We start from the raw sequence: 71,851 nt of genomic DNA on the forward strand, positions 1-71,851 counted from the left end.
GGATGTCTTCTTTAAGAAAGCACGAAGAAAAATGCGGTTTGAAACATGGCAGGCGGTGTTGATGGCTTTGGCCCAGTAACGCCTAGGAGTCCTATGCTCATCGAGCATCGTCCTGGCCATTTCAACCAAAGTCCGATTTTTGCGCTCAACAACACCATTCTGCTGAGGGACATAGGGTGAAGAAAACTGATGTTCAAGACCCAAGGAAGCACAGAAGGTGTTAAACTGAGAGTTTTTGAACTCAGTGCCATTGTCGCTGCGGATAGCTCGTATGGCATTCTTTGGTAACTCAGTTTGCAACCTCAAGATCAAGTCACAAGCATGAGAAAACGCTTCGTCCTTGCCCTCCATGAAAAACACCCAAGAATAGCGAGAAAAATCATCCACAATCACAAGAATATACCACTTCCCTCCCTCTGACCGAACCCGAGCCGAACCAACAGTGTCCATATGGAGTAGCTCACCAGGTCTCGTGGTCATGACCTGAGTCACTAGAGGATGGGAAGCAGCCACCATCTTTCCGTGGCGACAGGGATGGCATACCAGATCCTTCTCAAACTTAAGTTTGGGCAATCCTTGGATCATGTCAAGAGAACTCAACCTCACTAGGAGATCGAAGCTCAAGTGACCAAGTCTCCTATGCCACTTCCACAAATCAGAAGAAGATCCGGCAACCAAACAGCGAGAAGAACCGAAAGACTGAGAGAAATCAGCTCTGAAAACTCGGCCAAAAGGAACGATCTGACACACTAGATGTCCCTGAGAATCGAGCACACGAGAAAGTCCAGTCTTAAAGCGCACCTCAAACCCATCTTGAAGGAGTTGCGAAACAGAGAGCAAATTAAAATGCAGGCTTGAAACCAAAGCAACGTCCTTCAAGATAAAAGACTCATTGACCCGAATGGTCCCACGAGACAGCACCTTACCTTTGCTATTGTCCCCAAATGTGATGTACTCCTTGTATTGCATGGGGTCGAGGCTAGAGAACCATTTGGAACTTCCGGTCATGTGGCGCGAACAGCCGGAATCAACAAGCCACGTGTTCTCTAGGCCTTCGCTCTGCATCAATAGAAAGACAGGGGGTGAGCAAATGGCACAACACTGGGGTTAGTGAAATGAGGAGAATACCAGTGTTGAGTCATTTGCCCTGGAAAAGTGTTAGGAAAAACACCATACATGCCATGTCCCATTAGAGAGAAGCGATCACCACGTGGGGGAAAACGTGGTCCGCTAGGAGTGTGGGACTGAAAGCCACGGTCGCGAGGTCCAGAGTCATATAGATCATGACTTGGGCCACACCGGGCACGACCACCACGTGGTCTCACCACCTGAGGCCTAGCACCTTGAGGCATTGCACCTCTAGGCCTAACATTGTGCCTCTGAACAGGCGGTACATGTACGCCATGGGGAGGACGGTACATATTCCGGTTGTTCAACTCGTACTCGCGCCGCTCATCTCTCTTCCTCCTAAAGCAAAACTCAGCCAAATGACCATCTCTATGGCAATAGTCGTAGTGGTACCTCACCTCTCTCTTGGATGGTGGTTGACTCACTCTCTTGTGGATGTGGTTCACTCTCTGAGGCTTTTTGACTTTAGGAAGGGGTGCACTAGAGATGTTGGGTAGAGTATCGAGTGAGTTCCGAAAGTGGTTCGGTTTGGGAACCCAAACTTGCTTGGATGGTGGAGCTTTTGGTGGTTCTTCAAACACACCATCTTTGATCATAGGCTTGGTAGACTCTGGTGGAGGGATCCTGATCAATTTGGAAGTGTTGGTGGGTTTCTCACTTGGGTTCAAACCACTATGTTCACCAACCTTGCCATAGACATGCTCACCCTTCCCACCTATAGCAAAGCCTACTCCCGATGAGTCAGTTCCCCGCCTGAACTGGCTCACCATCATGCCCAACTAGGGCTCACTGCACGACACCCAGCTCAAGATGGATCAAAGTTGTGTGTTTTCTTCCTCGGTTCCCATCTTGTCGTGCCTGCAGGACTCAAGCTCCAACACCAAAGCTTCACATCGAACACATGTAGTGGTGATGCTATCTAAGTTGGCCTTCTCAAACTCAGCAAGTTTGGCAACCTTCTCTGCCAACTCAGATTGCAAGCCTGAGCAGGACTTGCACGCACCGAGCAACCCAGAACGAGACTTCAACTCATCACATTCATCAAGCAAAACAGCATACTTGGATTGCAAGTCAGAGAGGTTAGACATGTGTATAGCGCACTCATCGCACTCCTCCTCCTCTGACACCACTACACCACTCTTGGCAAGCTCCAACTCCTTCAAAGCAACCTCTAGCTGGTCCTTAAACTCTTTTCTCTCGCGGGCAGCACGCTTAAGCAACTTATCTTGACTCATCAATGTATCATTCATAGTATCAAGCTCAAGCATAAGTGAGTCAAGTGTGGGCGGTACCTCGTTTTCGTCGTCGTCGACGTCGACGTCCTTTTTGAGCTTTGCTCCACCGTCAACCGCCATAGTGCAAAACCCACCACGGTTTGCACCGGCGACAAAGCAGAGACCGTTGAGCTTGTCCTCGCGCTTCTTCTCGGACTCATCGTCGGTCGAGGGACAAGAAGAGTGATCATCGTCGGAGTCGTCGTCGAGGTCGCTGAGGGAGGCGAGGAAGGCGCGTTCTTGAGCTTTGGCCTTCCTGCGGTACGCCTTCTTGATCGCCTCCTTGTCGAAACCGCCCTTGGCCTTGTGCTTGCCAGAGGTGTAGTCGCGCTTATCCTTGCGCTTGCCGGAGTCGTACTTGTTGATGAAGGGCTTCTTATTGGGGCAGTGCGCGACGAAGTGGTCCGGATCTCCACATCCATAGCATCCCTCCTTCGGGCCACCACTGCGTCGGCGATTCAAACGGTTGTTGTGAAACCGAGAGAACCGACTGATGACGAGTGCCAACTCATCATCCCCAAGAGACTCCAGCTGCTCCTCTGTGACTGACATCAAGCACGACAAAGAGAAAGAAGCTTGTGAAGGGTTAGTCAATGAACTTGAACCACTACCTGAGACCAAAGCCATGGTTGGTGCAGAGGGATTCTTGAGCTTGGCTTGGGTTTGGTAGTCGATCTCTGTGGACTTGAGCTTGCTGAAAAGCTCGTCAACAGTGAGGGTGTCGTAGTTGGCGGACTCGATGATCGCCGACACCTTCACATCCCATACCTTTCGATCAAGGGCATAGAGAAGCTTGAGCGCCCTCTCATGATCACTATAAGGTAGGTTGGCCTTGTTCGCTTTCATTTTGTTGACGATAGTCTGAAAGCGGAAAAACATGGCATCGATGGACTCGCCATCAAGCTGAGAGAAGTTCTCGTACTCGCGCTTGTACGTCTCGTAGAGTCTGGTCTTGACCTGTGCGGTCCCCTCGTGATAGCTCTGAAGCCTCACCCAGATCTCTCGAGCTGTAGTACAATCGGAGACACGCTCGAACTCAGAAAGCGAAAGACTCGAGAAAAGCACACTGCGAGCTTTGCTATTTGCGTTGTGCCGATCCTTGTGATCCTGGGTGGTACGGGCCACGGTAGGGAGCACAACGTAAGTAGCATCCTCGCAAATTTCCCAGACGAGCCAATCAATCCCCTGGAGATGCGCAGACATGCGGATCTTCTAATAAGGATAGTTTGACCCATCGAAGTACGGTGGTTTGCCAGACCCACGCTCCATGTCGCCTTCGTGGATCACGGACCGATTAAGGTGGAATGATCCTTAACCGGCTCTAATACCAATTGAAGGACCGAAAACGGCGACCAGAGGGGGGGTGAATGGGAGCCTCAAATTTCTTTCGAAATCTTCGACCACTGTCCCAACATCAATCCCCAAAAAGCATACACGAAAGACTTGATGACTACGACCCTAGAGAAGGGTGGATGCTCCCTCAGAACACAGCGGGTCACCACAGAGCAAACGGAACACAGATCAAAGCCCAAACGAGCAAACTCCCAAAAGAAAACAGCACTGCTCCTGCAAATATCGAACACGTCCGGTATTTTCCGGACACGTCCGGTATGATATCGGACACGTCCGGGATTTTCAGCAGCAAGCTGACCAAAAGAGAAAAATCCAAAACCCCATCAAACGGTGTCCAAAAATCATAAAATTTTAACCATAGCTCTTTAGACACCAAGGGAAGGTCTCCACAAAATTTCAGCTCAAAACTCCAAAGTGAGAAATATCGGACACGTCCGGTATGATATCGGACACGTCCGGGATTTTCAGCAGCAAGCTGACCAAAAGAGAAAAATCCAAAACCCCATCAAACGATGTCCAAAAATCATGAAATTTTAACCATAGCTCTTTAGACACCAAGGGAAGGTCTCCACAAAATTTCAGCTCAAAACTCCAAAGTGAGAAATATCAGACACGTCCGGTATGATATCGGACACGTCCGGTATGAACGAGCAGTTTCTCGGGAAAAATTAAATCAAGCCATAACTTGATCAAATCAACTCCAAATGACTTGAAATTTTGCACAAGAGTTCACAAGTGAGTAGAAAGGCAACCTCTAAAAGATCATAGCCCGAGACAAACTCTAACTCCGTGAATCGAAGGAATTGAAGAAAACCCCCAAGAAATAGGTCAAGAACTAAAATTGCCCGGATCTGCGATCTCGTGAGGAATTAGTGGATTTCCTTTGGTGGAAAGCTTCTACTCATGTCACTGATCGATCCAAGGCAACAAGAACGGACCAAAACCGTCCCAAATCGAAGAAACGAGAGGGGAAACAAGAAGGAACAAAAGGAGCTCGTGAAGAACACCAAAATCACATCAAGAACACAACTAAATCATGAATCCCGGAGGACATACGGTGGTTACGGCCACCGATTCCTTCAAAACCAAGTCACAATTTGAGTTGTGGACCTCTCTCATACATGGAAGCAAACTAGAGGAAGAAACCCTAAAGGAGAAAATGAAAACTGGAGGAGGTGAGGGAGATGGGGGCTCCCTCATCCTATTTAACAGGGCTATTACACATTCCCAGTTTTGCCCCTGGATACAAATGAGTTGAACCGCTAAGCCCAAGGGCGTTGTTGTCCAACCCGGTGTAATCTTGATCCGACGGCCACCGCGCCTTCTCACCGGTAGCTTCGCCTCGACGCGAACTCCCCGATGCCGCCACGTGCCGTCCGTCCCTCCTCGGAACCTCCGCCCGGGTTTTGAGGCCCAAACCCGTAAACCGTCCATCCGATGGTTTTGAGGTCCAAACCATCAAACCGTCCGCGAGTAGCGTACTCCATACGCGTCCCCCGCCATCCGACGCGTGTCACCGCCGTCCTCGACCGGCCGGCCCGCCAAGTCCTCCTGAGCCTCGCTCGACTCACGCGTCCGCCGTCTTGACCCGGTCAACACCGTCACTCCATGTCTTCTTGCACTTGTCGATGTCCCAAGTGTCAGCCACCATGGCTAGTCACCCCGCCTCTGGGTCCCTCGGTCCAAGCCTCACGTCCGTCCTTCACCGCTCCCGGTCTGTCGGCACGGCACGTCCTCCTTGACCTTCACCTCGCCGTCGACCACCACATCCGAGCTCCACACCTGCACAACACAAGCCAAAAGACATGTCGCACATATAGCTTTCGCCATGGTAGGGTTAGTCACCACTCAACCTACTTTGTGGATCACATTGACAATCACTCATTACAAAACGAACACACAAGGGTACTTGTCAACCTTGTGTTCGCAATAATCAACTCAGTGGACCAATACCTGCCTAGATAAAGAGCTTAAAGTCGCTTTTCCATCTAGACATATCATACAACAAGCTTGCAGGGGAAATACCAACAGCGTTAATGGAGATGCCAATGCTAACAGCAGAAAATAAGGCGATCCATTTGGATCAAAGTATATTTCTGCTGATTGTTTACAGAGGTACATCATTTGAGTACCGGACAATCAGTGGTTTCCCAAATATGCTGAATCTTGGCTATAACAACTTCGCCGGAGCGATCCCTAAAGAGATTGGTCAGTTGAAATCACTCACTATACTCAATCTCAGCTCTAACAGCTTGTCCGGAGAGATTCCGGTGCAGCTCTGCAGCCTGGAAAATCTGCAGTGCTAGACTTGTCAAACAACCTTCTCACAGGTGCAATCCCATCAGACCTTAACAACCTTCACTTCCTCTCTACAATCAATGTTTCTAACAATGATTTAGAAGGGCCAATTCCGAGAGGAGGCCAGTTCAGTACATTCACAGATTCAAGCTTTCAAGGCAACCCAAAGTTGTGTGGAAATACTATTGACCGGCCTTGTGGTTCTGCTCAGGCGCCTCTGGTCTCTGCTCTGACCACTGAACAAAGAGACAGAAGGATAGCCTTTGTGATTGCTTTTTGTGCTTTCTTTGGTGTAGGGTGTTGTATGATCAAATAGTCTTGTCAAAGTATTTTGGCTAAGTCTGAGTTTACATAACTATTGTGCTATGTGTATATAACTATGTATAATGAGAGCGAGGACATCTTTTGCCTGATGAGTGTAATTTTTTATTTTTTTCACCAGCTGTTCTTGACCGTGGAGGTTACTTATTTGGTTTGCAATTTTTTTCCAGTGTACTGTCTTGTATTTTCAGCATATATATTTCAAAGAAACACCACAATCAAATATGCATTCGCCGACAGTTCTTCATCCTAATTAACAGACTAGTGTGGCTTTGAATCTTCAAACTTTGCGTTATTGCAGGAAACATGATGAACCCCCTGCATCTGCCATTATTTTAACAAACATTTCTGAAATCAGAATGATTTACATGGTATTTGCAACGTGACAACCAAATTAAGGGCATGCTTGGTTGACCATCCAAAATTTACCATGCCAAAGATTTGGCAAGCCAAAAGTTGGGCAAAAACATTGCCATGAATTTGGCAAGCCAAATATGAGAGTTTGACAAGTTTTGATAGCAAATTAAATGCTAGACAATATCATGGCTTCTAAATCATTAGCATGACAAATTTTAGAAGCGAACCAATTCGACCCTAAGCCCAAATTTACACCCTGCCTAAGTTGCTTCTCCTGCAGGCTACATCCATAGCCAGCCCCCACCTAGATGGCCCAATTTGCCAAAGCAACAGAAGGATGAATACTCTCTCCATTCAATTTGCCAAAGCAACGGAATGATTTCTCATCAGTACCAATAAAAAAAGACATACCCAGTGTAGTGAGCTCCCGCTCTGTGCGGAGTCTGAGAAAGAATGTTAGTGACAAGCCTTACTCTCGCCTGTGCAATGCGAGGAGACCGCGACTCGAACCCGAGACTTTCCGGTCACAGACGGTAAGACTCTACCGCTTGCACCAGGCCCGCCCTTCCATCAGTACCAATATAAATGTATCTAATTTCTTGAGTGACTAGATATATAGAAAATAATATCAATATTTATATCTCTAAATAAATTTATTTATAAATACTCCCTCCGTTCATAAGTCGCTTTGACTTTTTTGTTCAATCATTTTACTACGTATCTAGACATATTATTATATCTAGATAAATAGCAAAATAGATGGATAAAAAAGTCAAAGCGACTTATAATTTAGAACAGAGGTATGGGAGTACATTTTTACACTTAATCTGATGATACTTGTTACTTATTACATACCATAAATTTTAATACTTATTTATATATGTTTATTAGTCAAACTAAAGAGAAGTATGATTTCTTGAAAAATGAAATAAAAGGACGTACCCAGTGCAGAGAGCTCATGCTGGTCTGGGGAAGAATGTCAGTGGCAAGCCTTACCCTCGCCTATGCAATACGAGGAGACTACGACTCAAACCCGGAACCTTTCGATCACATGCGGTAAGACTCTACCGCACCAGGCCCTCCCTTTTCTTAAAAAATGAAATGTGCACCTATAATTTATATATGTTTATTTACCATTACTTATCTGTGCAGTGTTATTATACAGAAAAAAAATTGAATGATGAACATATTTTCTCACGAAAATCTACATAGTTTCCTGTTTCTTTTGACGCCAAATCGAGGACCGCTGCGCCGCCGGCGCTCGATCCGCAGCTCGGGGACGCGCGCCATTGGGATCACGTCCGCCTCCCCCGCATGCCATCGGCGAGCAAGTCTGGAGCCGCCGCGTGAGGGCGCGGCCTTCTTTGGCCGGTGTTGCTTTTTCTGCAGCTTGGGGGAGACTTCTCTGACTGGCGATCCTCGATTTGTGTGCAGGGACGTCGAATCGAGGTCGAGGCCCAGCGGCTGTAATCCCGAAGCTCGTCGGAGCCCGCATCCGCGCCCACAGCTCGCCGGTGCACCGCCTCTATTGCTCTTCCTACCATGTATACCTTCACATTGCAATTCTGCAGCGGAAAACATGAGCTACATGGGAATCTATCTAAATTTCCATCTAAGTTGAGACGTTGAGTCCTTTAAAAAAAAGATTTCGACTGTTTCACGCAGCTTTTTCGTTTGCTCCAAATGGAACATGCTTCAGCCCATAAGTGAGAAGTCCACACATGCTAGGGTTCACAGATATGAGCAAAGGCTGCAAAGCTCGGTTGTTACAGGTGTTGCTAAACCTGACAGAAGGCAAGTATTACTAAGACTATTGTCAAATCCACATATGAAGTGAGACTAGCCAAAATACTTTGCCAAGACTAATTGGTCATAAAGTACCCCTACAACAAAGAAAGGCCCAAAAGCAATCACGAAGGCAACCCTTCGGTCTGATTGTTCTTTGGAGAGAGTGGAGAAGCCAGGAGGTGCTTCTGCCCGGCCACATAGCTGATTGACCATGACACCACACAGCTCTGGGTTCCCTTCGAAGCTTGAATTTGGGAATGTGCTGAACTGGCCTCCAGTTGGGATTGGCCCTTTTAAGTCGTTGTTAGAAACATTGAATGCAGACAAAAAGTGCAGGGTGTTGAGATCCGACGGGAGTGCGCCTGTGAAATGGTTGCTAGACAAGTCAAGCACCTGCAGGTTTGACAGGTTGCAGAGCTGCTGTGGTATCTCCCCTGATAACATGTTGAAGCTAATGTTGAGCGTGGTCAGTGATTTCAGCTGACCAATCTCTTGGGGAATCACACCAGTGAAGTTATTGTGACCAAGATTCAGCACTTTTGGGATCCCACTTGTTTCCCGGACCTGAAGCGATTGACCTAAAGAAACAGGTAGCTCAAATACCATAGGGTCCAATTGGGTTGGAGCCCTTCCTGTCGTTAGCATTGGCAACTCCATTAGGGCACTTGGTATTTCCCCTGCAAATCTGTTATTTGATATGTCTAGATAGAGTAGTGACTCTAGGCTTTTGATCCAGGCAGGTATTGGTCCATTGAGCTGATTGTTATGCAATAATAATACCTTCAAATTTTTGAGCCTTGATATCCAATGAGGAAATTTTCCAGACAATGAGCACATATGCAATGTGAAAACCTGAAGATTCTGAAAACCATCAACCGTTTCATCTTGTGGCATGGCTTCACCTTTGAAGTTGGTCTCCAGATATAGGAAGGTAAGGTTCTTACAATCTCTGAGGACATGAAGTGTATTTGTTATATTTGTAAAATTGTTGGAGCCAATTGATAGGAAAATAAGGGACTCCAAGTTGCCTATTCTCGGCGAAAGCTGCCCATGGAAGTTGTTGTAGGACAGTCGCAGTGCAACCATATTGCTGCAAGAGTAGATGCTTCCTGGAATTGTGCCACTGAAGTTGTTATACAGAAGATCTAGCATTTCTAGATTGATCAGGGTGGAGAAGTTGACCTTGGTAAGTTCTCCACTGAAATAGTTGTTCTTGAGGATAATCGTTACGAGATTTGTACAGTTGCACAGAGTTGATGGTAGCTCCCCAGACATCATGTTGTAGTCCAAATGGAGCTGTTCCAACGTCTTGAGCAGACCTATGGAGTCTGGAATCGTGCCTGTGAAATTGTTCTCTCCAAGATCTAGAGTAACCAGATCACTGAGTTTGCCAATAGGTGAACCATCAAGTGTTCCTTGCAAACCGGCGTTACGAAGTGACAGGTGCTCCAACGAGGTAGCATTGAACAGTTCATCAGGGATAGTCCCACCTAGGTTATTGTGACCAGCCTTAAGCACTTTGAGATTAGAGCAGTTGCCGAGCACGAGGGGAATCTTTCCACTGAACTGATTGCACTGAAGCTCAAGAACGGTGATGGATGCCGAGGCAAGGCAGAAAGAAGATGGTACCTGCCCGCTAAAGCTGTTGTTGCTCACGTTGAGCGTGACCAGATTCTTCAACAGCTTCCATGTTCTTGATGGAAACTCTCCAGTAAACTGGTTGCTCGAGATGTTCAGCACCTGCAGTGGCCGGCCATGGGTGACTGAAGATGACAGCTCACCTAGCTCTCCCTTGAGGTAACTGAAACTGACGTCAATGGTGACTATGCTACCGGAGGACATGAGCTGCTCTAGTGGAAGTCCACCAGACAGCGCATTCCATGAAAGGTTGATGTGCAGCAACCCGGTGAGTTCACCAAGGGCCGGCGAGATGCGCCCTTGGAGTCCCCTGCCGGGCAGGGAGACCTCTGTGACCACCCCGTCTCCGTTGCAGGTGATGCCTTTCCACAAGCAGCAGTCTGCTGTGTCGTTCCACCATGACGACATGGCAAGGCCGCTGTCAACTGAGAGCTCCGCAATGAAGCGGAGGAGGGATCTCTTGTCCTGGTCAGGGCACGGAGTGGCATGAGAGGAGACAGAGGACAAGGAGAGCAGCAGCAGCATGCCGAGAGCAAGGCTGGAGAAACCCATGTCTGGCTACATGCTGTTGCTGCTTTTGCTTCCTGCTTTGTTGCTAACATGGGTGGCTTGCTCTGGCCTTTTTTTTCCCCCATTCCACATGAAGAGTACGAGCATGGCACAAAAAAAGTCATCAGAGCATGAACACATCTCACTGGACTAGCAAACACAACTTGCGTTCTGCATCGCCTGTCAAGAAAGCTATGGCCTGCACATTGAAATAAGAACAAGTACGGCTGATTTCCTTGTCATTGTAGACTTTTTATTTGTACGAGAGGAACATTGTAGACTTTTTTATTCTTGTATGCACCCTTTTTTTTGGTAGAGAACCTGAAGCTGCTGATAATATTGCATCTTTTTTTCGGAAGAGAACCTGAAGCTGCTGATAGTACTGTGTCTTTTTTTGGTAGAGAACCTGAACCTGAAGCAATGAACCGCCAGCCCCTTGGCCAGTTGGCCCGGCTACTTAGCTATGCAATCGCCAGCTTTGTCGTGCAGCTACTGACCACCAGTGGCATGCAAAGCCTTGGTCTTGGTTTTGGTCTTTGTTTGGGTGTCGTACGGTGCTGCTCGTCTCAAACAGAGAGGAAATTGGTTTATATCAATTGTAAGGAATACGTACATTGGAAATCAGTGAGATCCAACCGGCAACCGCTATCAGGAAGGGTCATGCCTGCGTAGTGCTGAAGTCAGTGAGATTCAACTGTTATGTAGATTATCGGTAATGATATGGGTAAGACGTCCGATCGTTCGGACGTCCACGTTGTCGGACGTCCACGTTGGTGGGCCTCGCCTGCCCGAACGGCTCAACACTATCAATTGCACGGTAGTGACGAATCTGGGATAAATCGCCGCTGGGGTCGCCCTAGCCTTAGAGCCACAACTATAGTTGATAATAATCTAACACCATGTATAAAAACAATAGTATATTGCAAATAGTAAGCATTCATACAGGGATAAATGTAATGATAACAATAATGCGACAAAAGAAACTATTTACAATAGTGGTTACCTCTTATAATTTCATCCTGTGAGTACGATCAGCCATATTCTGAAAACGAACTATGATATCATCATTTGGAATAGCATCAAGAAATTCTTGCTCGACGAAGCAGATGGCATAATCATTCATAAATTCATCGCCGATTCGGTTTCGTAGGTCTGTCATCACAATTTTCACTACTGTCAAACATTTATCGACCTTCTCACTATACTCAAGCCAATCATATTTTGCGAACCATTCAGCTTGAAATCGGCGTGGATGACCTGCTATGATTTTATGTGGATATTTAAAACCAGGTGGTGGTCTAAAAGGACCTCTAATCAAATACTTCCATCTTATCTCATTTTGTAGCTTTTCGCCTATGTAATCGGAAATTCTCCTTCTATCCGTTGGATCATACGGAAGCTCGTCAAAATTTACATCATGCCGTGAGATCCGCAAAGAAATATGAGTTGTATTGTTGGTGTTTGTTGGATTTGCATCTCTTCTTGACCTCCATAAATATTCTCCCTTCCATCTCCTCTCAAGATGCCTCCATCAACATTTTCATTATCACTTGCTGGGGTTAATTTCCTTTTCAAAAAGCGATCCATTGTGCTTTGATTGCCTATCAAATTATTCAATCAAAAAGTTAAACATGCAAGTAGATATTGAATGCACAATTAGCTGTACTTATGATTAAAAAGTCACTAATTTACTTACGTGGCATGTTTGCTGCAAGAGATCTCTAGTATCTGATCTGTTGGAACACGCAAGCAAAATAGCGAATTGCCTTTACCTCCCCTTCCGATTATATTATACATAAAACTGAAAAAGAAAAAAAAACGATAAGCTGCAAGCATCTCAACTTGTAGATTGGGGAATAAACAGGCAGGCCCCTGTAAACAGGGATTCCGTACTTGAATAGGACCTAATCAACGGAGAGTCGGAGACTCCGACGTAGAGTATCGCCGCGCCGCCGCCGGCCGTCCGTCCTCGGCTCCTCGCCGACTCGCCAAGCGGAAGTTGCAAGGTCGGATGGAGGGAGAAAAATCATCGAATGTTTCTGCGGGGCTGCGGTAAGCCACCAGCACCTGTTAGTCGCTGAATTCTCGCTCTGGGTAGTAGCAGAATTCTTACTCTCATCGAGAGAGGATGACACTAGGAGTTGGGGTAATTTTCTTGTCTATTTCTCACACGAGCTCACACAAATGCCATATCAACCTGAGGAGTTGGGGTTACATATTTATAGGCTACTAGCCAGCCAAGCATATGCCAAGATGCTAGTTTAAGATGTTAGTCTAAGATGCTAATATGCTGTCCTAGCTAAGATGTTGTCCTCTAGTCTAAGATGTTGTCCTCTAGTCTAAGATGCTATCCTAAAAATAGAATAACAGCCACAAGGACCATGACCATGTGAACATCATAGCCCCACAAAGACCAGCCACACATGAAACTTATCCATCAGCACCAATTGCCCATTGGCGATTGCAACCTTCGGCCTTCGCCCTTGCAACAATGGGCTCTGTGGGCTCCAGTGCAGGCCTTTCATCTCACAAATTGGGCTGCTGTTAAACTTAGCTGTGTTGGGCTGCCGGGGTCAAAATATTTTTTTATGCTGAAAACGTATATAGGTATAAGGTGAAACTAGCAAGTCGTAGGGGTCAGCTGACCCCGACCGTCCACATAGATCCGCCCCAATACACGGTCGCTCGCGTTGCTCAAAAAAATAAAAAAATATTTGCTCACTTTTTCTCTTGAATCGTTGTCGTGACCGCATCCATTCTCGAATCGCCGCTGCGCCCGTGCTCCGCCTCACTGTTGTCGCCTTTCCTCGCCGCTCGCTCCCTCCCACGACGCGTGTGCCTCCCGCGACACTTGGCTCCCCATTCCTGGGCCGTACTCTGTCCTACGCCGCGCCGCGCACCTCATCTCCTTCCCCACCCACCCACACTACCCCGACCCCCGTCGTAGCCCCGCGAGGCGGCTCCGATGGGGTATGTGCCGTCGGCGGTGGCGAGGGTGCTAGAGCAGCCCATGGTGTCGGGGGTGATCTAGGAGACGGCGCTCCTCGCAAGGCCCCTCTGGGCGGCTGCCTTCCACGCCCCTGCTTGGCTGGGCCTTGTCGTTGCCACTCTAGCGCCTCCACTAGAGCGGCCTCCATCCACTCCCTGTCCTCCTCGTCGGTCTACCGCAATTCACCATCAGGTAGGTCATGGCAACACGGCAATGCTGTGTTTCAGGTGTTTCTGGATGTTTTTCAGACATGTTGTAAGCCTATGTTTCAAGTGTTTCAGTTTTTTCGTATGTATGTTTCAATTGTTTCATGCGGATGTTGCAAAAGTAGATCGGGATGTTGCATATGTTGCAATGGTTGTACACGAATGTTGTAAGCGTCTATCCCTAATGTTTCATCTGTTTTTGATACACATATGTTGCAAGTGTTTCAGACATATGTCTCAATTGTTTCATCTGTGTTCTTTTGTATGTTGCGAGTGTTGCATCTGGATGTTTCAAAAATAGATCGGGATGTTGCACATATTGCAATGGTGTTACAACTATATGTCATAAATATTTTATCTATTTTAGACATATGTTGCACAAGTTTTATCTGGACGTTGCAAAAGTAGATATGGTGTTTGAATGTTGTAGTTGGACCCACTTGCCACATCCACCTATTTGCAGCTGTTGGACCCGCATGCATGCGTGTAGGAGCGGAGAGGCGTGAGCGGCAAGCACGGGAAACGAGAGCGGGCGCAGATCGAGACTCGGCGCCCCCGCGTGGGCGCACACATGCACGGAAAACGGAGCAGCATGGGCCTCACGTGCGTGCGGGCGGGAGCGCGAGCGTCCGAACGCTAGCCAGGCGCTAGCAGTTCCGATAGATTATGGTCAGGTCTGAAGTCAATTTGGAATTGTCGTTGTTTCTGTACCCCACCTCTTGCGCTGTTGAAATTCATTGGTACACCACATTTGTCCATCATCAGCTAGCTTAACTCTCATACCCTAAGGGACTGCAACTTTTATGGACTTAATAATATCTTTTTAATACTCCTGTACTTGGATCTTCTTCCTCTTATTTGAAGATGTTACCACATGGAAATCTATCATGATTTAACAGCTTAGTGTTAACATTATCTAAAAAAATGCTTAATGTTAACGTGTTACTGTTCACCACCAAAAGTAAACAATAAAATCAATCCACACTATCTATTTCTTTTTTTTAAAAAAATATGTTACATTTTTCAGCTTGTTCCCTCTCTCATCTCTTCTCTTGCGGAAAAACCGGGGTTTCATGGGTGAAGCGGACGGTTTGGTAAATGAAGTTGTTTTTTTTTTTTATCTTTGTGAAGCTGCCAATAAGCGCTATCAAAGAGGCCCTGAGGGCAGAAGAAAGATGCTCTGGACCTACGGTAAAAGAGTCAGTTGTTTTTGGCATACAAAGGCAAAGCTACGATTGAGGCTCTCTGTGGCTCCAACTCCGGCCGGTGACGATGGTAGAGCACAGGTTTAGCCATGCCAATCGCGCCCTAATTACTTGTATTGGTTTACCCAAAGGTAAATCCTGATCCCTTGAGTGCCTCCTCGACGATGCCATCCAGCCTTGCTGCCATCTCCGATGTCATGTGGTTCCTCCAGTTCCCCATGATCCCCTTCCTGAAGAAATGCTTGTTCTCGACGGCGTTTGTCATCACCAAGCCCTCCTGAACGCTTACGTAAGCTCCGGTCTTGTTCACCGCCAGGCTCCGCTGCTTCTCCAGGCTGCACAGCTCAAGGATGGAGCTCACCACGCCGGCGTCATCCTCCGCCGCAGAGAACAGGCACCCAACCAAGAGTCTCATCCAAATCTTGCAAGAAGTAATTAGGAGAGCTCAATAAGATGATTACGTTAGACATCTCTGTTGCACTTGGTGTGTTACGAAGGTGGCTTGTTATATGTTGCGTGGATGGAGGATACGGGCATTTGTCCATGACAACGAGGGCAGAGGCAGTATTAGCCTAGTTTTATTATTATATATAATAATAGCCTAATAGTTAGCCAAAGCATTAGTTTTTATATTTGTTCTTCATAATATGATCATACAGATAAGGAAATATTAATTTAGTAATAGAAACTAATTTTAATATTTTTTAATCATCTAACATGATGTTTTATTAGGCTTAATATGTTTCTATTCATAAGCTAAAAAGCAATCATACTCCCTCTATCCTAAAAAGAATGTCATATGAGGTTTGAGACTAGACTAAATTAAACTTCCTTAAGTGCGGCTAGATTTACAAAAAAATATTATCAACATTTGTATTTCTAAATAGATTTATTATGAAAATATACTATATGGTTCATCTAATGATTAGTATCATATATGTTAGTATTTCTTATATATTTGTCAAACATGAAATTTATTGACTCCTCGAAACATAAGAATGACATTCTTTTGGGATGAAGGGAGAAACTTTTAATTAAGAAAAAGAATTGACATTTAACTTGTGATATCTGAATTCAAATTAAGATATGAACAATCCAATTCGAGCATATTCAAATTTGTATTTGTATCTATTTTAAAAAATATATAAATGTGGAAAGCATGCTATCCAATTTAAATCTGACCGACTTCTATCCCTAGAGATGAGGAGAGTTGTTCTCTGTATAGTGGCAGGAAGCTCTGCTCAAGTAGTAGGTCGCATTAAGTCATCGACTCAATCATCCATTATTTCACAACAACCGTATGCTAAGCTATGGAAACCACCAACACATATAGCAAAGAAATGCTAAACACAATAATCACACCAAGTGAAAAACACGATAATGGTAGTGAGACAAAAGTGATCGGCATTTTATGTGCCTATGCATTCAGAGGCGGACCTCGAATTTTACAATAAGGTATTTCACACCAAAAATTTCATATGTTATTTGGTAAATCCATTTACCAATTTAATAAACAATTATAAAATTTGCCTTGTGTTTCGGTATAAAAACATTACATAACATGATTGGTCCTGAATTCAAAGCTTAAGCCAGAGAATTTAACAAACCAAATACACGATGCATGAAGATTACTCTCTTTAAAAAAATAAAGATCACATACATGAGAGAGTGATAGGGGAGCGGCAATACCTATAAGAGATGGTTATAAAAAAATACCTATAAAAGATATAGAAAGATGATTTGCCTGAATGATTGCTAACTGTTAAAGGTGCTTCCTCCGAAGAATCTTCAATCAAAACTATGTTGTCGTGCGGCCATGCCGATGAGGCCCGATGACCCAGTGTGGCGATGTTGAGTTGTTGATATACCTCCTTTTCAGTCCTTCAAGTCTCGACCCAACTCTCCTAGCGACCAGATGCTGCGAGGGCACCGAGCGGCGATAAGTGTAGGGCGATGCACTGAGCGGCGAGCCACGAGCACCGAGTTGCATATCAGCTTAGACGTTGACCACGCACAATATGATAGAACCGAATATCAGAGATAGCTCAAGATGCCTATAGAGACGGAAATAGGCATCTCTGAATTTGTGTCTGTGATGTGGACTACATTAATAACGCGTTATTCTTCGTCTCTATTAGACTCATTAGATATGGTGTTTTGTTAATTCGCTGTCTCTGATGGTTCGTACCATAATCATAGATGAGTTTATCAAGCGCGCATACGTCTCAAATGAGACCCATCCAAGATAGTTTACTTTTACACACGTCTCTAATGTGACGCTGTATGAGACATGGATCATTAAACCCGGGTCACTACTGCCGGGTCAATTCACAATCCAGCGGTGATATCGTGTTGCCGCTGTCGAATAAAGCCACAACTCGGCATTGGCATATCATTGTCGGCTATTCCTCATATCACTACTGATCTATGATTCAGACCGGCAGTGACAGGAGTCTTCACTCCCGGATCAACAGAATCCTCAATCATTGTCCGTATCCTAGGCTTAACTCCACGGTGAAGCCAATTCCAGCACACATAGCAGTGATGGGCTGGTAGGGATTTTGTGTCTTACAGTAGCAAAGCTCACAATTTCCTGCAGATTGTTCTATTAGAGCACTTGTCAATTATCATCTAGTGGGATTCCCAAAGTTCCTATTTTCTACTTTGAAAGAATCAAAGGGGGAAAATTAATCACCAAGTAGGCTGTAAACAAAGTATAATATATAGCTGTTCAGGTCAACCAATCCTTACTTCGTCTCCTTGTGTCTAAAATAAATTCCCTGGAGTCATTATTGGTTTGTTGCAAGGTAAGCAATGACGACACAGCATCAAAGGTCAGACCTCAGAGAAGATTATTTTGCGGTAACGATGTCATCGAGCTGTTAGCCAGCCTCCTGATGATATACTGCCTAACTGCCGTGCCACTATAAACGAAGGGATGTCACTTCGCCCAGCTGCTGCATCCTTCATCTGCATAGTCACAACTCACAAACCATCAGAGGTCATCTCTGTTACCCTGTGTCAATGGCGTCTGCAGTGACCAGCAGGTAACTAAACTAGACTAGAAAGGCAAAGGCAACTACCATATCTCCATCTATGACTTTTGAGTGCATCTGATGTTGCTTCGCCATTAGCTTGCTGCATGCACGGATTTGCATCCATTACAAACAGTTCTGCTGCGAAACAGATGGATGCATTTGGATTAACCAGAGTCAACTTTGATGTGCAGTGAAAAGGAGCAGGCCATCCCTACCATCGACGCTGACCAAGCGCATGCGTTGTTGAGCTCTGGCCATGGCTATGTGGATGTCAGGTATGCGTGTACTATATATACTGAAGCTTCCATGATCTTGCGATCAGCTGCGAATGAACTGACGGGGACGAAATGGGTCTTCTCCAGGATGCGGGAGGACTTCGACAAGGCGCATGCACCCGGTGCTCGGAATGTTCCCTACTACCTGTCAGTCACGCCGCAAGGTCAGTTTCTTGGTTCTGCTTGCTCACTGACAGTGGGGGCCTGCGGGGATCGATTGGTGTGTTTTCTCCTTCTTTTTGTTTTTTTAGAAACTAAGTCAGTGATTGATTTCGACTTTAAACTTTCCTCTTTCACTCTGATCAAACATGTCCCTCCTCATGTGTGAGAATATGTGGTACCACGTTCTTTTATCCCTGATTATTCTACCTGTTCTCTTTGCTGATCACAAGGGACGGAGAAAAATCCACACTTTGTAGAGGAAGTGGCTGCGTTCTGTGGGAAGGATGATGTCTTCGTTGTGGTAGATTACTGTCTTCATCAATCATATATACTCATAGCTACACTAGATTAGTAGCTCTAAGCCTCTAACTAGAATCAGGTAGCATGGCTAGTTAACTGAATCTAGTAATGCAATGCCTGCATACGCATTACCTCATCATTTATTCATTTTATTATCAGTGTAAAAGAAGTTACTTCATATTTACGTAGGCTTGCAACACGGGGAACAGATCCAGATTCGCGACTGCAGACCTTCTAAACGCGGTAAATACAGGCCATCTGAGCTATCAATCTAGTAGGACAAGCTGTGTCTTATAACTGAGGGTCACACACTCACACTTGGATGTTCAGGGGTTCAAGAACGTGAGGAACCTGCAAGGTGGCTACCGCTCCTTTCTCCAGAGTGCAAATCAGCAGCGACCTCAACAGCAGTAACCATATTTAATAAAAAAAACAGCAGTAACCATCAATGGTTAATTGAGCTTGCACTCCCTGAAAGTGGCTTTGTGTGCTATAATTAGAGGGATGTGGATAGCATGGAAAACCCCTAGTTCAGCGCTGGAGAACGTTCTTTCAAACGTGCTGTGACGCTCTGTAATTCCTCTGTCTCTTTCTTGTTTGTTTCTCCTCTGTTCCATTTCCTTCGTATGCCAGGGGTTTATTGTTGCAATCTGTGTTTTGTTCCATTTCCTGTGTTCGCGTGCTAAAGTTGAACGACACATTTGTCATTTATGAACATTCATGAAGTACTCCAGGAAATGTTTCAGGTTGCTATGTGCTACATATATTTTGCAAGGTATATTCAACTGTACAGGCAAGTCTGTAGCATTACATGGAATTGGATTACATGATGCCCTTTTGACATATCAATTACGTACTGTGCCTGGCAAAACTATGTAACAACATGATTGTTTACCATCATAACCTGACATACAAAGCAAAGTGAATGCCAGAGTAGCTGTTTTTGTTCTGGGAGTGATCTGTACTTGACTGGTTCCTCTGGTCCAGAGCGGCCAGGTTGAATCACAGTGGCCTGTTGTCTCAAAACTCTCTTGAGTAAACTTGCGAGTTGGCACGGGAAGAGATCTTTAATTTACAGACACAAAGGTTCATGAAATCTTTCATAGCACCTCCTTTTCCAGTTTCAACACGGCCATGAATGCTTCTTGAGGAACATCAACCCTTCCTATTGCCTTCATCCTTTTCTTTCCTTCAGCCTGTTTTCAAATATCCAGTGACAGTATTATCAGATCACGAAGGGATTCTGGTGAACTGAGCTACTAGTCATTCATCGTGTTCTATGAAAACTTAAGTCAATCATTTGTCAGGATAACCATTCTACTACTTATGTATACACAAAATGATATTTTTCAAAGTTCTTTCTTTGGTCAAACAACGTTTTTTTCTAAGAATACCTGTTTCTTCAGCAACTTCTTTTTCCTTGTTATATCACCACCTGCAAGTTAAAAAAAACATAGTATTCTGAATAAGCTTTGTAAGTCTGTAAGGCAAGAATATAGAACACAAGTGTATTGACTGCTATTTGTATGAGATAAGTGTGCACATGATCATAAAGTGTGAGACAGAGATATTCCATTAGCTTTACAAATGCTTCCAAACTCCAAAGTGCAGGTTATAGTGTTATGTTTACCATAGCATTTTGATAGGACATCCTTCCTGATGGCAGACAGGGCTTCGCTCGCAATGACCTTTGTGCCAATACATGCCTGTCAATGTTCTCATTAGCATCTGATTGCTATTGGAAAATGGTATTGTGAACTGGAGTTTTTATCACCGCAGGAAAAGGATTGGTACAAGTTGTTTATGCTAATTTTCTAGCATAGGACGCTTGGCTTAAATAAAGCCAAGGAAGGTCTCAAAAGAAAATATGAAGCAGGGGTGGTGCCAATCACTTCTTTAGTTTGTTATTACTGAAAAAAAATTGCAAGATCAAATTCAATGCTCCCTCTAGATATAGCTCGCAAAAAGTAGGCTGAAACATTCGGAAACCCATGACCGCAAATTAAGGCATTTCAACCCCCATAGATGGTAGCACACAAAGATGTGCATGTGTTCCACATAGTATCCTCTCATTAAATAACTCTTTATCAAGATTCTCTCCGACCCTTATTATCTAACATCCCTTCACGCTGGTATGAAAGGTACTCTTAACTCTCTCATAACTGCCTGCCTGATCTTGTTATGTACATAAAAGATAAAAGAAATCTGAGAGAACAAGACAGACAAATCTCACTTGAATAGGAACTCTAAACATTTGCCGAGGTATCAGTTCCTTGAGTTTTTGAGTAAGTGCCCTGCCAACAGCATATGCCTAGAAAAAAATATTTCACCAATCAGATTGCCTCGAGAAGCTATTCCATAATAACTATAGGTCTATGGATACAAGTTACTTTTTCGAAAATGAAGTTAGCACTTGACCAGAGAGAAAAAAGCTCAAACTAATGGTTACATCTGAGTACAAAGGAAAGATAATATGTGATCATTAATTAGCACAATTGTATCATTGACAATAAGTATGATCAAATACTCAGACACAAGTAGATTCCTGAAATGTATCTATTGTTTACAGTTTGCCATAAGTACAGAATCAATGTATTTACATTGATTCTGTACTTATGGCAAACTGTAAATAATAGATACATTTGTGTCTGTGGTCTGGATAGATGTTTATCTTTTTTTTTGAGACATAAATACAGCAGGGGAGCCCCCCACTGTATGGATAGATGTTTATCACGTCATAAATGAATTGTATCATACTATTTCTATTGATCTTTGGCCTTGGATAAGAAATAATGGTATATGTTCACATCGCTGTTATTTCTGAACTGCATAAGTTATATGTGCAGATAACAACTAAAATGAAGCACCTTATCTCTGTGTACAATTGTTGACAACGCCTCGACAGGATCCCCGTTGATTTGTATATCTAGCTTTACTAGTTGACTTTCTCTGTACCTGTAGAGAAACATATCTCAGCTAACTGTTTCACAAAGGACTACATGGGCGCTACCAAAAGGCTGAAACTGCAGAGAAAGAAGAGAATAGCAACAATGCATACCCGATAAGTGAATATTCCATGCTAGCATATCCTTTACTTCGTGATTTCAGTTGATCAAAGAAATCTCCAACCATCTGCATAGTGCATACACAAATGTCCACTAAGCAATAGGAATTTTTTTTCTTCAACTCCTTCATACATTCTACAGGTATATTAGCATCAATGAAATACAACAGCTGAAGGAATATGTTTTGCAAGATACATCATTGTTTAATAATGTATGATAGAATGAATCAGCAGAAGTATCTTTGTCATAGCCAGGCTCAAGAGAAACAAACATTACAGAAGCAGCAAAGAGATGCAACATGCATGCTTAATGCTGAGACATATAATGCAGTATCAGGTTGCTGCGGGATGAACGTAACAGTGATGATGATGCATTTCGTATAGTCATTTATGGCGTAGAAATATTTCAGACAGACTAAAAACTGTTGAAAATAACTATATCATCTGTTTCCGAAACACCTTGTTCTGTATATTTTGCAGATGCATTAAGGAATGCATCTAATTACTTCTACAAGCTTTTTTAATCTTCAATTTACTGCAAAGAAAATAGCTCCGTTTCACACCTCTGCTAGTGGTAGCTCATAAATAAGTTTGGCCCTGCTTTCTGTGATGAAGTTCATTTCCTTGAATTCACCTCTTCTATCTTGAGCCAGCTCCATTATTGAACCAATATAATCCTTCGGTGTAAGCATTTCAATCTGTAAAGGGGAAAAAGGAAGACACCAAAAACAATAATCAGGCCTGTGCAGGATACTACTCCTAAAGTTCAGTAATACAGATACAACCTTCACATATGGTTCTTCTATAGACCTCCGCTTCCCGGGCTCCGGAAGCAAGGATGGATTCGAACATTCAACCTATATGACATCTGTAAGCAATCATTTTTTTTCACATGCAAATAAAACTGACTGGTTTCTGGTTAAGAAAAGTCAGATATTTTTGTCCCAATGCAAATTTACGCACACTTGGATGGTTTAGCTTAGTTGCTCGCAACATGCACCATATAAGAACTTTTGGTAAAAACACTAGGAATGGCTGAAAATGCTATAACATGTCATCTGAAATGATAACAGTTGGTCTCTTAAGACCTACTGTTAGACTGCTATACTATGGGCTATAGCTTGGGCTATTAGCATTACTGTATGGGCTGTTACGCCCTGGGCTTGGGGCTGAGTGCGCCTGTAGGCGCCCCTTGGGGTTTTATGGTAGATGATCTTGGTTTAGGCAAGGATCACCGTTGATTGGGTGTTTCTATAAACCCTTGACAATCCTTGCCTATATATATTGTACTCATTTGGTACCTCCATAATCAATCTACCAAGTTTTCCCGAGCCATCTCTTCTTTCATGGTATCAGAGAGTCTGGGTATTCACCCCGATTCCACCTCCGCTGCCCTAGCGCGTCTTTTCCCCTTGGCTGCGCTGCTCCCCAGCGCGCCCTCCCCTCGGCTGCGCTTCTCCCACCCATCTGCGCCGGCTTCCCTGTGCTGCGATGCCTGGGACTCCTCCCCCCTCTCCCAAATCGGCAGCCGCCGACGCCGCCTCCAAGGCTGCCGTCCCCACGGTATCCAGCCTGGACTCCGATGCCCAGGCCAAGGCTGCTGCCGCCGCCAAAGTTGCTGCCGATGCGGATGCCGCTGCGCGCCTACGCGCAGCCAACCGGAAGGCTGAGCGCGATGCCGCCCTGGCGCGCGCCGCCGCAGTTGAGAAGGAAGCCCATGCCACCGCTTTGGAGCGCGACGCTGCCGCCGCCCGCGCTCGCGACGCCCTGGCACGCGCCGAGCAGGAACGCGCCGCCACTGGTGCACCTGCGGACGGGGACGATGAGGACGACCTCGCCGATCACGCCTCCGACCACAACGACAACACCGATCTGCATCAAGCCCTCCTTCTGCAAGACGCTGTTGCAATCGCCAACCTCCACTCCCAGGCTGTTGCGGTCCAGAACATCCGCAATCTTGTCACGGTTGTTCTCGACCTCAACGCCGGCAATTTCAATCGATGGCGCAATCAGTTCCTCCTCATCGTTGGGAAGTATTCCCTTCAACACCATGTCCTGCAGGACTTACCAGCACATGGTTTCCCTGACTGGCAGCGCATGGATTGCGTTGTCAAGTCATGGATCCTCTGCACCATCTCCGACGACCTCGCCGCGACGATCTCAGCGCGCAACTCCACTGCCCGCGACACTCGGCGCGCCGTGGAGTCCCAGTTCTTCAATAACCGCGAGACACGCGCCCTCCTCCTCGACGCCAAGCTCCGCAACTTCGTTCAAGGTGATCTGTCCATCACCGATTACTGCAAGGAGCTCAAGCGCATGGCGGACACGCTTGGTGACTTAGGTGAAGTCGTCACCGACCGCACCCTCATCCTCAACCTCATTCGTGGTCTGAATGAGCGCTTCAAGACCGTCGGCATGCATCTCCAGCGAGGGCGCCCCTTCCCCACGTTCCTGGACGCGAAGGCTGACCTCCTCTTGGAGGAGCTGACGATGGAGAACACGTCGTCGTCTCAATCGACAGCACTCACCGCTTCCACCACTACGTCAGCCCCGTTGCGTCCTCCTGTTGTTAAGCAGCCTGCAGCCTCCAGCGCATGCTCCGGGGGTGGCTCTGCTCCCTCCAAGAACCGCCGCGAAAAACGCGGCGGCCGGCGCGACGGCGCTGGTGGCAAACCGGCGCCCACTGGCACGTAGCCAGGTGCCCAGTCCAGCGCACCCTTTGGTGGACAGGGCGCGCCATGGCCCTCCTTCTACCGCCCGTGGGCCGGGGCCATCCAAATGTGGCCTGGACCACAGCCTGGGCAGCGGCCTCCACTTGCGCCACTGCCTAGCACCCCTCAGCACGCTCTGCTGGCCCAGCAGCCTCTTCAACGGCATGCTGTGCCTGCCCCGGTCCTGGAGAACGCCGGGTCTTGGACTGCACCACCCCCCGGCTACTACCAGCCGCACGCTAGACTTCCACATGGGATCAGCAATCTCTGGCATCGACATTCAACACCATGACGCTGCAGCAGCCACAAAACAACAATGACTGGTACTTCGATTCAGGTGCAACCTCTCACATGTCATCACATTCCAATTCGCTTTCACATACTACTTCCTCGCGGTATCCTACTCCATCGTCCATTGTTGTTGGTAACGGATCCTTACTCCCCGTTACATCCATCGGCTCTACAGTTATTTCACCATCTTTACGTCTTAATAATGTGCTGGTTTCCCCACAACTTATTAAGAACCTAATTTTTGTTCGCCAGTTCACTATTGATAACAATTGTTCTGTTGAGTTTGATCCAACTGGGTGTTCTGTGAAGGATCTTCTGTCTCGGAACGTGATCGTCAGGTGCAATAGCTCCGGACCGTTGTACCCTCTCCGGCTGCCAGCTGCTCAATCCTTGGTCGCCGCCACCGAGTCTTCACTTTGGCATCGCCGCCTTGGTCATCCTGGACACGAGGCCCTCTCCAAGCTTGCGTCGAGTCTTCCTACTTGTCGTCATGATACTACTACTGTCTGTCATGCATGTCAATTAGGTCGTCATGTGCGTCTTCCATTTCATTTGTCAACTTCTCGAGCGTCCAATAAATTTGATCTGATACATTGTGATCTGTGGACATCACATGTTCTTAGTGTCTCGGGCTATAAATATTACTTGGCTATTCTTGACGATTGTTCACATTATTTATGGACGTTTCCTCTGAAGTTGAAATCTGACGTTTTTCTGACAATGGCTCACTTTTTTGCACTTGTGTCCACTCAGTTCGGCACGACCATCAAGGCAGTTCAGTGCGATAACGGCCGTGAGTTTGACAACTCTAGCTCCCGCACATTCTTCCTTACCCATGGTGTTCGCCTCCGCATGTCGTGCCCATACACTTCCGCCCAGAACGGTAAGGCCGAGCGCATCATTCGTTCCATTAACAATGCGACTCGCTCCCTACTGTTCCAGGCTTCCCTCCCACCCTCATTCTGGGTCGAAGCTATGCAGACAACCACATATCTCATTAACATCTTGCCCACCAAAACGCTGAGCTCATCCACCCCGCACTTTGCCCTCTTTGGCACAGCGCCCTCCTATAATCACCTATGCGTTTTTGGCTGCACTTGTTATCCCAACTTATCCGCCACAGCTCCCCACAAACTTTCCCCTCGATCCACCTTGTGTGTCTTCTTGGGATATTTAGCCCATCATAAAGGATACCGTTGCCTTGATCTCTCTTCCAATAGAGTTATCATCTCTCATCACGTCGTCTTTGACGAGTCAGCATTCCCCTATGCTGAGCGTGCCTCCGCTCCATCACCCGCAGACTTTGATTTTTTGGACATTACTGACTATGTGCCGGCTCCCATTGGACCAGCACATAAGTTTCTATCTGCAGGCACTGGTCCTTCGACACCCACACAGCCACGTGCGGCTGCGGCTGACACCGATGATGACCTGGCTGGTTCAGCAGCGCTTGATGCGCTCCCAGCCAGTCCACCAGTTGCGCCTGCCTCGCCTTTGCCCGCATAGCCACGCGCGGCCCCTGCCTCGCCTTCACCCGCACAGCCACGTGCGGCTACGATGTCACCATCGTCTGCACGGCCACGTGCGGCACCGACTTCTTCGACCTCGCCGTCACCTGTAGCTTTGGCCGAGCCGCGCGGACCTCCGCCCGGTCTCCCACCGCTGCCTGTCTTCCCGGTGCCCGCAGTCCGTCACGTGTACACACGCCGTGAGCGCCAAGCTGCTGCCCCTACGCCGTGCCGGGAGAGCCCAGCTGCTGTCCGGCCAGCTGCTGAGCGCTCAGCTGCTGTCCAGCCAGCTGCTGCACCTGCGCCGCTGCCCAAGGGTGCTGTTGTTGTCCCCCCCAGTGATCAACCAGCACCCCATGGCCACGCACGCGAAGACCGGCTTCCGGATTCCTGCTCTCTATCATGCTACGCCACTGTCTCTAGTGCCCAAGACCTTCCGCAGCGTACTCGCCGATCCGAATTAGCGTGCTGCTATGGAGGAAGAACATACTGCTCTTGTCCAAAACCACACATGGGATCTTGTTCCTCGCCCCCCTCGGGCTAATGTGGTCACCGGGAAGTGGATTTTCAAGCACAAGTTCAACGCCGACGGGATACTTGAGCGGTACAAGGCACGCTGGGTCCTTCGTGGCTTCACTCAGCGGCCTGGCGTGGATTTTTCAGAGACTTTCAGTCCAGTTGTGAAGCCTGCCACAGTTCGCACCGTGCTTTCTCTAGCTCTGTCTCACCAGTGGCCCGTGCACCAGCTCGATGTGAAGAATGCCTTCCTACATGGCAATTTGACAAAGACAGTGTATTGTGTACAGCCGTCTGGTTTTGAGGATCCCACCCACCCGGACTTCGTGTGTCAGCTCAACAAGTCCTTGTATGGGTTGAAGCAGGCTCCTCGCGCTTGGTACAGTCGGTTCGCCACTTTTCTGTTGTCTCTCGGGTTTGTCGAAGCCAAGTCAGACACCTCGCTCTTCATCTATCGGCGCGGCTCAGATATTGCATATCTCCTCCTGTATGTGGATGACATCGTCCTCACAGCCTCCTCCTCGGGTCTCCTCCGGCGGATCATTTCGGCCCTCCAACAGGAGTTCTCAATGAAGGATCTTGGCAAACTGCATCACTTTCTCGGTATGCATGTTCAGCAGTGTGGTGACGGTCTCTTCCTTTCGCAGCGGCAGTACATGCTGGATATCTTGGACCGTGCTGGGATGGCTGAGTGTAAGCCGTGTTCTACTCCAGTCGACACAAACCCCAAGGTTGCAGCGGCTGATGGCCCTCCTGTGGCTGATGCAACAGATTATCGAAGTCTTGCTGGCGCATTACAGTATCTGACCTTCACCCGGCCTGACATCGCCTATGCTGTCCAACAAGTCTGCCTTCACATGCATGACCCACGTGAACCACACTTGGCAGCACTCAAGCGCATCCTTCGCTATGTTCGGGGCACTCCACTTAGGTCTACTGTTGCAGCCATCTCCTGCCACTGATCTTGTGGTCTACACTGACACTGATTAGGTTGGTTGCCCTGACACGCGCAAGTCCACCTCGGGCTACGCAGTGTTCCTCGGTGATAATCTCGTCTCCTGGTCATCCAAGCGTCAGAATACAGTCTCCAGATCCAGTGCGGAAGCTGAGTACCGCGCGGTGGCCAATGGTGTTGCTGAGGCCTCTTGGCTGCGTCAACTCTTGCTCGAGCTCCATGCCCCCCTTCGGCGAGCTACTTTAGTCTATTGTGACAACATTAGCGCCGTCTACATGTCCTCCAACCCGGTTCAGCATCAACGCACCAAGCACATCGAGATTGACCTCCATTTCGTTTAGGAGAAGGTTGCTGCCGGTAATGTTCATGTCCTGCATGTGCCAACCTCATCCCAATATGCGGACATCTTCACCAAAGGTCTTCCATCTTCGGTCTTCACAGAGTTCAGGTCCTGCCTGAACGTGCGCGGTGGCGACGATCAGACTACGGGGGCGTGTTAGACTGCTATATTATGGGCTGTAGCTTGGGCTATTAGCATTACTGTATGGGCTGTTACGCCCTGGGCTTGGGGCTGAGTGCGCCTGTAGGCGCCCCTTGGGGTTTTATGGTAAATAATCTTGGTTTAGGCAAGGATCACCGTTGATTGGGTGTTTCTATAAACCCTTGACAATCCTTGCCTATATATATTGTACTCATTTGGTACCTCCATAATCAATCTACCAAGTTTTCCCGAGCCATCTCTTCTTTCACCTACATTTCCCCCCTTACTGTACCAGTGTTTGTTTTAATAGACAACAAACTTTTCCTGTAGTGTGCAAGTAGAAACTTAGGCACCTCTGTGCAGTACCACTATTTCATTAGTTGTGCAAGTAACAAGTACAGGTGGTTTCCATAAATTAATTCTCCATAGTGAAGTTCCTAAAATATATCCATATTTCCATAGTGAAGTTCCTAAAATATATCCATATTTCCTTAGTGTGACAACAGGATGTCCTTTAATGAGGATTTAAGATGGAAATATGGAATATGTCGTGTTTAAGGTCATTTGAACAGAGTTGACAAAACTTGTTGATTATATGATTTTGGATACAACTTAAGTTCTTGCACCTCCAACAGATGTACTGATTTGAACAATAGGAGTTATGGCCATATAACTATTATTCTGTTAAGCAATGATGATTCCAGGAAAAGACAAGAGAGTTCAAAATCATAAAAGACTTACGGTTTCACCATCAGCACAGTTCACACGGTATACCACACTTGGTGCAGTAATTATTAAGTTCAAGTTGTACTCCCTCTCAAGCCTTTCCTGAAAATAGAAAAAAAACATATTGTAGAAATTTCAAGCCATAGTGGTTTTAATATGAACTACACTGCCATGAACTAAGTAGATTGTAAAAACCTGAACAATTTCCATATGGAGAAGACCAAGGAATCCACATCTGAAGCCAAACCCCATGGCACTAGAAGATTCCGGTTCAAACTGCATTAATGGCATGGACTGAGAAAATGAAGTATCATACAAAATACCCATGCATAAAGAACATTCAATATTACAGAATCCAAATGAGAACAAACTTGTTTTGTTTTTGTTATTATATACGTCTTTTATCAGTCACAATTATGTATGGCTTTAATGACATTGCTTTTACTGCATACATTTTTGTAAAATGAGATGAAGTACTGTGGTGTTTCTTGGCGGTTAGAATGGAACATTGGTCTGATATTCATAACTGAAGGTACTGGATTTGAATTTATTGATCAGCATTCTTGTTCATATTTTAACACAAAAATTGGTAAACCATCAGGAGACGACGAGTTTGTCAATTCTATGTTGTTTTTACATTTAATTGGGTATATTGAGTAAAACTATTTTCATATTCAAGTATATCAATAATTCAATATACTGATCTCATGCATCATGTATTCATGTGGCTACTTGTAAACTGAAGACACTGTGGTTAAATTAGTTGTTAGTGGAACTGTTTTGGGGTTTGCCATACCCTTTCCGTTCCAAATTATAATTCACTTTAGCATTGTCCTAAGTCAAGCTTCTCTAACTTTGATCAAGTTTTTAGAAAAATATATCAACATCTACAGATTTAAACAAATGCACAATCAAGGTATATTTCATGGAAAATTTAATGAAACCAATTTGATATTGTAGATGTTGATACATTTTTCTATAAACTTGGTCAAAACTAGGACAAAGCCAGAGTAGGCTATAATTTGGAATGGAGGGAGTATATTTCATGATATCTGAGCTTGTGCCAACACCATTACATATGCAAGAATCTTGACGCTGTTGCATTAGGATTTCACTTTATAAACTATATTTGATCAATTTCATTTTAAGTTCACAATATCCATAATTTGGGTCAAGGAAAATATGTGCTAAACTTCAAATGCTAGAAATGAACAAAATGTCTTGACAATACATTCATGACAATATGATGATATAGTTAGGCCAGGAAACCCACCTTTAGGGCAGCATCATTTAGCTGAAGTTTTTCCAGCGCTTCCCGCAACTCCTCAAACCTATTGACAAATACAATGTTTCATACAACTATACCATAACAGAAAAGAACGGGACTCAATATAAAGGGAAGATACAGTACTGATCAGCATCTATAGGGAACAAGCCACAAAAAACCATCGGAGTGGCTTGAGAATATCCTGGCAAAGCATGATCTGCTTTTTTTGAATAATGAGTAATCGTATCACCAACCCTGGCATCTGCTACTGATCTTACAGAAGCAGAGAGATAACCGACCTGTCAAAGAGTGGGCAACTAATCAAGATACAAAGAGAATGATTTAAATGAATGCACTATGAAGATTGAAGAAAAACTTCTGATTGCTGATAATTCTATACAGTTATAAGTTTATAAAGGCCTGGTTTAATTGTTCCAATTGCAACAGTTAATTTTGTAATCTGGTATGGTTAGTACATGGTAACTGTGTTATTTATGAGGAATCATAGCTAACAATAGTTGAAAATAATATGTTCGAGAAAAAAATAGTTGGCTGAAATAGTCGAATAGGCAGTTGAACAATATCTTTGAGGAAATGAAATTAGAGAGCCAAAAAATTAATATCTTCTTCAAAGGATTATAATTGATGTAAGACATCAAAGCATAAAGGTTACCTCGCCAGCATATAGTTCGTCAACTTGCTTCTGATTTGGGGATAGTACACCAATTTCATCAGCAACATATTCCTGTTAAATGGACAACAAGCTTAGCATGACGTTCTACCCACGGTATACACAATGATTATGAAGGTTGAAGAAGATGGGGTAGAATGGAAACTAATTTAGATGATGAGAAATACCTAAAGTGGCATACAAATAAATTACTAGGAGGGAGCTTTGGATAGTGTTTTACCAGTGGTACTTTAGGAAGTAATTTTTCAAATAAAAAGTATTGCAGCAATAGAAAGCACATTAAGTTTCCGGGTGAGGTTTATGTTTGGTTTTGATTACCTTTCCATTGGCCATAAAACATATCTTGTCCCCTTTCTTTATACTGCCGTCAATAACACGAAAGTACACAATTACACCTCTGTATGGATCGTAATAGCTGCAACCAGAAAGACAACATATAACAATAGCTCAGATACATGTAGAACATTAAATAGCCAATTCTAAAGAGCTCAAGTACTTAAAGGGAACCTGTCAAATATAAGAGCCCTGAGAGGATCTTTTGCCGTATCTTTCGGTGGGGGGATTTTGGTCACAAGGGCATCTAGTATTTCAATGATGCCTATGCCTTCCTACACAAAAGAACAACAAAAAAGAAGTTAATATGAAGATTATATTTGTTCATAAAGGGGGCACGATATGTTCTATCTGCAGCTACCAGCTTATGTAAGTAACTCTGTAGAAAAAAAAAAGGAAAAAGGAAACAAAAACTAACCTTTGCTGAACACCGAATTGCATCACGGCAGTCCAATCCAATTATCTGGTAACAATAAAGACAAGGATGAATTTTTAGTTCTAAGAAAAAAATGGGGCATAACTTTTAAGTAGGAAATGGAAGGAACTGTTGGCCAAAGAACGTAGAGGACAAGTCTAAGATAGGGGTGGTGCTTTCGGAAATACCTCTTCAATTTCCTGTGCGACACGGTCAGGTTCAGCACCAGGAAGATCTATTTTATTTAGAACCTAAACTAGAGGACAAAGTCATTGCCAAACAGAAAACAAAAGGAGAATAGATAGCTGGATATCATAGATTTTTTTTTTTTTTTTTTTTGCTATTTCAGTTTAATAAGGGAAATCAAACAATTAAAGCTTAAATCTATTTTTTTTTTACGAAGCAACACGAGCAAACTTAAGCAAGTTGTTATCCATGTTACAGAATGATTTTCACATTAGCTGTCATCATTAGTTCATATATTACTCAGTTTGCATCCAGATCAAATAAGGTAAAAGGGCAATAGCAAGAAGGAAAACTAGTATTTCAAAGACTCGGATGAAGTCCAATGTATAGGGATTTGGCAATGAAATGAAAACAATTGTAAAAAATGAAAATAGGAACAACAGTTTGTACACAGGAAATGGGGTAGAACAAACCGGTATGATTTCGAGGTTGTTTTCCAATGCAAGATATACATTCGCTAACGTCTGAGCTTCAACACCCTGCATGAAGCCATCATACATCTTTCACTTTGCAGCAAATGTGTATTGGAAGCCAGCAAAATCATTGGCTAGATTCTGTGCATTGGCATGCAGAAGACAAATATATTCAGATATATAGCTATTGAAACTTACAGGAAGGAAATATATATTGCACCTGAGAAGCGTCAACAACAAGAAGTGCGCCCTCACAGGCAGCAAGAGAGCGGGAAACCTAGCATCCAATCAGATAGTTCCAAAGATGTTTAAATCAACTCCCAATGTTGAAAATCGAAGTATAAAATTTACCATAGTACTTCCATATACATTCCAAAAGGTTATAGTTTTGTATATGGGTACCTCATATGAGAAATCGACATGCCCTGGTGTATCAATTAAATTCAGGCAGTAAGGCTCATTATTCATGACATAGCGCATCCGAGCTGCCTAAAAAACAAATTATTAGAACAGGTGCAAACATATCAAAACACCAAATATGAATAATGTAATGGGAGAACTCATCCAGTAAGAGCTATGTACAAGCAAATGGCAGCTCAAACTAACAAAAACACAAGAAAACTGTCCCTATATAGCAACTAGTAATTTCAAGAGTTTTCCCCGATTGGTCAAGATAGAGATGGTTAAATGATCGTAATTAACCGGTTAAAGGTTATAGTTTTGTACATGGGTACCTGCAATTTGATAGTGATCCCTCTCTCCCTCTCCAGGTCCATATTATCCAGAAACTGCTCCTTCATCTCCCTCTTCTGCACCGTGCCGGTAAGCTCTAGCAACTTATCCGCCAGTGTGGACTTGCCGTGGTCGATGTGCGCGATGATGCAGAAGTTCCTGATATTCGAAATGGGCACCTAGCAGGACAAACACGCGCTGAATCAACTGGCTAACGAGCACCAGCACGGCGCGATAGTAACAGTAACATGGCTTGAGGCTTACTGGCTTAGCGCTTAGGTGACCAATCACCAATGTATACATACACGATTATATAAATAAAACAGGACTAACGAGTAAGGACGGACTGGCGGCTACCTTCTGGAGGCGGTCCTGGCCGGCGTCGGTGGTGGAAGGAGCAGCAGCCGCGGGGGCCGCGAGGCAGAGGACGCGGCCGCGGGGCGCGGCGTAGAGACCGCGCGGACGGGAAGGACCGCAACCGAGAGCAGGGGCTTGTCGCCGGCGTCCCGGCGCGGGGAGCAACGGCCGCGGCGCGAGGACGGCGAGGCCGGAGGCGGTGGCGGTGGCGGTGGCCATGAGAGGTGGAGCGCTGGAGCCTGCGGGCCGCAGAGGTTTCGCTTGCCTCCCCGCGCGCTCTATCCACAGGCAGACGCAGTGGAGATTTTGGGCCCACTCCAGTAACCGTTGCAACCGACCCGAGCCCGAGTCGAGACAGCCCACCAGGACCAGCAGTCGAACGCGGGCGTCTTTTTCAACTGGAGCTTTAAATTCCACTCAAAAAAACAAAAACGTCGCTTAATTTTAGAGGCTTTAGAATTTAGATCGACTTAATTCAATTTTCATTTGCTATCAGGCCGCCCACCTCTTCCACATCGGCACGGCGCCCATCTATACCAGACTGCCCGAAAGACTTGCCCCGTCTCTTTCACGACAATAGCGCACACCCTTTGCCTCCTCCCCACACAGTCGCACGGCAGGCCCGCGCCTCCACGCGTCAGTGGTCGCGGCTTGGCCCTGCCCGCCCTCATGGACACTAACGCTGGCGGTCTGTATTTGCAACATGAAATACTCGAATGCAACATACTTCTGGAAGCAGATGAAACATTTGGGACATGCGCTTACAACATGTGCGTGAAACATATGCAACATTCAGATAAAACAATTACAACATGAAAAAACACTTACTGCAACATAAGACTGAAATAGCTGAAACATTTGGAACATAATATTGCAACATATGTGTGAAACATATGCTACATCTACATAAAAAAGGAATGCAACATACTCCTGAAAACAGATGAAACATTTTGATCAAACGTTTACAACATGCTTCTGAAACACTTGAAACATATGCAACATGTGCAACATCCCTCGATTTGCTTTTGCAACATCTATAAGAAACAAGTGCAACATATACATTTGAAACCATTAAAACACTTGAAACATACATTTGCAACATATGGTAAGGAAAGCCTGGGCTGAGTCGGTCGATTCCAATCGTTGGGGTCGGAGCTGGCGGCGAGCGGCGACGTAAGAGCACCACCGCCACCAGTACCGGGCTTGGCTCGACGACGACGGTGGGGGATGGGGGCGAGGAGAACCATGACCGTCGGGGTGGGGGAAGCTCGATCGATAGGGTGAGAGAAGGCACCGCCAGGGGTGGGCTAGGCACCACATGGGGGTGGAGGAGAGGCGCCCACTCCCATACAACACCGTCGTGCCACCTCCATGGATCTCGTCAGGGTAGAGGAGAGAGCCACTGGATCTACGGGCGTTGGAGGCTCCTGAAAGGTTCTTGTTTGGTTTTGATAATTAAGTGACAACTTAGGTGGACTAATTGTGTTTAATGTGAGATACACAGGTGATTAGTCCATAGGTACATGTGTGTGAGCAACATATGCCATAGAGGTGAAATGGCTTGGAGATGTTGCAAAGCTCACACATGTGATGAAGTAGCTTATTGATATGAAATATGACATTGAGTCATGTGACTAAGGTGGAGAAGATCAAGACAAGACTTGGCTTGATGGACCAGTTGCAAGCGTGAAGGGCAAGTTAGAGGCTTTGGAGCGATGCACCGCGTGGCGGTAAAGCTTGAGCAAGACTTGGCGCCGATGAACGAAGGCAACGGTGAAAAGCAAGTGAGGTCAAGATCGATGAATCAATGAGGTCACGTGATGATATAAAGTGGATCATATCATTTGATGATTGGTTGGTGCATGTGTTGCATCAACGATGGAGGAGATGGAATGAAATGCGCAAGGCAAAGGTATAACCTAGGGTATTTTCATTTCATCGGTCATAGGTGTATAGAGAAGTTGATGGCCGGGTTTAGGATAGATAGTCATACTATTAAAAGGAGCAAACTTGTTTGCATATCGGTCATCTAAGTGTCACTTGAATGATCTAACCTTTCATACGTGTTAGGATCGAGTGGCATGGTGAATTGAGTGACTAATTCTTTGGGAAATGTTTGTGAAAAGCTAACACACGTGCACAAGTTGGTGATCACTTGGAGGTGTTAGCACTTTTGCAAGGGTGAAGAAGTTGATGAAGAAAAAGAGACGAAACCAGGCTTGGGGTGCTGCCTAGGTGGCACCACCACCCCCTGTCCGGTGCACCACCACCCCTATGGTGGTGCCTGGCTGGTCTCGACTGAGAAGAAGTGTTGGGGCTAGCACCATCATGCCTTGTCTGGTGGCACCGCCACCCCTAGGGTGGTGCCCACTTGGCCTCGGTTTAGAGCAGCAGCAGTAGAGGTGGTCACCGCCGCTGATGGTGTACACCACCATGTGCAGGCCGATGCATCGCCGAGTGTTGTCTGGTGCCACCGTCGTGTTTTCCTTGAGGCTGGCTATTTTGGTGGTTGAGTGAGGGGGTCACCGCCTTGGTCACCGCCATGGTGACGGCGATGCACCGCCCTAAAATTCGAGAGAGTGGGGACTTCGTAGGGTTGGCCTAGGTGGTCAACGCCACCCCTATCCAATGACCAACGGCTAGAATTCAACCGTTTGGAGGGGCATTGTCGTGTTCGGTGCAAGGCACTATTGTGTTTGGTGCCCTCGCAGAAACTAGCAGCTTTGCTCCAACAGCTCTATTTGGCTTGGGGGCTATAAATAGAGGTGAAGCTCAGGCTTGGCTAAGGTTAAGCACCTTAGGGATGTGTTGCCCTTGTGTGTGCTCAGTTTGGGAAGCCTCTAACTCACTTGTGTTTGCAAGAAGTGTGAATCCATTGCGAGTGAGTGATCCTAGTGCGTTGCATCGTGAGGTTGCATCGAGTAGCACTAGGTGATCGAGTTGTAAGCCAGTGGTGTTTGTTACTCTTGGAGGTTGCCACCTCCTAGATGGCTTGGTGGTGGTCTCCATCGAAGCACATAAAGAAGATTATGCGGTGCTCTAGAGAAGTGATTGTGTTGGGTATCGATATTAGGGATACCCAAAGCAAGAAAGTTAGCGCCCATGTTGACTTCCCTGGATGGCTCGAGATGTATTAAAAGGTCTCGCCCAACCCCAAGACTGCGGGGTCCATCTCGCCCAACCTCAAGGCTGTGGGCTCCATCTCGCCCGACTCCATCTCGCCTAACCCTAAGGACACGGTTTCTGTCTCGCCCAAGGTTATGGGCTCCCCTCGTCCGACCTCGAGGACATAGATTCTGTCCCATCCGACGGGGACCCATACCACCGCCAACCACTCTAGGTCTAAGCGTATGGGCCTGGGTTAAAACTCTAACGCCAGAGAAGAGGCTGGCATGCCTCGATGTAACACATGGCCATGACAGGCTATACCTAAGGATTCACATTAAGAACAGTGTCAGACGTACCGGCGCTATTCTGCCTAATCCTTGTACGGACGCTGACAGGCGCGTCAGTTCACCACGACGTCCGTTGGGACAGAGTGGAACGCCATGACTAGCAGATGACACCTGCACATGGTACCAGTGACGAATAGGGCCATGACATGGAGCCATCCCTGTTAACATCTACAGGATTGATGGGACCCACGTGAAGGAGAAGAATGACCCGGCTACCCTAGAAGCCTTCCTCTCTCTCTCGTTTTTCTCGTTTTTCTCCTCTATAACCCACGCTTTCCCTTTGCCTATAAAAGGGAAAGCAGGTCGCCCCATGAAAGGGGGATATGGAACACAAGAGCATGACACGAGCACACGGCTGGGCGGCAAGCGAGCTCTTAGCACCCGTTCACTCCTTCCACTAGAGACTTGGGATCCTCTCCCTCTCTCGCCTGTTTGTAACCCCTACTGTAAACCAAGTACTGGTAACACAAGCAGAAGTGAACTAGATGTGAGGATGTTTTACCTGAACTAGTATAAACCCTTGTATCCTCCGAGCACACCATCCAAACCAGACACACAAATACAAATTTACTCATCGGTGGTCTAAAAACACCGATAGTTGGTGCACTAGGTAGGGGCTTTTTGCACATCTCGACATCCACATCAGGCCTCGGATGGCTAGTCACGGCGTCAGCTGGGTCCTGGGCACGCACATGCATTCAGGAACCTAGACTTTATTGTTACGACAGAGGAAGAGTTGGCATAGGTTCCCGCTGCCGTCTAGCCTCTCCACTCCGTCGGCCTCGACGCGATTGTCGAGGCGCTTGAGGAGCTGTAGCTGCATGCATTGGAGGCCCATGCCCCTAGGAGCGACCAGCTCCTCGGCTCGAATACTGGAGGTAAGAACGCTAGCTCAGCGCCTTCCTCACCTTCTCGTTCACCAACATCATGACGCAGCTTGCTGGAGGAGAGCCGTTCTCCCTGGAATACCTCATCCGAAGTGCCCCGACAGTGCTTCCATTCGGTCTGTGCAATGCCACAGAGACCGTTGGCCACCTTGTGGTGTAGCACATGCCCTCATCCCCTATGAACGATGAGTTCATGGGGATGACCAAATACATTGCGGAATCTTTCCACGACCTTCTTGCGGGAGAATTGGAGTCATCCTCCAACTCTGACTCCAACAGGGGGCGCCATCACCCCTTGTGAGAATGTTTCATGGCAGGTACCCCTGAGGGATATATTGAAAGCATTCACGAGGGAGGGGCTACCCCAATAGATGACCTCGATAACAAGACCGAGGGGGATGCAGGGGCCCCACCTTACCTACGGGTAGAGTAGCTGAGGGCATGGCACCAAGAGCTCGAAGAAGCATGACTCTAGCTCGAGCAGGAAAGACCTACCACGACGGCCTCGCTCCGGGGGCTATCAGAGCCTGTGACACCCGAGGATCGTCGGGCCCATTATGAGATTCATACGCTACTTAAGCGTGCAGCGGCGCAGCAGGCTGAAAGCTCGCTAACCTGATGATGCGAGCTCGATGCCAGCCAGCGCGCGCTCTTAGAGCGACCCGATAAGGACATGTCAGTCCACCAGGTGCAGTAAGGCGGTAGGTCATGTGCCATGACCCTGGTGCTTGAGCGTCTCGGCCTCCACCGTAACACGCGCGACACCCTAGATGCTTGTAGGTGTGCCCGCGGTGATGATGTAACACCCTAGGTGTTAGGCTTGCATAATTGCACTTGCATTGCATGAGCATAAGCATCATTCATTCATGCATAAGCATTTTCATATGAAACATTGCTATGAAACATGTGAAACATACTATTGTTCTTCTATGTTTCATTGTATGTATGCTTTATGATCATGTGTGGCTAATGCAAGTGGTGATGTTTGGTCACTAAAACACCTTAGCTACACTTAGTATGCCTAATGGAACAATGTTCATGTGGATCACCTTACCTAAATAAGCTCCTAAGTGATAACATGCTTAGTTTGACCGAGGCAGTACTTGTGTGTGACCAATGTATGAAATGCTTGTGGGACCTTAGGGATACCCTAAACATGTTTAGAATGTCATATGGAACAACTTTGGTATTCATGACTTGGACCAAATTGGCCTCTATGTCATGGTTATAGTGTAAGTTACCATTTTCAAGTTGTATGTTTGACCTAAGCTGAACTATAGCATAGAGTGTTTGTATGGTAGTGCACCCTTAAGCAAAGTTGTAGCACTTGACTAGAGTAACAACTTTTATTCTTGGATCAAGGGCTAATTTAGTGTCTAATATGGTCAAATAGGGCTCATAAGAATCAACAAATTACTGTTTTCAAACTTAGAATTTTCTCTAAGTCAAAAACTGGTTTACAGTTTTCATGTGCCATACTTTGATGCTTTACAATTTGAAAACTAGCTCAAATTATACCAAGCTCATTTAAGCAAAGTTGGAGTTTACATGTAGCTCTACAACTTTTAGTAATGGAGTTTTTGCTAACTCATCGCGGATTAGTAGATATATGATGATGAAAAGGCGTTGTCAGATGGCCTGATGCCGGCTTGAACCGGGCATCGAGCGCCGTCAGTGGTCGATCGTGCCAAGCCACGGCCACCATGTGGTGGTCGTACACCGGCAACGGTCGAGCTGGTCGGGCCAGCACATGGACAAGAGGGCCACGTCCCTGCTACTCCATTCACACTCGTGCACTCCTCTCTCTCGCCCGCGCACGTAGAGCCAGCTGCAGCGCCATCGCTGCCATGAGTTCATCGAGCTCATGTGCATCTGAAGCTGCTCTAGTGTCCAATTGCTCGAGACAGTAGCATCGCCTTGCTCCCCTCTACCACCTCGAACCACCAATTTGACCGCTTGAGCATAGGTGAGGCTGTATTCCGAGTTGTCGTGCCCACCATGGCCGCAGTGCGCAGCCGAGCGCAAGCTCACTGTGGCCAACCACAACATGTGCACCTCTACTCCTTCTCTCCCTCCTTTGGTCTTTGCCATAGGTCCTAGGATCTAAATCCACCATCAATTTTAGACGCAACTGTCAGGTTGCGCCGGAACGCACCGCTGCTCCCGCCGCGGCCGCCATGGCCACCGTGACACTCAAGCTCGTCGCTGCCTAGCTGACCCATCACCTCCATCCTCTCTTGCGTACCTTTAGATGAGTAACCATAGATCTAGCAGGTGGCATGATGGAGACCCACCTCTCTCTGCCGTTTAGCCGAAACGCCGAGAGCACCACCGTGCTCTGTGCGCCGCCACAGCGGCATGCACGCGGTTATAGCTCATCGTTGCCTCGTTGGAACCCTAACCACCCTAGGTAGCTTCATTAGGTTACCATGAAGCCATGACACACCTCGTCCGAGCACACCATGGTCGAAGAATGCTAGCGTACCGCTGTGCCACCTCCGTCGTTCACCGTTGCCGTCAGTGAGGGTGCTCCCGTACACCGCCGATCCAACAAGGGGTACCACTAGGTGTGGGGGAGTGCGGGGAGTGCAACCATGATGACGCTACCACCAGAGACCTCGCTATCGGTGAGCTATCGCTAGTCAAATGCCGCCTCTATTCTGGTTCACTGATGGGTGGGTCCCGTTGATCACGGGCCCCATCTGTATGTCTGAGTGTTGCTTTGAAATTCTTATTTATTTTCATAGATTTAAACACCATATTCAAAAATTCATATCTAGAGCTAGGAGTGTCCAAATTGAGTGAACTAAATTTTGTTGGATTCCTCATGAAGTGTAGTATTTGATAAAAATATAAAATGCGCTGTTTTTTTGTATTTTTCTAGGAGAATAAAATAGAGCTAGATAAATGATTTTTAAATGTTTTCAATCTTGTAAAATGCATAACTTGAGCTAGGAAAGTGATAAAAATGTGATTCTAATTTTGCTAATCTTGTGTTGACATGCTCTAGCTAAAAAAATACTAAAACTACAGTAAGCATGCTTAAAATATGGTCTTCCTATTTAATCTTAATTAATTGCTAGTTTCTAGTGAAAATAAATGAGGTTAAAATACATAACTAATGATCATGCAAATTTTTACACAGTATTATGGTACTAGGATACATGTAAGAAAAATATGAAATCTATTGTTTGACACTTTTCACTAGGCTAAACTATTGTTGCTAAAATAAGCATATGCAAATTGTCATTTTTGTAAAGATGGATATATTTATAAAAATGGCATGAAAATTATACAGTAGACTTCTAGGAGCATAAGTAGGCTACTGTAATTTTCTCAGAATTTATGGTGCACTTTTTATATATTTTCCTTATTTCACTTTGGTGTCCAAATAAATTAATAAATGCATTTAAAGAAATTATTTGAGCTTGACCATCATGTTTTCTAGAACTGTTGGTACCATTGTCTGTGCCTAAATTTGATTGCTTGTATGCAGTGAAATATTAATTGCTTTATAATTCAATTTTAGTGACTGTTTGGATAGTTTCAGTTGTGAAGTAAATTGAATGGGTAAAACAATGTTTGCTGTGAATATTGTCAATAACAAAGTTGTAGATAACTTACTTATCTTGCTCATGTCAAATTTTCATGGCAATAGGCTAAATAGTTTAAGAGTTATAGCTGTTAGAAGTTAGTCTCTAGAAATGCTCATTCTCTGGAAATTTCTAGACATACCTGGGAAGTTTACCTATTTTGACTAGGATAATTATTGAATCACCTTTTAGTGATTAAATTAAAGTTGTACGAAGTTTTATAAGCTTTCCATAAAGTCCAAGATCATAGTATTTGGTTGAGTAGAACTCTAGATATAACCAAATTAAGTAGCTGCTATTTATAGTAGGAAATGACTAAGTCAATTATAGTTGTTTGTCTTATGTGATGCTTCTGTAGATGCTTAGGCTAATTGAGATTAGTTGTTAGCTACAGGTTCTAGGCCTCTTACTGATAATAAACAACTTTACCTTAAATTGCTAGAACTTGGTGAGTGTATGTTTCTTGTATTATAGGAGAGATATGCACCTACTCAGTAAAAATCAACTAAAAGAAAGTTATACATCTACTTGGTCAATGAGTGTTAAACTTATCATATACCTTACGGATAACCATGCTCATGCATACACAATTCATCATATCATCTCATCTCTTATGCATTCATGGGACTCATTTGTGCATATGCATGCAATAGGTTCTCTGGAAGGAGTGACGCTTCTTGAGTTCAAACCCGAGCATCAGGAGGAGCAGCAGGTAGCCCAGGAGCAGGAAGTTCAAGCGAAAGGAGGAGTCAATGTGGAAGATCTCCCTAAGTGTTCTGACCACCAACCTTCCTCATTCTTGAAAGGCAAGCCCCGGAGCAATATAAGCCTCCTATGTTTTTACAAATATCACTTGCGTCCTTTATGTTTGATGCATTAGGTTATAAGAGTTGATTGGAACCACTTGTTGCATATACTATCCTTGTCTAGATAAATATATCTTGAATCCTTGGTAGGTCTAGGATTGAATTGATGCTTAGCCTTGCTTAGTCTGGTAGAAGTTAGGTGATTTCCTATCACCTAAAACATATAGGTAGATAACTGATTATGGTTGGCTATAATTGTTATCATGGAAATAACCATGTGTTGATGAATAAAAAGGAGACCAGGTGGGATTGTGATAGAGAAGCACAAGGCATGGAGGTCTTGGTGCCTATTTATCCCCATCTGTGTTAGTTAAGGACCGATTCACTATACGTTCTCATGTTGGTTGGATGAGTCGTTCTGACCACGAAGCCGAGTAGCTCAATTCAGGTGGGGCCTCGATAAGTGCAAGTGCACACACTGGAGGCAGTAAGGATGTGTGGAGAGCCAATGGCATAAGTCTAAGGGCAGGGTTGAGTCCTGATCTTTCTAGCAGATTGGTAGAATCTCTAAGGGTACGGCACTAATCAGACCCGTGAAGTTGGTTTCTGAGTTGTACCAAAGGTGACCCGATGCAACCTCGATGGAGGAAGTATGGGTTTGTGTTAGGAATAATTCTCTAGCTAGGTAGGAATCAATTCGAATCATCGTCTCTCTCTGATAGTGAGAACTTGACTGAGCAGTGGCAACATAGAGTAACTTAATGGAAACTTGTTGGTTATGATGATGATCAAATTATTATACTAGATATGGTTACTAATGATTATTATCTTAATCAAGTGATTGCACTAGTACATGTGCTAATCTAGAGATGCTTAATTGAAATGGTATCCAAATTGATGCTAGAGATATTAAATCTCCAAGTTATGTTACTTAAGCTTTTATGCAAAATATTGTCAAGCTAACTCCACCGATAAAGCCTTGCATACTCCTTGGTGTTATATTATTTCTGGTTTATGATGGTAAGTCTAGCTGAGTATATTCTCGTACTCAAGGTTTATTCTATCTTGTTGTAAATGACATGATGTACCATGGGTACTATAAGATCTGCCTTCATCCCGCCATGGATGAGGACTAAACCTTGGGCCATGGTACTCCTGAGTTATCCCCTCTGTTCTACTTTTGTTGGAATGACCGTAGCAATGGCATGTATTTGAACTACGTGTGATGTTGATTTTAAACTACTTTGCTTTTGCTATTTAAACTTGGTTTGTAATAACTATGTGAACTCCAATGTATGTGAGAAATTTGTGAACTATTTGTGAACTGTGATGTAATATGTGACTGGTTATGTTGAATCATGTACGATCTTGGTTTGTATATTGGTTTATTTGAGATCCCTCGTGATTTCACCAGACTATCGGGTTTATATGGGCATAAGTATGACGGTTTGATCGCTTCAGTGATTGCTATTGTACTTGTGTTCTTATAAATTGGATGGTTCTGTTACAGATGAGAGGGAGGAGGCTAGCCACGGCTACCACCCTCGTCGTGGTGGACGCTACGATAGCGGCGAGGACCAAAGCTCAAGCCCTAACTTGCTAGAACCTCAGGCCTTTGGCCGACACATCCTCAATTCTATCTTCCCACTGCGGTACTAAACGTGGACCAACATCCCAAAATACTCTAGGGAAACAAACCCTGAACTATGGATCAAGATTTATTGGCTTGCTTGCCAAGTCGATGGAGCAGATAATGACAATTTCATTATCCGTACCCTTCCATTGTTCCTAGCCGATTCGGCGCGAACGTGGTTGGAACACCTTCCGCCCAACCGAACCCAAAGTTGGGCGGACCTAAAAGAGATATTTGTGGGAAACTTTTAGGGCACATTCACGCATCCTGGGAACCCATGGTATCTCAAAAACTATCGACAAAAGTCTAGGGAAACTCTTTGTGGGTACATCTGGTGCTTCTCCCAGCAGTGCAACAAGCTGCCTGACGTCACCGACGCTGATGTTATAGGAGCTTTCCTATCTGGGACCACCTATGAGTCCCTGGTTCACAAGCTAGGATGTTAGGGCCCGCAAACCACCAAGGAGCTCCTCGACATCACCACCAACCATGCCTCAGGCGAGGAGGTGGTCAGGGCAATTTTTGACCGCCCCAAGGGCAAGGCAAAGCAGGACGAGGACGCCGGTGAAGGCGCCTCCAACCACCCCAACAAGAAGAAGAACAAGCAGCGACACGGGGGCTTGCTCATGGCCACTGCCGACTATAAGAGGGGTCAGAAGCCCACTGAGGGTACCCTAGACCACTTTGAGAAGCTATTCAAAGGACCATGCCCGAACCATGCTTTCCTAATCAAGTACCTATACAAGGACCGCATCCTCATGAAATAGTTCTTGTCTAGAGGCTCCAACAAGGGAAAGCATAGGAAGGAGGCCAAGCTAGCCACAGACGACACTAAGGGGAAGGGCAATGAATTTCTAATGCTAGATGGCTACCTCATGATCTTCGAAGGGTCAACAGCCTATGACTCCAAGCACCGCTAGAAGCTTATGCACCGTGATGTCTATACGGCCGACCCAGCTACACCTTCCTTCCTCTGATGGTCGGAGTCCACCATAACCTTTGATCAGACCGACCACCCGGAAAGCATCCCATATCTAGGAAGATACCCACTCGTTATTGACCCAATCATCGGCATGAAGTGGCTCACCAAGGTGTTGATGGATGGAGGCAGTGGCCTTAACATCATGTACGCTGAAACACTCAATGCCATGGGCATCAACAGATCACGCATCTAACCGACCGTGGCGCCTTTCCACGGCATCATGTCTAGAAAGCAGGTCGTGCCACTTGGGCAGATCGATCTACCTATCACCTTTGGGAATCAGATTAATTATAGGATGGAGACCCTTACCTTTGAGATGGTCGGGTTCCACGGGACCTACCACGCCATCCTAGGATGTCCATGCTACGCGAAGTTCATTGTCATCCCCAACTACATCTATCTAAAGTTGAAGATACTGGGTCCATATGGGGTCATCACCATCAACACCTCCTTTCACCGCACCTATGAGTGCGAGATTGAGTGTTGTGAACACGCTACGACAATTGTCATCTCCAAAGAGCTTGCGGCAATCAGGGAGGAGGTCGTCAAAAAAGCGCCTGACCCCAAGCGGTTGGTTGGGTCTTTTGAGCCTATAGAGGGCGCTAAGGAGGTCCTCATAGACCCTATTGGCTCTGAGGGCAAAGTGGTGCACATCGGCACCACGCTTTCCTCCAAATAGAAAAGCACGCTCACCGACTTCCTCCACGCCAACAGAGACATCTTGCGTGGAGACCCTCAAACATGCGAGGCATTCCAAAAGAAGTCACCGAGCATGCCTTGAAGATCAGGCTAGGCTCCAAGCTGGTGAAGCAGTGCCTATGTCACTTCAACGAGGAGAAACGTAGGGCCATCAGCAAGGAGATTGCGAAGCTTTTGGCAGCTAGGTTCATCAAGGAAGTATACCATCCCCGAGTGGTTAGCCAATCCTGTTCTTGTATGAAAAAAGAGTGGAAAATGGAGAATGTGTGTGGACTACATGGGTCTCAACAAAGTGTGTCCAAAGGATCCATTTCCTTTGCCACATATAGACCAAGTAGTCAACTCGATCTCAGGGTGCGAAACCCTTTACTTCCCTAATGTGTAATCTAGGTACCAACAAATCATGATGAAAGAGTCTGACCAGCTCACAACATCTTTCATCACCCCTTTCAGATCGTTCTGCTATGCCACAATGTCGTTCGGCCTAAAGAACACGGGGGCTACGTACCAACGTTGTATGCTCAAGTGTTTTGGGGATCTCATCGGTAGACCATCGAGGCCTACGTCGATGATATCATGATCAAGTCCAAACAGACTGACTAGGTCATAGCCAACCTAGAGCAGACCTTCGGGAAACTCCGAAAAATGGTACCAAACTCAACCCCAAGAAGTGCATTTTGGGGTTCCAAGGGGTATGCTATTGGGTTTTATTATCTCCAAGCGCGACATCGAAACCAACCCAGAGAAGATCTTGGCCATCAAGAGGATGGGCCCGATCCAAAACATAAAGAGGGTACAATGAGTTACATGGTGCCTCACTGCACTCAGCCACTTTATCTCATGCCTTGGTGAATGAGGTCTCCCCCTCTATTGGCTTCTGAAGAAGGCTGACCACTTCAAATGGACGCCTAAGGCCTAGGAGGCACTTGACAAGGTCAAGAAGCTCCTGATGAAGGCCCCAATCCTTGTCCCCCAACCAATAAGGAACCATTTCTACTCTACATTGCGGCCACCACGCAAGTGGTCTGCGCTGTCCTGGTATTAGAGCGAGAAGAAGAGGGACACACCCTCAAAGTGTAGCATCCCATGTACTTCATTAACGAGGTCTTGTCTAACTTCAAGACTTGCTACCCCAAATCTAGAAACTCTTGTATGCCGTCCTTATCGCCAAGAGAAAGTTGCGTCACTACTTGGAGTCACATCCGATGACAGTTGTGACATCCTTCCCTCTTGGCGAGGTCATCCAAAACTAGGATGCCATAGGAAGAATCATGAAGTGGGAACTTGAGCTGATGGGTCAAGGCATTTCATATGCCCCTCAGACGGCCATCAAGTCACATGTTCTGGCTGATTTTGTGGCAGAGTGGACTGAGATCCAAATACCGCCAGCATGCATCGACCAAGAGTACTAGACGATGTACTTCGATGGATCACTGATGAAGAAAGGCGTCGATGTAGGGCTGGTCTTTGTTTCACCCCTTGGGGTATGCATGAGGTACATGGTTCACATCCATTTTGTAGAGACCATGACGCCTAAGAGGAGGGGTGAATTAGGCAACTTGAAAATCTAACTCTAAACTACGACCTCTTTTTCTAACCCTAGCAAAACATATGCAATAGATAACCTATCTAAATGTGCAACTATGATTTTGCTAGTGTGTTGCTATCTCTACCGCAAAAGGAGTAATATAAATAATATAAATGCGGAAGCTAAAGAGCAAGGTAGAGATATGCAAACTCTCGTCGACGACTCTGGTATTTTTACCGAGGTATCGAGAAGCACACAAGCTTCCCCCTAGTCCTCGTTGGAGCCTCTCGCAAGGAATCCCTCGCAAGGGCAGAGCTCTCAGTCAGGTAAATCCGTGGATAGCCTCGGGCCATCCCCACGCGCAAGTGGGTCTCCGATGTGCCTTCTAGCAAGCCTCTCTCGGATGCTCCCCGCCGTCTTCACTATCAAGCTTCTGACCGAAATGCCACGGGCCTTGTTCCCTCTAGTACACGGTGGCGGCCACATCACAAGCGCGGTTGGTGTGATCTCACAAGACTACAAGCCCTCCGATGTACAACAATGATGCACGCAAACACCGGTGGTAAGAGGTATGCAAACCTCACTAAACACTAGGCCTAAACCTAGAGCAAGCACATAAGTAGTGGTCTAATCAACCTAAGCACTTCACAAAGCACCTACGCTAATCACCTAATAAAACACTAAGCACTATGCAAGTGGAGTTCACTAAAATGGTGTATCAATACCCTTGGTATGTTTCCTCAGCTCCACACACATCATTTGCCCAGTTGGGGGTATATTTATAAGCTCCACTGAGAAAGTAGCCGTTGGGGATGAAATCCTGCTTTTCTGCTACTGACCGGATGCTGATCACGTCTTGACCAGACGCGTCTGGTCATCCCGACTGTTGAAGCCGCAAACAACTGATCGGACGCTGCCAGTGTCCGGTCACCTACCACTGGACGTGTCCAGTCATAGTTTCGCCGCTCTAGAGCCTCTCTGTACTCGATCAGACGCTGCTGCCCTGCGTCCGGTCGGTTTGCCGCCAGCGTCTACTCTAGTGTCTAGTCGCTACTGATGATGCCTGTTTGCCAAGCCTCTTCATCGGAGCATCCAGTCCAGCGTCCAGTCGCCTCTGTGAGCTCGTTTCTTCATGATCTTGCGTACGGCTTGGTTTCTATCTTTGTGCTTGGACTTTGCTTGATATCTTGGGTCTTCTCTTGAGCTTTTAAGGTCTTGATTACGGTATTGATCATCGGATCATCACTTCGCCTTCGTCCAAGTCACGTCTTGCACCCTATTGGACTACAAAACAAACACTTACAAAATCATTAGTTCAATTTGGTTGTGTTGGTCATCAAACACCAAAATCCAAAGTAAATGGGCCTAAGGTCCATTTTCCTTACAATCTCCCCCTTTTTGGTGATTGATGACAACACGACCAAAGCAAGCAAATAATAAAAATTTTGTAATTTGAAAACTACCTACTTGCTAGGATGCAATGCAAGGGGCAAGGTTATGTGATGAGGGCAAGGTTATGTGATGCTAAAAGATACTACTTTGTAAAACTAAAGGGTACTACATAAAACTTATCTTGCCCTTGCAAACGTCCCCATGTGGCATTATGGATTTAAGCCTTGCTTCCTACAAATTCTCCCATTACATAGGCAATCCATAATCCACTATCCTCCCTTTCTCGGACCATTACCACTTGTAGACCTTTTTTAAATTTGGTCCTATAAATTAATGCTTGCCTTTGGTCCTCTAACTTCTCCCCCTTTGAAATCAAACATTGAAAAGGGAGATATTAGTAGCACAAGGAAGGGTCAAACTTTGTGATCCTTTGTATGTAGAGTGGAATAGGTCACAAGATTTGACTCTCACATTATATAGATTAAGCTCCCCCTAAATATATGCATACATATGATAGAAGGCAAAGCATATGCATAATTGGCAAATCATTGCTCAAGCGAATTTAATCTATATAATGCATGGAGAAAGCATATAAATATCAAAATGAAATCAACATGATAATATCGGTTTAGAAATACCACATGTGGAAATCAATTTGATTTCTACCACTTGCAAAAGGTGGTGGATGTTTGAAGTATGATGCTTAACTCCAGGGATTCCATTTTCCTTGCAATGAGACTACTACACACATGATAAGCTTGAAAAGGTGTTAGTCTCAAAGCATCCAACTTGTAGATTAACCTCCACCTAAATTTGTGCACACAAATATGGGATACTTGTAGAAGTCATGCACATTGATTTTAGAATTAATAATACCACTTGAAAGATGACTTCTCATGAATGTGAGAATCATTTTCGAAGATGATATTCAGGAGAAATTATCTATAATTTGAACTTTGGCACATATTAGATAAACAATTATAAGATAAGCTATGTGCTGTGCTCCTAAACAATTTTAAACCATATATGTTTGCTCCAAGGGTTAAGAATGAAATCGAGCAAGCCTACCATAAGATATACCTAGTGTATGCATGACAAAAGATATAAGCATGCAAATGCAAATATAGGCATGAAAAGTAACTAGATGCTTAAAAATACCAATTTGTAAGAAATACCAAGGAAATGCAAATTGATACTACTTGAAAGAAGTTGAATCTAGTTACCTAACATGGAAAGGGGAATTTGGATCCATAGTATTCACTAACCCACTTGGCAATGATTTTGTCCATTATGATGCACCCCATGAAATGCATCCATACTTTACCAAGTCTCCAAATTCCTCGGAGTCCATTAGACTTCTCACTTCCCTTTTAGGATCCAAACTTTCTTGGTGCTCTTCATGTTGAAAATGATTTCCTTTGGCACCCAAAAGCGTTTGACCCCATTATTGGCATGCTTGTTCACCTTGATGGCCACCACCTTATCATTTTTCTTCTTCTTTAACAAGTATGGTGTGGAGGCCTTCTTGTCCACCTTGTTAGTGTAGGTGTTGGAGAGCTTGCTTGTTTGCTTCTTCTCTTTCTTCTTTGCTCCTCCCCCATTCTTCACCTTGCACTCATATGACTTGTGACCTTCCTTGTGGCACATGTAGCAAACCATGGTTTATCCTTCATCAAGCTTCTTCACTCCCTTGACGGTGTTATCTTGATGAAGTTGGGCTTGCTTCGCCTTGCCTTTCACTTGAGTCAAGTCCTTGGTGAGGCAAGCTACTTCTTGCTTGAGTTGCTCATTCTCCTTTGCAACCTCTTGTGTGCATATATCTACAACAACTTTCTCAACACAAACTTGGTTGCATAAAGATAAGTCTAAACATAAATCATTACAAGAAGTAGAGGCATCCTTTCTAGACATGTTAAAGATAGAACTTTTCTTTTTAGATGCCTTGATGGGGGTTGTACTAACGGCTTCAAGATTAACAACTTTATTAGTTAGCTCATCACAATGTTTGCACATGGATTCTATTTTAGCAAGCAAACTTTTATAAGCATCTTGTGAGCTAGCTAACTTTTCTTTTAATCTTTCAATTTTCTTTACAAGTTGCTCATCATTGATTGTGTATGCATTTGTTGTTGTACTAGCCTTAAGTTGCTCAATTTTAGTAGATAGTTCAACATTGAGATTAGCAAAGTTCTCATATTGTTCAAGCAAAGTTTTGTATGCTTCTTGTAAACTATCTAGCTTCCGTTTTAATTTTTCGAGCATCTTTTGTTGACTAGTGCAAACTTTAGCATAATTAAGATTTTATTGCACAATTTCATCAGCCATAAGACACATACGAGAAGAGCTTGATGATGAGTGCTTGCGGGCTTGCCTCTTCTGATGATGTTCTTCTTCACTTGAAGAATCATCCCATGACTTTATTGATGTGAGGGCTTGGTTCTTACCTGTCTTCTTCTTTGTCTTGGGTGTGGGCTTGTTTGGACAAACTTCCACAAAGTGGCCCAACTTGCCGCATTCATAGCATCCTCTCTTTCTTTGCTCATTGCTTTGATTGGTGAAAATGAGATCTTGAATTTGGATGGGCACACCCTTGACATTGAGCCTTTGGATCATCTTGGGTCTTCTCTTAGCTTTTAAGGTCTTGATTACGGTGTTGATCATCGGATCATCACTTCGCCTTCATCCAAGTCACATCTTGCACCCTATTGACTACAAAACAAACACTTGCAAAATCATTAATCTAATTTGGTTGTGTTGGTCATCAAATACCAAAATCTAAAGTAAATGGGCCTAGGGTCCATTTTCCTTACACATTTCCCCTCCTCCAACAATGTGGTTGAGTATGAGGCACTCATCAACGGTGTATGCATCGCCATCGAGTTGGATAACCAACGGTTTGACATCCAGGGCGACTCCCAGCTAGTCATTGACCAAGTCATGAAGGAATCAAGCTGCCACAATGACAAGATGGTTGCGTATTACCGAGAAGTCCACCAGCTGGAGGACAAGTTTAATGGTCTTGAGCTCAATCACATCCCGAGGCATCTCAATGAGGCAGTCGACATGGTTTTGAAAATGGCGTCTGACCAAGAGCCGGTGCCAACAGGCGTCTTTGCTAGCGATTAGTACAAGCCCTCGGTCCGCTATGAGGAGCCAAAACAGATCGGTGATGTGCTGTCTACCCTGGGCTCAGAAGCTAACTAGCCGGTGGCTCCATCCGACCCCGAGGTCATGGAGCTTGAAGAGGATCTAGTGGCAGAGCCCGACCCTCTGGCCGACTAGAGGACGCCTTACCTTGACTACCTCCTCCATGAGGCGCTACCGATGAACAAAATGGGGGCTTGGTGTCTCACGCGTCGTGCCAAGTCCTTTGTCGTTATTGAGGGTGAGCTTTATAGTTGAAGCCACACCGGGATCCTACAGCGCTGCATCCCCATTGAACAAGGGAAGCAGTTGTTGAGTGATATCCACGGTGGGGTCTGCGGGCACCATGTCACACCTAGGACCCTAGTCAGAAACATATTCCAACAAGGCTTCTACTGGCCAACCGCAGTAGCCGATGCTGAACAGATTATGCACACCTATGAAGGGTGTCAATACTATGCTCGACAAACCCACCTGCTGGCCCAACCACTCTAAATGATCCCCATCACATGGTTGTTCATGGTCTAGGGGCTTGATCTGGTCAAACCCCTCAAGAGGGTGCCCAGGGGCTATACACACTTGCTTGTCACCATAGGAAAGTTTACAAAGTGGATAGAGGCTTGACCGATCTCCGCGATCAAGTCCGAGCAAGCCGAGCCCACACTGACTTTCCCGGATGGCTCGAGACGTATTAAAATGTCTCACCCGACCCTAAGGCTATGGGCTCCATCTAGCCCGACCTCGCGGCCGCAGGCTCCATCTCGCCCGACCCCTTGGGTGTGGGCTCCATCTTGCCTAACCCCAATGATGCGAATTCTATCTCACCCAAGGCCGTCGGCTCCATCTCGCCCGACCTCGAGGCTGCAGGCTCCGTCTTGCCTGACCTAAAGGCCACGGGCTCCATCTTGCCTAACCCCTTGGGTGTGGGCTCCATCTCACCCGACCCCACAGACGCTGTCTTGCCCAAGGTCACGGGCTCCATCTCACCTGACCTCGAGGATGTGGATTCTATCTCATCCGACGGGTACCCATATCGCTGCCAACCACTCTAGGTCCAAGCATATGGGCCTAGGTCAAAACTCTGACACCAGGGAAGAGACTGACATGCCTCGATGTAACCCATGGCCATGACGGGCCATACCTGAGGATTCACATCAAGAACAGTGTCAGGCGTGCTGGTGTTGTTCTGCCTAATCCTCATGCGAATGCTGACAAGTGCGTCAGTTCACCACGACATCCATCGGGATGGAGTGGAACACCATGACCGATAGATGACACTGGCACATGGCGCCAGTGATGAACAAGGCCATGACATGGAGCCATCCCTATTGACATCTATAGGATTAGTGGGACCCGCATGAAGGAGAAGAAGGACCCGGCTACCCTGGAAGCCTTCTTCTCTCTCTTGTTCTTCTCCTTTTCCTCCTCTATAACCCATGCTTTCTCTTCACCTATAAAAGGGGAAGTAGGGCGCCCCATAAAAGGTGGGATATGGAACACAAGCACATGGCTGACCAGCAAGCAAGCTCTCAGCACCCATTCACTCCTTCCACCATAGACTTAGGATACTCTCCCTCTCTCGCCTGTTTGTAACCCCTATTGCAAACCAAGTGTTGGTAACGCGAGCAGTAGTGAACTGGATGTAGGGACATTCTACCCGAACCAGTATAAACCCTTGTGTACTCTGAGCACACCATCTGTGCTAGACGCGCAAATATAAATTTACTCGTCGGTGGTCAAAAAACACCAATAGATTGTGAGGGGATTGTGCTCACCCTGTGGGAGCCACGAAGAGCAACTCTAGTAGAGCGAGACGTGAAGAGCGATAAGTGGTCTGGCCAGATCAAGTGCTAGAGCTTGTGGTAAGCACTCCACGTGGGAGAGTGTGACTTGCGGGTCACCACTAGCAAGAGGACCAGCGGCAACCTTGGAGCTTGTCTCAACGGGGACTAGCGTGTTGGCAAGCACGTGAACCTCGAGATAAAAATCATCATGTCATCCTTGTCTTCCTGCTGATTTGCATCTTCGTTACATAAGCTTGTATTTACTTCATTTAGATTGTGCTTGTGTAGTTGCTCTTGTAATTAGTTAGCTTGTGTAGCTTGCTAGTTACCTTCTTACTTGTGTAGTATAAAAGTAGCTCCTTTGCGTGACTAATTTGGTATGAGTAACCTTGTTAGTCACATTGCCTAGTTTGTGTAGCTAAGTAATTTGTTCTTTCTAATTTGGCATTAGTTTACTTGTTATTGAGCATTGCTAGTGAGCTTAGGAGCTTTGTGCTTTTGCTTACTAGATTGTGTAGGAGCTTCCCTGGTTGTGCAAAGTACTAGTGCATTGGTTTGTGTGACCTTGATCTAGAATTGATTAGGTGAGCTCTAGTTAGCCCAGCACCTTTGTAGCCTAATTATGATCTTTATAAGGTGATTGTGAACTTAGATAGAGGGGTGTAGTCTTGGCTAGACCGTTAGTTTTAATTCCGCATTTATTTTGGTTAGCTAATGCGTTTAATTTTAGAAAGGACTATTCACCCCCCCTCTAGTCTGCCATCTCAACTCTAAAAGTGGTATCGAAGTTAGGTCTCTTATTTGTGGTCTTCATCGACCCAAGAGGATGGCGACTTATGGGCTAGATATTGATTGTCCACATATTTTTGATGGCACATACTTTGCACGGTGGAAAAATTGGATGATATGCAATTTTAAGTTTATTTGTCCTCAAATGTGGTGAATGGTAGATGTAGGCTTTTCTCATGTGTTGGATGAAAATAATCTAACTCAAGCACAAGAGAAATGCCTAGATCTCAACACCCAAGTTATTAACATCATGTATAGATCTTTAGATGATAGCATATTTGGAGAGATCATTGACATGAAGACCGCCCATGAGATTTGGAGTTATCTCAATGAGAAATATGGGACGGTTTTCGACGATGAGGATGAGCCCAAGGAGGAGGCGCATGAGTGTGTTGAGCATGACCACAATTTGGTGATTGTGAAAGATTGCTCCACCTCATGATCAAGTGATGATGATGATGATTCTACCACAAGATCACTTGACAAGATTGATGGTGATGATGATGGATCATGCTCGGGCTATGAGAGTGATGTTTCTTTAAGCTCTTCAACTACATCACATTGCTTCATGTCAGAAGGTGACACTAAGGTATCTAATGCAAATGTGATTGATATTGATTCATATGAGGAGCTTTTAGATAGATATGGTTGCATGATCAAAGTTTTAGAAAAAGAGATGGCTAAAACAGAGAAATTGAAAATTGAAAACTCTTTTCTAAAGAATACATGTGAAAAACAAAAGCATCTACTCTATGTTACTACTTGTTCACATGAGGAACTAAAATTGGCTCATGAGGAACTTAGTGTTACTCATGATAACTTGGTACAAGACTATGCTTTTCTCACTAAAGAACTTTCAAATGGAAAATCTAAAACTAGTGAGAGTTCATCACATAGGTCAATTGATCAATCACATATTATTGCTAACCCTTGTGATGTAGGCAAGAAGCATGTATTCACCGCTTGTGATGATTTATTAGCTATGCCATGTTCTTCACATATAGATGCTTGTTCTACTTCTATGTCTTGTGAGACTAACCTTTTCAAGGAGAACAATAAGCTCAAAAATGAAGTGAAGAATTTAAGCAGCAAGCTAGAGAGGTGCTACAACTCAGGAGTCACCTTTGAGCACATGTTGAAGACTCAAAGAAGCTATGATAACAAGTGTGGCATCGACTTTAACAAGAAGAGCATGACCAAGGGTGAAAGAAAAAGAGAAAGAAAGATAAAGAAGCAAGAAAAGGAGAGGCTCTCTCATTTCATGTGCTTTAAATGCCATGAAGTGATACATCTTGTAAATGGTTGCTCCAATAAAGAAAAGCTCAAGTTGAAGAAAGAAGAAGAGAGGCTAAGGCATGTCAAGTGCTTCAAGTGCCACACATGGGGCAATCAAGTGCTTCAAGTGCCGCACATGAAGCAACAAGTGAAGCCTCAACCAAAGCCACAAGTTGAGCAAAAAAAGACACCCCAAGAGCAAATCAAGGTCAACCGTGAAGATGGTAGTGACTTGACAATGAAGAAGAAGAAAATAAGAAGGGGTGAAAAAGCAAGGCATCCAATGCAAACTCAAGATGCCAAAATGATGAGCAAGAATGAAGATGAGAAGAAAGCCTATGCTCACATCAAGTGCTTCAAGTATGGAGATATGGGACACTTTGCCTCAAGGTGTCCTACCAAGCTTGAGAAGAAAGCTCAAGCAACTTATGAGAGGCATGGCAATGTGGAGCACCACATGAGCAAGAAAGAAATGGCTCAATCAAAGAGAAAGTGCTACTCATGCCGGGAAAGGGGATACATGGCAAATTTATGTCCTCTAGGTAACACTCCTAAGCCCATTTTAATTAACAATGATTCTATGCTTAGGAAGGATGGCAATAGTACCTCATTGGTTGCAATTGCAAAACATCCTACTACCCATACTAAGGCTTTGCCTAAGTATGTTGCACCTAACTTGAGAGGACCCAAACTTGTTTGAATACCATAAAAAAGTGGATGAATATATGTAGGTACCATGGTATTGGAGGCTTGATTCAATGGAATTCATATTGATCATCATATGTTGAGTCAAGTATTGAAGCTTAATCCAATCCTATCTCAATGCCAAGCCAAGAATTAGTAAAGTCCAAATGTGCTACAAGATACAAGTATCGTGTTCAAGTTGTGGATGATTTATTAGATTATTTGATGGCTTACAAACATATGAATTGAAGCTTTCTAATTGGATGATTTATGAATTGAAGCTTTCTAATTGGATGATTATAAGCTAACCAAGCTATATCTCTTGTTGATCATTTCGTTTGGGTGCATATGAGTTGATTGAATTAGATAAATATACAATGTTGTTATCTATAAGATGTTTGAATGGATAAATGCTTAGTAATCAAGTTTGAATTGATTTGTGTTGGATAAATTCATGATATAACTTTTAGTAAGTGTATTGAATGGATATATGTCTTGTGAAAGTATTCAAACAAGTTAGTTTCAAGTTTGATTCACATTTGATAAAGTATAGCTCAAGCTATTGAAATCTATCCTAAATTGAAAATCTGAGCTAGCTGAGATCAAGTCTGAGTTTGAGCGATCAAATCTATTTTGATTGGATTGAAATTTTGTATGCATGCTCTAAACTTATGGTATAAGATGGTGTATAAATTTTATGAGAATTGGATAAGAGATGCTTCAGTTTTGGAGTAGATCTTGTCAGCTATAGTGCAGCAGTTTTCAACATGTAATAGTGGTGGAAGAATTAAAATCTGGTAACAATCTAGAAGTCAAATAAAGCCTAAATTTTTAGAGCTACTATATGACTTAGTGAACCACATCTCCACCAAATTTCATGGTATTTGGATCTGTATATTGGTAGATATAGATTTTTCATTGAAGAGTGCCAAAAAAGTGATGGATTGATCAAGAGTGACTTTAATTGAAAAGTCCTCAAAATGGAAACATGTTTATAAGTGTTTGAGGTACCTAAGTTTTGTTTTGGATTGATCTAGAAGCATGACAAGCAAAGAGTCCAAGGTGATTTGATTGTGGAGTGTATTTGGCACACATTTGGTACTCAAATTGAAGATCAAGATCAAACTTAAGATGAAGATAAAGTTTAAGTTCTAAAGATTATTGGAGATCATTTGGTAGAAAGAAAAGGACTTAAATAAGTAGAAAGAAAAGGACTTAAAGAAGATTTCATGGTTACTCATCAAGTTAAGTCCATCACTTGGATCAATCAAACAAAGTCAATTCAAGAGAGTATCAAGATTGGTTCTTTGGAGAGAGGTCACTTCTCCTTAGTGTAGGGGCTTATCGCCTATGTGTAGGTAAACCAAGTGTGGTACCTAGAAGGCTAACATGAAAGTGGTGATCCAAGGAACATTTGAGATGCTTAGTTGAAGCAATCAAAAGGGTTGATCAACAAAAGCAAGTAACACCCAAAAGAAAGCTAGTCATGATATTTCAAGTGATATTCTCACAATTGATGCTCTCATGCAAGTAAAGATGAAATATAGAAGCAAGCCAGCCATAACAAAAAAGTGCACTTGATCATTAGTGGTTCTCAAATCATATGGGTGAAGAATGGACTCCATCTATGATGATTGGTCTTCACCAAGCTAATAATTGGACTTCACATTGCTATTGGAGAAATGTATTGGAATCTATGTGACTATCCTCTTGTACAACATAGTAAATGTATCATTATAATGTGCATGATCATTTTCATCCCTTACTAGTATGCGGTTAGTGCATATAGTACATACTTATTAGGATCATGCATGACAAATGAGAGTTTAAAATTCATAGCCTACCACTATTGCTTAAATGGTTGATTGATCTAGTGGTAATATAAGGAGTCTGTTCATAAGCTAGTAAACCCAAGTACTTGAGTTAATTTGGATTACTAACAAGTGACAAGTATAATATTGGCAAGATAACCCTTGCAAGAGGTGTGAATAAGCTTGTCATTGGTTCAAACTGGACTTGGAAGCTTAGGGAAATTAATTTAGTTCAAGTCAACTTAGAAGCTCATGATAGCAACAAGAGTACAAGAATAAGACAACAATGCAAATAGATATCTAGTTTGTTTATTTTAAATGGTATCTAGACTCAAGCATTTTATCAAGAATTCACAAGTGGTGTCTAGATCAACTTACAAGTGATATCCTATAAGTGGTACTCATGAAGATAGCAAATGTTCAAGAAATGGTTTTTATTGACAAATCAATCATACACGTGGTATCACATCTCTACACATGGTATCATTCATACAAGATGGCGGTTCCACTAGTGATCCTCAACTTTAAGTGATCATCAAGTGAAGCAAGTTCCCTCACATACAAGAGCTCAAGTTTAATAAATGGATGACCCTTGGAATGACTTAGGTGGAGGTGTCCCACCAATTGGTATCAAGGTCAAAGATCCTATGTGTGGTATCTCAAGAGCTATACAAGTGGTGTCATTCCAACACATGTAGTGGTGTCCATAAAAATGCAAGATTCAAGTGTCAACCATCTACCTCAATGTAACCCTTTATATCAAGAGATGCACACCTTTTATGGAAATTGATGACAAAGGGGGAGAGATTAGTACAAAGATATTGAGGGAAGTTGGATTTGGACATGAATACGGATAAAGAAGGAGCAACATTGAGAAATTGAGAAGGATCAAAATTCTTGGACAAGAGAAGCACACAAGTAGGGAGAGCAAGCTCATGAACTTTGATTGATTGCATTTGATATGTGCATAGTCATATTCTTGCTTGCATTGCATAAGTTTTTAAATTTGATATGCATGCTTGTATGGTGCATGCTAGTTATAGAACTTGAATGATGAGATATGATAACAAGCATGCATAGGATGGTAGCTAGACTTGTGTGTTTTACAAATGGTACTAGAACCTTGCTTATAATGTTGATCTCACAGGGTTTCTAGTGTTTTTGTTGTCTAGCTACTCATGATGCTAAGGATGATGTTAAAAGTGCAACTCCGATTGGTATTATGCTTCAAAGGTTATTCTATACACCTTAGCATCACTTAGTAGTGGTAACACTTCCACAAATTTCATATTTATGCATGTGTGTAAACTTGAAACCAAACCATTTGAGCACACATGTAGGGGGAGTTATCACTACCAAGTCAGGTTTTATGGTGCTTATCCAAATCTTGACATAGAGCTTAAATGTTGGATAAGTAGCATAAAATCCAAATCAAGTTAGCAATTTACACTTGTGTGAAGTGCTAGCTTGAAATGAGCTTAATTTCCATATCTTTATAGAGTTGTCATCAATTATCAAAAAGGGAAGATTGAAAGGTCCTTGTTTGATTTTGGTAATTAAGTGACAACCTAGGTAAACTAATTGTGTTTAATGTGAGACACACAGGTGATTAGTCTACAGATACATGTGTGTGAATAACATATGCCATAGAGGTGAAATGGCTTGGAGATGTTGCAAAGTTCACATATGTGATGAAGGAGATTATTGCATATGAGACATGACATTGAGTCATGTGACTAAGGTGAAGAAGATCGAGACAAGACTTGGCTGGATGGACCGGTTGCAAGCATGAAGGGCAAGTTGGAGGCTTTGGAGCGATGGACCGCGTGGCGGTGAAGCTTGAGCAAGACTTGGCACCGATGGACGAAGGCAACAGGGAAAAGCAAGTGATGTCAAGATCGATGAACCAACAAGGTCACGTGATGATATGAAGTAGATCATATCATTTGGTGATTGGTTGGTGCATGTATTGCATCAACGATGGAGGAGATGGAATGGAATGCGCAAGACAAAGGTATAACTTAGGGTATTTCATTTCACCAGTCATAAGTGTGTAGAGAAGTTGATGACCAGGTTTAGGATAGATGGCTATACTATTAAGAGGAGCAAACTTGTTTTCATATCGGTCTTCTAAGTGCCACTTGAGCGATCTAACCTTGCATACGTGTTAGGATCGAGTGGCGTGGTGAATTGAGTGACTAATCATTTGTGAAATGTTTGTGGAAAGCTAACACACGTGCATAAGTTGGTGATCACTTGGAGGTGTTAGCACATTTGTAAGGGTGAAGAAGTTGGTGAAGAAAAGGAGGCAAAACTGGGCGCGGGGTGCTGCCTGGGTGGCACCTCCACCCCCTGTCTGGTGCACTGCCACCCCTATGGCGGTGCCCGGCTGGTCTCAGCCGAGAAGGATTGTTGAGGCTAGCACCACCACCACTAGGGTGGTGCCCACCTAGCCTCGGTTCATAGCAACAGCAGTGGAGGTGGTCACCGCCATTGATGGTGTACACCACCATGTGCAGGGCGGTGCACTGCCAAGAGCTGTCTGGTGCCACCGTCGTGTTTTTCTCGAGGCTAGCTATTTCAGCGGTTGAGCGAGGGGGTCACTGCCCTGGTGACGGTGGTGCACCGCCCTAAAATTCCAGAGAGTGGGGACTTCGCGGGGTTGGCCTGGATGGTCACCGTCACCCCAGTCCGGTGACCAACGGCTAGTTTCTAACCATTGGGAGGGGCACCATCGTGTCCAGTGCCAGGCACCACCGTGTTCGGTGTCCTCATAGAAACCAACAGTTTTGCTCCAACGACTCTATTTGGCTTGGGGGCTATAAATAGAGGTGGAGCTCAGGCTTGGCTGAGGTTGAGAACCTTGGGGGTGTGTTGTCCTTGTGTGTGCTTGGTTTGAGAAGCCTCTAACTCACTTCTATTTGCAAGAAGTGTGAATCCATTATGAGTGAGTGATCCTAGTGTGTTGCATCATGAGGTTGCATCGAGTGGCACTAGGTGATCGAGTTGTAAGCCAATGGTGCTTGTTACTCTTGAAGGTTTCCACCTCCTAGATGCCTGGGTGATGATCTTCATCGAAGCATGCAAAGAAGATTGTGCGGTGGTCCAGAGAAGTGATTGTGAGGGAGATTGTGCTCACCCCGTAGGAGCCACGAAGAGCAACTCTAGTAGAGCAAGACACGAAGGGCGACAAGTGGTCTGGCCAGATCAAGTGCTAGAGCTTGTGGTAAGCACTCCATGTGGGAGTGTGTGACTTGCGGATCACCACTAGCAAGAGGACCGGTAGCAACCTTGGATCTTGTCTCAACGAGAACTAGCATGTTGGTAAGCACATGAACCTCAGGATAAAAATCACTGTGTCATCCTTGCCTTCCCATTGATTTGCATCCTCATTATACAAGCTTGTATTTACTTTATTTACATTGTGCTTGTGTAGTTGCTCTTGTAATTAGTTAGCTTGTGTAGCTTGCTAGTTACCTTCTTGCTTGTGTAGTATAGAAGTAGCTCATTTGCGTGACTAATTTGGTTTGAGTAACCTTGTTAGTCACATTGCTTAGTTTGTGTAGCTAACTAATTTGAGCTTTCTAATTTGGCATTACTCGTCTTGTTATTGAGCATTGCTAGTGAGCTTAGGAGCTTTGTACTTTTGCTTACTAGCTCTTCCAGTTGTGCAAAGTACTAGTGTATAGGTTTGTGTGACCTTGCTCTAGAATTGATTAGGTTAGCTCTAGCTAGCCCGACACCTTTGTTGCCTAATTAAGATTTTTATAAGGTGCTTGTGAATTTAGATAGAGGGGTGTAGTCTTGGCTAGACCATTAATTTTAATTTTGCATTTATCTCGGTTAGCCGACGCGCTTAATTTTAGAAAGGACTATTCACCCCTCCAATCTATCATCTCGACCCTATAGCTCCTAGTGGGGGAGGGCGTCAGGTGTTGGTGCGCTGCGGCATGGGATGAGGTGCGCGGAAGGGGTAAGGGCGGGAGCGAAGTGGAGTGAGGTATTCGGAAGTTGATTTTTTTAGACGAGCGGCGCATGCGAAAGTGAGCGGAGCGACGTCCGGCCATTCGGACGCCTTAATGATAGCACTACACTAATAGAGAAACGAGTTATACTCCCGGTTCTCAACCCCCTTCAGTCCTGGTTTTGGAACTAGAAGCACGAATCCGGGACTAAAGAGCCCCTCCTTTAGTCCTAGTTTCGCGCCCGGGACTAAATGTCCACCTTTAGTCCCGGTTGGTAATACCAACCGGGACTAAAGAGGCCTCCTGGCCTGGCCATGTGGGTCGTCCCTTTAGTCTCGGTTGGTATTACCAACCGGGACTAAAGGTTTTATTTTTTTCTTTTTTTATTTCTATTTTCAATTGATGATTCGTTTTGGTTTTCGAATAGATTTTCGAATACGCATTCTACGCTGCTAATAATATACGTATTCTACACGTTTATAATGTTCGAACATTTTGTACAAACTAAAGTATGAAACTAACGTATATATTACATGCATATACATATATTGTACGTAATTTTATGGACATATAATATGTATATATATATATATTATAAATAAAGCTTGCATTGTATATTCTATCATATCCTTGGAATAACAAATTCACTCCATCTGGTTTGACTTCCATGTTTCGTTGACGTCATTATAGAACTCGTCGGCGGGGTTGAGGACCTAGTCATTAAGAAATCCTACTATGGTCTCTTGAATTGCTTTTAGTTGATCATGTCGTATAACTTTTTCCTTCAACCATAGAGTCTTCAATAAAAGTTAAAGGAACAGTATTAATATATATATATGTGTGTGTGAAGTATTAATATATATATGTGTGTGTGTGTGTGTTGGTCACGTGATTACTTATATATATTAGCAATAAAAGAAATTGTAAATATATGAATATATTTATATAACGTACTTTGAGGTTCTCTTCCGGAGTTCTTTTTGAGTACGCCATGATGAACTCGCAAACATAGTATCTGCAGTAGTTGTTCCCATGTTCTTGCCTCAGAACCCACTTTTACGAGAAAAAAGATCCGGTGAATTGAAAGCATGCATGGTGTTAATTGAATTATATATATATATATATATATATATATATATATATATATATATATATATATATATATATATATATATATGTAGCTGGTACTTACTTTGTGTGCGATTACATCCAGTGGCGCTTTGTAATGTTTCATGTGTTGTTCCTCAATGAAACTTTTCCAAACACTGCGCCCAATAAAATAAAATTTTAATTTGGCCTTTAATAATTGTTGCAGTTAAGAGATCGGGGTATATATAGTTGCTAGAGAGACCAAATTACCCTTGGATAATATCTATCATGTCTTGGTACTTTGTTTGCTCTTTTCTTAACGAATCTAAGATGCGCAACTAACTATTGGCCATATCGATGACCATCAATATCTAGTGATTGCTGCATATGTTTTTATACACAAATATGATCGACATTAACTAGAGTCAACATATGTATATGTGGGAGATAGCTTAGCTAGTAAGCAAATAATTGAACAAATGTCCATATGATCGACATTAATTATTTAACACTCACTTGAAGTTGTAGGGAATAGTATGTCCTTATTTTGTTGGTTCACTAAGAACCTTATGAGATTTTTCTCGAGTCCAGCTTTCCATCCAGGAGGCGGGGGATCAGGGTGTTTGAATACGACATTTGGATCAACGAAACCAACATCATTATCCTGTCTCTTTCTGAGTTCTGTCATCTCATATCTCCATATATAAAAATAGTGTGAGGATATATAATTTATATATATACATGTAGCTTTATATATATACACTTTAATAGTAGAAAATAATCACACTTACAGATAATAGCAGCTAATGAGACTTTTGTCGAGAGAGTTCAGGTGGCATAGTTGGTGTAATTCTCCAAACTCGACATATATAACGTCATCGCCACGGAAGTAATGTTGGTTTCTAATTCTGACAGAAACAAAGTTCTCTCCCTATTTACACGCCGCCATGTACCACTTGTTTAGCAGGTACATTTGTGTACCCAGTTCACCTAAGGCCTTAGGGTTGTATAGACTCTTTCCATGTTTAAATTTCTTCCAAGGATCCACTTTCGGAGTAGATGGTCCTTCAGCCAGCACTTGGGCAAGGTCGAAACCTGTATCCTCATAAAACCGAACCAGTTCCTCAAAATTGACGTCCGGTAAGTCTAAGTTTGAACCATATTCATTATGAATGACAAGAGGGGGGACTGATTGTTGTGATTGTTGTCCGAGTTGTGCAACACCTTTCCTTGCTCTAGTCTTTTTCTGCGCCCCCTCAAATGACTTGGTGAGAGAGCGGTCGTAGTCTGATTTTGACCGAGTCTTTTGAGATTTTTGCTTTTTCTGGTCCACCTTCTTTCTTAGAAGATCTAGAGCTAGGTAGAAGTACGGTTTCTCCGGGTTCTCCTTCGCTTGTCGTTGCTTTCTTACATTTTCAAAGAAACTTTTCACATCTTTTTGTACTTCAGCCTTTAATTCCTTTTCACTTTTCTCGTAAGACAGTTTTCGGGGAATAACTGGATTAGAGGAGGCTTTCTTCTTTGTCGGCTGGTGGGCCAACGGCTTAGTTTATGGGGCAGACCTCTTAGGAGCTGGATACCTCCTTGGAGGCATTGGAGACCTCCTTGGAGGTGGCAGCGGTGGAGACCTCCTTGGAGGCATTGGAGACCTCCTTGGAGGTGGTGGTGGTGGCGGCGTTACATAATCATTGCCCGGAGCGCTCTGATGATCTGGAGATTGAATAATTGGACTTAGGTTGGCGAAGGCCCTGCTGTGCGATTACAAAAAAGAATAATTAGGTATAAGAAATTGTTATTATTAATCATGCATGTCAATAGAAAATTTGTGAAAAAATTATTTCGTTCACTTTTGTCCGCACCTATTGTCTGGCAGTTGAGGAGGCGGCGGTGGACTAGAGACCTCGGGAATAATGATGTAGCACTTGCGCCATAGTATGAATGTCTTCTCTGCTTCTCCTAGAGTCTTCTTCCCATCACCTCCTAGAATGTCAAGAGGCAGATCACTAAAACCTTTGTTAACTCTATCCACTGAGACGCTAACATATCCAGGTGGTATTATTGCCCCATGGATTCTTGGTGTCTTGGTAGGATCTGGAGGAGAAAAAACACCAAGAGCCACCATGATTGTGGCATTCTCTTTTGGAATATGTAGATCACATGATGTAAACGGTGCAGTAATGTCATCCATGGGGAAACGTAGCATTGCGTCATCTTGATTTGGCAACTCTATGGAAGTGCAGCTGCTTTTCAACTGATCAGGGGGGCTAATATTAATGTTGATTCCTAGATCTAATGCCTGCCTTTGGGCACTCATTGCTATTTACACTTGCTTTCTGATTTCATCATGCATTCTAGCTTGCATGTTTTTTTCGCGCTCCTGTGCTTGAAGCAACGCCTCCCATGACTCACGAACCAATTCCTCCAACCTACTGATCCACGCTGCATCCTCATCCTTTGTTCTCTGTCGTCTTCTGTAGGTATCTCTATCATTAGGGAAACCATGCTCCCAAGAAATGTTCCATCCTAAACCTCTCGTTCGGCCACTGTGTTCAGCGGTCCCGAGGGCATACGTCAGTTCATCCTTCTCTCTATTAGGCATGAACGCACCAATAGCTTTAGCTTGTAGAGCATAAGACAATCTTTGTATTGCTCTTTCAAGTTTTGTGCCATGAACCAGCTTCCCGGTCTCTAGGTCCAGTCTTCCCCCATGAGCGAAAAACTAATTCTTCGCGCGTGTGGACTAATTGAGTGATTTTGGGGCGATACCCTTGGCAAAAATATCCACTTCCATTTTCTCCCACTTGGGAATGGCAGTCGCGTAGCCACCTGATCCCATGCCATGGTGGTATACCTTATGTCGGGCATTCTCTTGGTTCCTTCTCACCCGTTCCTCACCCTCTTCCGATGTCTTGTACTATACAAAATCATTCCAGTAGGGCCTCAACTTCGCGAGCGGGCTGCTAGTATTGAAATTGGGCGTTAGGTTCTTCTTGACGTATTTCGTGCATAGGGATTTCTTCCAAGTCTAGAATTGTGTGGCCATCTTCTTCATAGCCCACTTTCGAACTAGTTCCTTCAATTCATCATCGTTGATAGCATCATAATCATCTGCTTGCAACGTGAAATGTTGAAGGATATCATCCCAAATTAAATTCTTATCAAGATCAGATACAAAACTAACATGAGGCTCATTGATCTTTTGCTTCCATTCATAGGCACTGATCAGAAGTCTGTCCCTTACAAGGCACCCACAATATTGCACAAATTTCCTTGCATGTGGACCAAGTGGTTCGCCTATCTCGATATTGAATTTTGATATTATGTAGCGCCCCTCCAATGGCTTTTTCGGGCCTCGAATTTTTTTGCTTTTCGCCGTTGTGGTCGTTGATCTAGAGGGCTACGTATAAAAAAGAATAAATTAATATCATGTGTATACATAATAGATGATAGATGTTCAAATATATATATAATATTCAAATATATATAAATATAATATTCAAATATATATATAAATATATATACCTCACCAGTATTTTCTTACACAATATTTTCTTGGTTATCTTCAAGAGCCAGGTATTGACTCCCGTCATCTACATCCTGCTGGTCACCATCGGCAAATTGAGTGCCGGTGTTGATAATATCCATCATTTCTTCATCCATGTTGTCTCTCGAGGCAACCATCTAGCTTTTACATCACCAGATATATCTATAAAAAATAAAAACTATATATATAAAATGAACTCCTGTAGGATGTGCCACCTCAAGGATAGTAACATTTGTAAAAATCATTTCTGTATCTATACTCCAGTAGACTCTATTGATTACTCTACGGTTTCCGGAAAGTTCGTCAAAGGAGACTTTGGTAAAAGTAAGATATTGATGCAACAAATGTAATAACAGCACTCTAGGTATATATAACCCGGTGGGGAAGAGGAGAGCAATGAATGAACAAGAACCCATCTAGACAGAGAGGAACAAGTGCTTCTCTCTATATAGTAATTCGTCCCAACAACACAATGGTGCTTGCCGACAAGGTTGCTAGTGTTGTGTCATTGGCATTTTTCATGGCCGTGGCCATGGTTATTGTGGCAGGTAAGTAATTCACATGATATTTCTGCAGGTTAACAGAAGAATGGGAGTGTACACACATAATAATCGTTTATCATTTATATTTATATATATACTATGTTTGGGTACGGTGATTGACAGACTACTACGACGATATCGGGACGTGTGAATAAATAACCATCCGTACTAGTTGACCTTGCTTACGTGATCATCTCGGTGAGCATTTCTCCACTGGATGGCACCGTACTTGGCCACGGAAGAGCTCCAATTCTATGAGGAAGGGAACACGGTCTTCCACGACCGTTGTCGCTCTCCCTCATAGAATCAAAGCTCCTCCTTGATGTCCGTTACCACTCGGTAGAGAACATGCTCGCCGAGCTGAACACGGTCCGCAAGTTCAACTATTATGGATTTTCTACAATTTTCTAACTAGTCCGCGCCAAGGAGGCAAAGGTATGCCCGCCCGAGTACGAGAACTACGTGCCCTGCAACTACGTCATGGACGTCGTCGAACGTCTCGGATCTAGGGGCCGGCGTCCATAAGTTCAACTAGTATGTGCGTTCCAAGCGACGAATGGATGGAGCCAACGAGCTAATGCCAACTTGCCCATCGAACGCCTCCTGTACGCCATCCATGCCCACTTGGGCGCATCAAATGCTATCGGCACTGCTTTGTGCTCGACGCAGCTACCGACGCCCCCAGGCATCTACCGCTACCACCATAGGCTTAAGTTTTTCCTCAACCGAAGCCACTCTCCCCGCAGCCGTGGCTGTCGCCGCTTCCCTCCTCGCAGCCATGACCGTGAATAGGAGCGTGTAGAACTCTAATCTCCCCGCACCGGCGACACCCAAGCCAAAAGGGATGGTGGGCATGACATTCTGGCCACCTGCAATGATCTTCGCTGCATCGGCAGCACCCACCACCGACCAGACGCGAGTCGGTCCGAGCACACACTCATACACAAATAAAATCTACAAATAAATATACACACACTGTTGCTCACATATAGCATGGCGAGCAACACAAGCACGATGGCCGAAGGTTTTAATCAAGTCGACGATGAGGATGAGCGTGCTGATGAGGACGACAAGCGTGGAGGACGACGAGGATGGCCGGAGGTGATCTCTCGACGATGAGGATGCGACGGGGACAACGACGAGGATGAGGATCGATGACGAGGCCACAGTGGATCCAATCAGATCTAGGTGAGGGCAAGGATGATGGCGGCGGATCTGGGTCTAGGCGTCGCGCACAAATGGGAGAGGCGCGAGCCGGGCCGCTGGTGGAGATGTCAAGAGACAGGAGAGGCACGTGGAGGCGTCTGGAGGCTATGGGGAGCGGCGGCGGCGCAGTGGCTCTCGGGCGAAGAATGAAGACGATGGATGGGGAGAAGAAGATGAGGCGATATATATTTGGTGGATCTTTAGTCCCGGGTGAAGCCACGGACCGAGACTACAGAACCTTTAGTCCCGGGTTATGGTAAAGTGAAGCCACAGCCCGGGACTAAAGAACCTTTAGTTCCGGCTGCTGGTAAGAACCCAGACTAAAGGTCTGACCTTTAGTCCTGGGTGCAGCCATGACCCGGGACTAAAGTTATTTTTTTAGCGGGCCATGAAAACGTAGCCAACCTTTAGTCCCATGTGGTTGATCGACCCGAGAGTAAAGGTGGGCTACAGTTGGTTCCAAACGTTTTTCCCTTTTTTATTTATTTCTTTTATATAAATATGCAGAGAGTTATTAATTGCCTAATAAATAAAATATCATCCAAAAAATTATAATAAATATTTCTGGACTTGGTTTTGCATTATTATACACAACAAAAATTTGTAACCTAAACTCTTTTATTTTACTATATAAATATTTAACATAGTATAAATAATAATTACAATTTGCACCATGCAATAATATACTACTTGATTAAAATCATTACAACTATTACTTTTTAACAGGAAATAAGTTTTCACATCTTATTAACGTTGATCATTTGGTTTTTCATCACACATTCTCCACGGGAAATCCACCGTCAAGCAGAAAATTCATTTAAACCGTAGAAAATATGAAAACACAACAAAAAAAATATGAAGTCACAGTTATTACATAATAGGTCTAATACATCACTATATATATTAAGCGGGCATAGTAGTGAACTTCTTCTTAACGTATATCCCTTGGTTATGATCGCGCCGTAACCATGGAGTGTCCTCATCATTTAGCTGGATGCTTGGGTCTTTGTTCACTATGAAGGGTGGAATTCGGTTATCCTTTTCATAATCTTCTGATATGTCTAACTTGTCTTCAATTCCGACGATGTTTCTTTTCCCTAAAAGATGTGGCGCTTTGGCTCATTGATTGGGTCATTATTGTTTTTCCCCCTCTTCGGTTTTGTAGACATGTCCTTGACATAGAACACCTGATTTACATCCTTGGCAAGGACGAACGGTTCATCTTTGTACCCAATATTGTTGAGGTCCACGGTTGTCATTCCATACTAGTTGTTGACTGCTACCCCGCCTCCAGTCGCCTTTACCCATTGACACTTAAACAAAGGTACCTTAAAAGTAGGTGCATAGTTTAGTTCCCATATCTCCTCTATGCGACCATAATATGTTTGCTTATTTCCATTAGGGTCGGTGGCATCTATGCGGACACCACTATTTTGGTTGGTGCTCCTTTTATCTTAGGCTACTGTGTAAAATGTATTCCCATTTATCTCGTACCCTTTATATATGAGGATATGCCACGATGGCTGCCTAGCCAACAAATATAGTTGCTCATCAATACTCTCATCAGCCTAGCATTCTTTTCACAATCAGTCACTGAAAGTTTCCATGTGCTGACGCATAATCCAAGCTTCAGACTTCTCTGAAAACTCGGACCGGAGCAACTCTTGTCTCGATATACAGATCCACTAAGGAGGAGTTTTGCAGAACTATGTAGTGTGCTTTATTAAAATAATTGTCCCGCATACCAATATATGTTTTCTTCCCTAGTGTCCCCTTTCCACTTAGTCTCCCCTCGTGTCACGATTTAGGAACACCAATCAGATCAAGGTCGGGAATAAAGTCAACATAAAACTCAATGACCTCCTCTATTCCATAGCCCTTGGCGATGCTTCCTTCTAGCCAAGCACGATTGTGAACATATTTCTTTAGGACTCCCATGAACCTCTCAAAGAGGAACATGTTGTGTAGAAACACAGGACCGAGAATGCTAATCTCCTTGACCAGGTGAACTAGGAGGTGTGTCATGATATTAAAGAAAGAAGGAGGGAACACCAACTCAAAGCTGACAAGACATTGAACCACATCATTCTATAGTTTAGCTAGATCCATTGGATCGATTGTCTTCTAAGAAATTGTATTGAGGAATGCACATAGCTTCACGGTGGCTAGACGTACATTTGGAGGTAGAATTCCTCTTAATGCAACTAGAAGCAATTGCGTCATGAGCACGTGGCAGTCATGGGACTTTAAGTTTAGGAATTTCTTCTCTGGCACATTTATTATACACTTTATATTTGAGGAGAATCCAGATGGTACCTTGATGCTTGCTAGGCATTCAAACATGTTTTCCTTCTCTTCTTTGCTAAGAGTGTAGCTAGCAGGACTTAAGTAATGGCGTCCATCATCTGTCTTCTCTGGATGTAGGTTGTCTCGTTCTTTCAAACACCGCAGGTCCTGTCGTGCTTCAAGTGTGTCCTTAGGCTTCCCATACACACCCATGAAGCCTAATAGGTTCACACAAAGATTCTTCATCAGGTGCATCACGTCAATCGCGCTACGGACCTCTAGGACTTGCCAATAGGGTAGCTCCAAAAATATGGACTTCTTCTTCCACATGGGTGCGTGACTGTCGATGTCATTCGGAACAGGTTCGCTGCCATGTGCCTTTCCAAATACTACTTTCACATCCTTGACCATATTGAGTACATCCTCACCAGTTTGGTTGCCTGGCTTGGTCTGGTGGTCTGCCTTACCTTTAAAATGCTTGTCTTTCTTTCTTATGGGATGATTCACAGGAAGAAATTGATGATGGCCAAGGTACATGACCTTTTAATATTTTTTCAAGAATATACCTTTAATGTCATCGAAACAGTACGTGCATGCATTATATCCCTTGTTTGATTGTCCTAAAAGATTACTTAGAGCAGGCCAATCATTGATTGTTACGAACAACAATGCTCGCAGGTCAAAGTGCTCCTGTTTGTGCTCATCCCACACACGTACACCTAGTCTATTCCACAAAAGTAGAAGTTCTTCAACTAGTGGCCACAGGTACACATCGATGTCGTTGCTAGGTTCCCTTGGGCCTTAGATGAGCACTGGCATCATAATAAACTTATGCTTCATGCATAACCAGGGAGGAAGGTTGTAGATACATAGAGTAACAGGCCAAGTGCTATGACTACTGCTCTGCTCCTCGAAAGGATTCATACCATCCGTACTTAAAGCAAACCTTAAGTTTCTTGCGTCATTTGCAAACTCCGAGAATTCTCTATCGATTGCTCTCCACTGGGACCCATTAGCAGGGTGTCTCAATATATTGTCTACCTTACGATCTTCTTTGTGCCATCGCAACAACTTTGCATGGTCTTTGTTTCTGAACAGACGTTTCAAGCATGGTATTATAGGAGCATACCACATAATCTTGGCAGAGATTTTCTTTGTGGGACGTTCGCC

At 44.5% G+C, this 71,851-nt stretch overlaps 3 protein-coding genes and 1 pseudogene across 9 annotated transcripts; 1 reads left to right on the forward strand and 3 right to left on the reverse strand.

Annotated features, from left to right (window-relative positions):
* Positions 1-1,520: 1,520 nt before the first annotated feature.
* On the reverse strand, positions 1,521-3,671 carry LOC136466678 (uncharacterized; annotated as a pseudogene).
* A 4,888-nt stretch (positions 3,672-8,559) lies between these two features.
* LOC136466679 (tyrosine-sulfated glycopeptide receptor 1-like) lies at positions 8,560-12,425 on the reverse strand. Of its 5 annotated transcripts, none has more exons than XM_066465163.1 (3): positions 12,403-12,425; positions 12,121-12,307; positions 8,560-11,963 (listed from the first exon to the last, which is right to left on the reverse strand). In XM_066465163.1, the coding sequence occupies exon 3, from the start codon at positions 10,707-10,709 to the stop codon at positions 8,571-8,573; it is 2,139 nt and encodes a 712-aa protein (XP_066321260.1). In that variant the 5' UTR covers positions 10,710-11,963; positions 12,121-12,307; positions 12,403-12,425; the 3' UTR covers positions 8,560-8,570. The 5 variants fall into 5 exon arrangements, with proteins under 5 accessions (XP_066321260.1, XP_066321259.1, XP_066321258.1 ...); XM_066465162.1 differs by having other exon boundaries at positions 8,560-11,966; XM_066465161.1 differs by having other exon boundaries at positions 8,560-11,370; positions 11,710-12,307.
* A 5,134-nt stretch (positions 12,426-17,559) lies between these two features.
* On the forward strand, positions 17,560-19,484 carry LOC136466681 (thiosulfate sulfurtransferase 16, chloroplastic-like). Of its 3 annotated transcripts, XM_066465166.1 has the most exons (6): positions 17,560-18,153; positions 18,336-18,419; positions 18,507-18,583; positions 18,812-18,882; positions 19,071-19,124; positions 19,212-19,484. In XM_066465166.1, the coding sequence occupies exons 1-6, from the start codon at positions 18,131-18,133 to the stop codon at positions 19,293-19,295; spliced, it is 393 nt and encodes a 130-aa protein (XP_066321263.1). In that variant the 5' UTR covers positions 17,560-18,130; the 3' UTR covers positions 19,296-19,484. The 3 variants fall into 3 exon arrangements, with proteins under 3 accessions (XP_066321263.1, XP_066321262.1, XP_066321264.1); XM_066465165.1 differs by having other exon boundaries at positions 18,336-18,583; XM_066465167.1 differs by lacking the exon at positions 17,560-18,153 and having other exon boundaries at positions 18,164-18,639.
* A 135-nt stretch (positions 19,485-19,619) lies between these two features.
* On the reverse strand, positions 19,620-33,886 carry LOC136466680 (translation factor GUF1 homolog, chloroplastic). The gene is made up of 22 exons (XM_066465164.1): positions 33,588-33,886; positions 33,233-33,409; positions 32,901-32,987; positions 32,719-32,775; positions 32,499-32,564; positions 32,028-32,090; positions 31,843-31,887; positions 31,599-31,699; positions 31,410-31,506; positions 31,074-31,145; positions 30,545-30,699; positions 30,407-30,464; positions 29,329-29,409; positions 29,149-29,235; positions 22,731-22,802; positions 22,509-22,643; positions 21,940-22,013; positions 21,749-21,836; positions 21,115-21,192; positions 20,512-20,587; positions 20,276-20,316; positions 19,620-20,077 (listed from the first exon to the last, which is right to left on the reverse strand). The coding sequence occupies exons 1-22, from the start codon at positions 33,804-33,806 to the stop codon at positions 19,982-19,984; spliced, it is 2,025 nt and encodes a 674-aa protein (XP_066321261.1). The 5' UTR covers positions 33,807-33,886; the 3' UTR covers positions 19,620-19,981.
* Between the last annotated feature and the right edge of the window lie 37,965 nt (positions 33,887-71,851).

Source organism: Miscanthus floridulus, chromosome 7 (assembly GCF_019320115.1).
Source record: "Miscanthus floridulus cultivar M001 chromosome 7, ASM1932011v1, whole genome shotgun sequence".
NCBI lineage: Eukaryota > Viridiplantae > Streptophyta > Magnoliopsida > Poales > Poaceae > Miscanthus > Miscanthus floridulus.

Coding starts and splice junctions, on each gene's coding strand:
- LOC136466679 (XM_066465163.1), bottom strand. CDS start 10,709: ATGGGTTTCTCCAGCCTTGCTCTCGGCATGCTGCTGCTGCTCTCCTTG.
- LOC136466681 (XM_066465165.1), top strand. CDS start 18,131: ATGGCGTCTGCAGTGACCAGCAG. Junction 18,154..18,335: donor GCGTCTGCAGTGACCAGCAG/GTAACTAAACTA, acceptor TTTGATGTGCAG/TGAAAAGGAGCAGGCCATCC. Junction 18,883..19,070: donor AGGATGATGTCTTCGTTGTG/GTAGATTACTGT, acceptor ATATTTACGTAG/GCTTGCAACACGGGGAACAG.
- LOC136466680 (XM_066465164.1), bottom strand. CDS start 33,806: ATGGCCACCGCCACCGCCACCGCCTCCGGCCTCGCCGTCCTCGCGCCG. Junction 32,988..33,232: donor GGATCACTATCAAATTGCAG/GTACCCATGTAC, acceptor TTTGTTTTTTAG/GCAGCTCGGATGCGCTATGT. Junction 20,588..21,114: donor TGTTTAGAGTTCCTATTCAA/GTGAGATTTGTC, acceptor GAACATTGACAG/GCATGTATTGGCACAAAGGT.